The 69,133-nt window shown below is 41.4% G+C and overlaps 1 long non-coding RNA gene, 1 other non-coding gene and 3 pseudogenes across 2 annotated transcripts; 4 read left to right on the top strand and 1 right to left on the bottom strand.

The window, feature by feature from the left end:
- Positions 1-9,684: 9,684 nt before the first annotated feature.
- On the bottom strand, positions 9,685-27,625 carry LOC124980276 (uncharacterized). Its single transcript, XR_007107773.1, has 4 exons — positions 27,573-27,625; positions 26,000-26,040; positions 21,346-21,412; positions 9,685-9,721 (listed from the first exon to the last, which is right to left on the bottom strand). It is a non-coding gene; the product is annotated as an uncharacterized LOC124980276 (long non-coding RNA).
- Positions 27,626-29,652: 2,027 nt separating this feature from the next.
- Positions 29,653-29,725, top strand: Trnag-ccc (transfer RNA glycine (anticodon CCC)). Its single transcript has one exon. It is a non-coding gene; the product is annotated as a tRNA-Gly (tRNA).
- Positions 29,726-31,414: 1,689 nt separating this feature from the next.
- Positions 31,415-31,950, top strand: LOC124981416 (RING finger protein 11-like; annotated as a pseudogene).
- A 127-nt stretch (positions 31,951-32,077) lies between these two features.
- On the top strand, positions 32,078-34,740 carry LOC124979305 (myotubularin-related protein 9-like; annotated as a pseudogene).
- Positions 34,741-66,349: 31,609 nt separating this feature from the next.
- Positions 66,350-69,133, top strand: part of LOC124979304 (vacuolar protein sorting-associated protein 26A-like) — a 9,089-nt pseudogene continuing 6,305 nt past the window's right edge.

Genomic DNA, 69,133 nt, shown 5'->3' with positions numbered 1-69,133 from the left:
AGAGACTGGAGCTGAGACAGTGAGGTGACTGCAAGGGTGCAGTTCAGGTCACCACACAGCATCACCTCTACTTCTTGTATAGGAGAAAGGAAATCAATCAATCAATCAATCAATCAATCAATCTCTCTTGCCCCATTGTTGTTGTTCTGAGCAGTGTATGACCAAATCGGGAACACAAGGCCAGGCTGCACCAAGCAGGGTGCACCCACATCCATCCTAGGAAGACACTACACATGGGACCCTGAAGCACCACCCTGCCCAGCCCTAGCCACCCTGGGGAACTATGCAGCACCCACCTGAAGGGCCAATGTGTCACTACCACTCTAAACCTTCTTTGGACATATGGAAAACTGAGGCCCACTTGTCAGGCAGGGACTGGGCCAGGGAATAGGACAAGGACAGACTCCAGAGGAAAAGGCAGGCTCCTCACTTCCTAGGTCAGGACTCCGTCATCACCCATGGGGTTTCTGTGGGGAAAAGAACTCCCATGATCCTGGTCAACCCTACCTGCCTTTGCCATGTGACAACATTGTTTCTCTGCCTCCCAACAGGTACATACACACAGATGCATACAGACACTCACACCGCATGTGGGGAGCAGAGTGTAGGTCAGAGAAAATGGGGGCCCAAGGGGATAAAAGAAAAAAAGAAAAAGAGGCCAGGCGTGGTGGTGCACATCTGGAATTCCAGCAGCTCAGGAGGTTGAGGCAACAGGATCCCAAGTTCAAAGCCAACCTCACAATGTTGCGAGATCCTCTCTCAAAATAAAACACAGAAAAAGGGGTGGTGGCGAGACTTCGTGGTTGAGCCCACCCTCGGGTTCACTCCCTGAGGTAGGGGGCGGGGGAGGAAGAAAGAAAAGGAAAGAAGAAGAGGATGGAGATGGCGCTTCCATGGAACAGAAGCAGCCCATCTCCATGTACATGACTGGGACCCAGAGAATGGAAAAAGGGAAGAGGCCAGAATTTCAGTGATGGGGTGTCCCTGAGCTGCCCAGGGACCTGCTTACTCTCACTCATCCCTAACAGAACAAGGTGGGTGGCTCTGGGAGATGAGGCTGTCCCCACTAACTGCAATTCAATCCTCTCAGGGTGCAGACAGGGAAAGAAGGTGAGGAGGAAAATGGCAGTTTCAAAATCACCAGGCAAGAGGCAAGTCCTCTCTTTAGGTCTATTCTATGGGACATTCCTCCTGCTTCCACATCTTCTCTACTTTTGTGCATTACAGACATGTGACAACGTGGTTTCTTAGTGTTACCTCACCTATGCCTGGTGACACTGCTAGGAAGCAGATGCTAGGAAGACCCCACTGTGCAGGGGAGACTGGGCAAGCCTTAGACACACACTGACTTGTCCAATGCCACAGGAGAGGAAGGAGGAGGAGCTGAGTTTAAGCCTAGCTGGGTGTCCACAGAGCAGGGAGCCTGGCTGCACCCAGGGCTGTAACACGGATGTGGGCTCATTGCTGGGGATGCTGTGTACACATCTAGAAATGTCATGGAGCTGCAGGAGAGCAGACAGGAGCCCAGAGGGACCTAGGAAGGGTCAGGTCAGGGACCCCAAGACATGGCCTCCCTTCCTTTGTGACACATCCAAACAGAACTTGGAACCCAGTAACCAGGCACCCCCACTCTAGCAACGGCCTCCTCCCCAGCTCATTTCGTGAAATTCACTTGAACCAGAAACTATGCTTTCCTGTTTCCCATGTGGAAGGCGAGGTGGTAGGAGGCCTCGCAGCCAAGGTTCCACCTGTGGCTGCACGGCCCCTTCCCCAGGACCCAGCCTCACCACACCCCGGAAAAAAAAGTTTTGGAAATGCTTCCAATCCTGCTTTGGATCCCACAACCCTTCCCCTTCCCCTTCCCCTTCCCCTTCCCCTTCCCCTTCCCCTTCCCCTTCCCCTTCCCCTTCCCAGAGCCTCACTGGGGCATCTGCATCCACTGGGGGCAGCAGCATCTGGCCCACTCCTGAAAGCCCTGGCCAGGTCCGCCCAGAACACACTGTCACCGTGAGTACCCCTGCAGAGCCCCACCACGCCTTCCTCCTCACTACGGGAGAAAAGGCACCTAAGGCAGGAGCAGCTGGTGGGAGATTGGGAGCCTGGTGTCCTGTCATGGTCAGCCCCCCAGGACAGGACTGGAGGTGGGGAATGGGAGTATCCAGGGTACCTCCTGGGCCTCCAGTGTCATCTCCTGTCCTCTCAGGGTAGATGCCTGGGACACAGAGTCTGGGTGAGGTCTGGGGAGCACAAGGTCACAAGGGGCAGAAACACCCTGAACACAGGCCAGCAGGACCTGGGGCTCCCTGCCAGCTACCAGGCACTGTCTTCTCATGCCCTGCACAGGTTCTCATCCACCACCAGTGGAGTTGGAGTATGAACTCCATTGAAACTCAAGAAGAGCCAGGGCCAGGCACAGCTGGCAAGGAGTTGGGCCTCAGGGTAAGTGTGGGACAGGTGGGACTCCACTGGCAGGGCCTCAGAGAAGGACAGAAGTGACTCAGGGACCTCACACCACCAGGACCACCTTCCCTGTAGGCCTGGGAGGAAGAGGGGCATAGTCCCACACCAGAAGGAATCTCAGCACCAACTCCTCGCCCATCCCCACCCTCTCTGCCAGCCTGGGCCTTGTCCTCATGCAAGGTCACCGTTCCCACATTTGTGACAACCTCACAACACTGAAACTGACACTATCTCACCTCTATTCTTCTGATGATTTTGCATTCTGCCATCCAACTGATTACAACTCCTGCACCCACATGTCCAGCTGGCAGTGGCCTGACTGTCCCTCCACACACTCTCCAAGTCTAACACATTGTCAGGATTAGGAGGGCTGCACTGAGCCAAATTATCAGGGGACTCTTGCCAATCAGTCCATTGCTCTGTCACTTGCTGTCTCAAGGAACACACCCCAGACTCTGAGGGCAGGAGCTGGGCCCCTGGGCGTCACCACCTTTCACTTGGCCCACTTCCCACAGCCATTCAGCCTTTCAGGGCTGTGACACCTGGACCACATTCCCTCCTGGACCCATGTCAACTGCGCCACAGAGAACCATGTCTTGGGTGTCCCCACACACAGAGCCTCCTGTCTGGGATCAGCCTGCTTTCTCCTCTCCAGAGGCCATGTTCTGCTGGGACTCGAGGGATAATGCTCCCAATGCAGGGAGCTGCCACCTCTTGCCAGCTAACACACCAGCCTGAAGCTGCTCAGGCTTCTAACTATTCCCTGGGCAATTCCTCCTTCAACTCTCCCAGCCATTGTACTGCTGGGACTCTCCTGGCCCCTCTGGGACAAGCCCATAACGGCTTTGGATACTGCACTCAACTCCATCCCCAGACACTTCTGGTGGGTCACACTTTGGCACTGACTCTGTGTCTCCTCCATGCCCCAACCCAGAAGGCACAGGGGGCTACACAGGTGGATGACACCAGCACTGCATGTGTCTTGCAGGAAAACTCTATGAACAACCTGCTGCAGACCGCTGAATCAGAATTCCTCCATGACTCAGCGTCCTCCATGTCTACCATGTTGTGTTCCACCATCGAACACAAGTTCGACATGATGTTGCAAAGGTAAGCACTGCCCAGGGTCACATAGAGCTCCAACACCTGGAACTGGCCCTGCACCTCTCTGAGCCTCAGCCTGCTCCTCTGAGCAATGTGGTGCCACCAAGACTGACCTCATGGGAGGAAAGGCCAAGCCTCTCCTGCTGCCACCCCCCATCCCTCCTGGGTGGTCTCCTCACTCCTGGGCTTGCACTTGCTTCACTATCCACTTGGTAATATCCACAGCCAGGTCAGCCAGACTGGCCCCAACATGGAGGACCAAGGCCCCAGGGTCCCAGCCCTGAGAAACAACCTGGAGCCCATGGAGGAAGAGGCTGAGGGTGAGCAGAAGTGAGGTGGGGGGTGTGAGCATGTCGGAAAGGGACGGGGCTGGACATGCAGAGCAGATCTTCCAGAAACTGGGGTAGGGCAGGAACAATGACAAGCAGAGTTGTCACTGTCTGCAGGCCCAGGGCTGGGTCTCTGTGTGGAACTGTGTGCAAGGCAGTGGGAAATACTTTGTTCCTGCAAGGAATAGGGAGACTTTGTTGACCTTTGCTCCTCTTGCAGCTGCAGGCGCCCCTCCCATACTCGTGGAAACTCTCCCTCAACTCCCACCACCTCCACCACCTCAGGGAAACCTGGGGCTGGAAACACCCATGATGGCCGATGCAGTCCAAAACCTCCTGCTGGCCCTTCAGGAGTTACTGCTTACTGAGAACGACCCAGATCCTCCATTCCTCCCCCCTGTCCTTTCTTTATTCCTTCTTATTATTTTCTGTGTTTATTTCTTTGTGTATTATTAGGTTCTTAGAAAATTAAAATATTTTCTTCTTTTTAAAAGACTCCCCTTATTGGCATTAAGTACAGTCTCTAAAATGTGCACCAATCGCCACTATGTAATTCCAGAACGCTTTCTGGAATTAGGTATCGATGACCACTCACTCTCCTCCCCTCCCCTCCAGCCACTCCCCAGCAACCCCTTAGCTTTCTAGTCCTCTCATGGCCTAGTCTGCAATTTTCAAACCAGTGCAGTCTCATTTCTTCTTGGCCACATCATCGTGGAAGGGACTAATTAAGTTTCCTTACAAGGGGAAATGCCATAAGGGTCTAATTTATTTAGTTATTCTGATTGAACCCCCCATGGTATTTTTCCTTTTTCATTTTGAGACAGGCTGTTGCTCAGTTGCTGAGCCTACCTCAAACTTAAACCCTTTTGCCAAAGAAGTTAAACTTTCATAACATTGAAGTTGAAAGTCATGAAGGAAATGCCTGAGTCCTTTTGGAAAATCAAAAAGAACACAGATAGTTAGACAAATCACAACTAGCAACGTTTTCCTTAAGAACCGTGACTGATATGTTCCAGGAACACCCAGAATCTCATGAGTCAATCATTTTTTATTGGTAATAAGGACAAATTTCTGCAATGCAAATGGGAATCACTGCACATAGTAGCTGTCAAAGATGGTCAGACTCTGAATGGCGATACACAATCCACTGAGATATCATTTGTCCCCATTGAGTGGGCAAGTTTAAAGGATGCTGTTGAACAGCCCTGGTAAGACTACAAGAGGCAGAGGCCTGGACAGATCCCCTGGGTGATCCGGCCATGGATACTACACTCAGAATTCTTTGGCCACACCCTTGTAAGTCTTAGCATATTTTTATAGATAAAGCTATTGTTAGTATGAAGGAAGATAGATAGTTTATAGTGTTTGAGATAGACCATTGTCCGGTATAGTAAAAATTGAGAATGGCTGCTATTATGAGAATTATAGTGTCTCTTTTTCATGTAGCATGTCTAGGTACATATCCTACCAGCACTGGTTTATATGCAAAAACTCGGGCCCTCAGTAACTTCCATGTAGAAAGGATGGACAATCAAATCTGCTCCCTATGCATCAGGGAACACGGTGGCTGCTGAGGTGGGTCTGTCTGTGCCAGAAGGGAGAGAAGTCAGAAAGCTGTTACATGAAGAAATACGTTGTTTAGGATTATCACAAATTCTTGAATAACTGAGCCCCTTCTCATTATGAAAAGAACTTCTTTGTCCCCACAATATTCTTTGCTCTAGTTGGTTTGTTATCAATGTAGATAACTCTAGCTCTCCTTTAAAGAATTAGTCTTATAGTGGCATATCATTTATTACCTATTTCTTTTTCACCTACACCCTCCTCCTCACTGCCTTGTGCCTTGCTTCATTAGGTCCCTGGCCACAGAATGTCCACCTCGCTCACTACCAGATTCCTCAGCAGAACACTGGGTTTCACTCTGCATAACACCCAGTGCAAAGCAAATGTTCAAATCTTAAGAACACAACAAGTTCTCCCACTTCTGGTTTTCCAACACCAAAATTAAAATACCCTCTTGTCTAACAGCTCACAAGAATGGCTAAAAACAAGGAAGAAAAAAATGGGGATTATACTGAATGTCATCAGTACTATCTACGCTAGACACATCCAAGGCATTTAAATGACATGAAGAGCAAAGCCCTTCAAAACACAAAATCCTGTTCCCTAGAGAGAGAGAAATCTCACCTCTGTCAGGTTTCCTATGTGCACTGTACAACTAAGGAAATCTTGGTTATAGCATTATTAATTACTTAAAGGAATTTAACTTCAGGCTTAAATCATTCTACTTCAAGATAAACTTTTAAAAAGTTAAATTTTGCCTCTTTCTGCAGAAAGCATAGAGTTCAATTCTTCTGTGGTATTAAAAAATCCCAAAAGTATGTAAGTAAATATCTTTTGGGCTGGTCCTATTATCAGGAATCTGATTTATATTTCTAAAGGAAAGATGATAAAGTCTTTATGGAAGCAGGTCTGTACCACATAATCAACATAAAAGTGCATGTATGTATATGTGAGTGTGTGTGCATGTGTGTGTGGAGAAAACTGTATTTAGGACAAGTTAGAGAGTCAAATGAAGAACAGTTTACTAAAATTTGTAAATATTCCAACATTTAAGATTTGGTATTCAGGGACTGAGGATGTGGCTAACTGGTAGAGCACCTGCTTAGTATATGCAAGGCTCTGGGCTAAATCCCCAGCATTGTTTAAAAAAAGAGAGAGAGAGAGGAAATAAATTTAGTACTCATATAACTTTAAATCCTTTCCTACCAAAAAAAAAAAAAAAGATTTTTAAAATAAATTCTTAGAGGAAAAAAAAGTTCATCTAAATACAATGGCAACCTCCACAGGAGAGTTTGGCACCACACACATTAGCTCCTCCTTCACTTTTAAGACTGGTTCTGCAAACAAAAGACCACTCTCCAAACCCCAACCACAGTCCACTCTCCAGCCAGAGGACTAGGAAAAACGCAGTCTGGTGAGTCAGACCTCCTGTGGAGAAGAAGGGCCTCATTGTAGCCAAGCACCACAGAATAACCTGCAGCCTGTGGCTCAGTGGTCTGGTTTAGGAGAAGGTCAAGGAGAGAACCACATCCCCCTCAGGGTAATGAGGGCCCAGCCTGCCAGTGTCTTTGGAGAGCAAAATATGAACTTCCACCCCAGTTCAGAAGCAGAGAGGTGGCTCTGCTCCTGTCACAAGCAGTAACCAGCAGCACCTCCCAACCTGGCTGGTTAATACAGGTCAGCTGGGAAACCTCAACTTCTATCCGCAACCCAGTAACAAGCCCCATACCCTCCCCCACCATTTTCTCTGCCAGAGCATAAGAAATCAGCAAAACCAGGTTTTACAAAAGATCCAGAATCAAAGACAGATACCGAAATATCCAGGTTCTAATTGAAAATCACTCACACCAGGAGCCAGGGAAATCTCAATGTGAATGAAAACAGCCAATTAACACATGTTAACACCAAGAGTACAGACATGTTAGAATTACATGACCTTTTAGAGTCTCCATCAAAAGAATATGACAAAGAAGAATTATAACATGCTTGAAAGCAATGGAAATACCAGAAAGCCTATGCAAAGTAATAGGTCTCGGCAAAGAATTACAGGGGAAAATAGCAATAATTTAAGGAGTTAAAAAAATACAATATCCAGGGGTTGGGTGGGCACCTCAGTGATAACAGGTGTGCTTAGCATGCTGGAGGACCTGGACTCTATCCTCAGAAACAACCAAACAACCAACAAACAAAAAACAACTATTAAATTTAAAAGTTGTTTTAACCTCAACTAAACTATTAGCTGCTGTCCCCATCAGCCACCGCAGGCCTAGGCAGAAGAGCATAATCAGGAACTCTCCAGGACTCCTGAATATCATGACAAAAATCAGGCCTGTAACACTGACACAGGCCATGTGGACAAGCCTTGAGGACAGGATGCTGAGTGAAACAAGTCAGTCATAGAGGGCCACACAGAGATTCCATTTTTATGAAATATTCAGAACAGGAAATCCACACAGGCAGACAGCAGTGGAGTGGTCACCACAGGATGGGGGAAGTACAGGAAGGGAACAATTGTGTAATGGGCACAAGGTGTTTTCTGGGATGATGAGAACATTTTGAAACTGGAGACATGTAGTGGTTGCACAACACTCTAAATGCACCAAATGCCAGCGAATCGGAACCTTCAGAATGATAACTGTCAGCCCTCTGTACCCACAGTTTCCACATCCAAAGACTCAACCAAGGACTGAAAATATTTGGGGGAAAAAAACTGCATCTGTACTGAACACGTAGACTTTTTTCTTATCATCGATCAGTATACCAACAATTTACATATCATTTACATTGTATTAAGTCTTACACATATGTAACTTTGACATAACTTAAAGAATACAGGAGGATGTAAAGGTCATATGCAAACGCTATGCCATTTTATATAAGGGACTTGAGCATCTGTGGATTTTGGTATCTGAGGGGCATCCTGGTACTAATCCCCTGCAGATGCCAAGGGACAGTAATATATTTTGTGTTTCATCTTAATTTTTAAAAAGCATGAAAATCAGAGAAAAATAAATAAAAATTAAATCAGCCTTTGAACAAATGTTTAGAAAAGCTGTTTGAAATTTTTATATTCTGAAATGCACTAAGGTTTCCTAGAACTTAAGCAAATGGACAAGAAGAGACTCAATGATAAAACTTACAGAAGGTAAGGGGACTGGGGAGATAGCTCAGCTGGTAGAGTGCTTGCCTCCCAAGCACAAGGTCCTGAGTTCAATCCCCAGTACCGCAAATAAAAAAAAAAAACAACAACAAACTTACAGAAGGCACGTGGGGTAGGGACACAGATCTGGTTGCAGTTGGTAGGCCATAAGAATGGGGTCACATAATGGTTCTGTCCCAAGACCAACTTATTTTACTTAATAGACTAAGCATACACACTGTCATGCTTAACTGATAATGTCAAACAACTTATTGTAAGGTTTATAAAATCATGGCTTACTAATGGACCACTCTCCTCATTCTTCAATATTAACAGCATCTAGACGCAGTGTGGAGGTACTTTATGATGTTTTCTTTCATGCCATAGGACTCAACAATGATCCACAGAGATAAGATTTCAATAGGAAAATCATTTTAGAAGAACTTTTTAAGGAAAAAAGTCTTTATTCCTACCTGTGCTTTTGTTCTTTCCTTCTCCAATGGACTGGCTTCTCTAGAAAATGCCATGTGAAATTCCGTCATCCAAAATTCAATTTTAGGTACTGTATCCCTGACTCAGCAGTTACTTCAGGCTAAACATAACTCACTGTACAGACTCAGGGCTGCCCACTCTGCATAGTTCAGGGTACTTCCATTTCTTACAATGTTACCTTTTATCATGTACAAATAGGTAGCCTCTCAAATGGATACATTTCCTTTAATAGATTACTTAGTTCTTTGAGTAAGAGGCAGTAAACAACCACAAGGTATATTCACATGTATTTTAAGTGGCAGATTTAAAGATCCACAAGTGCTTGCCCATCTGGAAGGAAGGAGGTGCTAATTAGTATTCCCCAGATCTGGATGGCTTCGGTCAAGAAATATGACAGGCTGGGATCGGGGCAGTGAGGGAGAAAGCAAAAATTAGTAGAATTGGCAGGACAATTTTAAAATCAGTCCATGGAAGAGAAAGAAGGGATTCTAGGGGTACTACTGACATCTAGTTGGAAATGCCTGGGACTTGACTATCCTCTGAAGCAGAACCAAAGACAGGTATAAGATCCCACCTACCTCTTAGTTGAGGCTGGAGAATTGGCCATGATGACTGCATTCCTGTAATCTGGGATCTGTGACAGACAAGAGGCTGGGATTACCATCATGTCTCTAAGAGGTTATGCTGACAGTCAATGAAAAGGAATGATCCAAAAGACTCAAAACTGTCCTCTGATTCCTTGGAAGTTTTGCAAAAAGAGAAGTTCAAAACAAAAGTCTCCTTTGGAGATTGAAGGAATGCCTACCTAGGAAGGAAGTACTACTAAGGTGTGAGACACACAAATTCCTTTTAAGAAAAAAAATAGGATAATCAGTGATTAGCTCACATCTCTATGCCAATAAATAACTGTTATAAAGATGCTTCTATAAAGTCAACAGAAAATCCTCTCACGATTCCCAATTACATGCAGTTTCACAGTACACAGTACAAGGAGGATAGTCACCCAATTCAAATCCAGGTTAACTGGCAAATGCCAAATTCATGTGGTCCAGAGATGACTGTTCAACATATTACTGCATGCCAAAGAAACCAATTTCTGAAAGAACAATCAGCCCTGTACTATTTTAAAAAGAACCCTTAAAAAAAGCAAACAAACAAAACCATCTGAAGTATCAGCTGCTGCTTTGGAATCTTTTATTTGGGGTGGGGAAGGGGTTACTGAGTGCTTTACCACTGAGCTATGTCCCCAGCCCTTTTCTCTATTTTGTATTTTGAAACAGGTCTCACTAAGTTGCTGCAGTTGACCTAGAACTTGCAATCCTCCTGTCTCAGTCTCCCAAATTGCTGGGTTTATAGGCATGTGTCATGGTACCCGACCTGGAATCTTTTTAATGTTGAAAATTGAAGTAATAAGCACTAGTGATGATAGTGATGATCAGAGTCAAAGATGTACCCATTTTCAAGTTCTGAGTGCATGGACAATAAACTGTTTTGAAGCCGAGTTGCAGTTTGTTTCTGAATTCAACTTGGCAGAATTTTCAAATTACATTCTTAAAATTCACCATTTCATTAAATTATGTTATTTCATTGAAGTACACTCCCATTCTTTTCCTTTTTTTAATTAATTAATTAATTTTATTATTTGTGTGTGTGTGTGTGTGTGGTGCTAGGGATTGAACCCAGGGCCTTGTGCATGTGAGGAAAGCACTCTACCAACTGAGCTATCTCCCCAGCCCTTGATTGTGTACTGACTTAAAATGTGTCTGAGATGGGACTGTGTCTGATGTGGTTTTGTATTTAAATGGTACTGGAGACTGAACCCAGAGAAGCTTTACCATTGAGTTACTCCCGGCCCTTTTCATTTTTAATTTTGAGACAGAGTCTCACTAAATTGCCCAAGCTGGTCATGAATTTTGATTCTCCTATTTTTTGTAATCCCAAGTTGCTAGTATTACAGTATGTACCACACTGTGCCTGGTTTCCATTGTTGTTTTTCTCACAATTACCCTGGTCAATTTTAATATCAGTAGTACTAATACCTAGCACCTTGTATGATGCCTACCATATAAGAAACTTTGTAAATGAAAAAAAAAATGAATTCACAGAAGGATACATAGGTGCACCGTGATCACATGGATCAGTGCATCTGCAGGAAAGCCTAACTCATCCCATGCTCTCAGGGAGGAAGGCAGCAAAACATATTTTCACTTAGGCACTTCTTTATTGTTCTGGAATTCTTTTGAAATGACGAGGTATTTCCTTGTCTCATCAAACATCATCAAATAGCAAAAACCTACCCTAGAGAAGATATGACAACCAAAGAGACCATTAGTAAAACAAATAAAAGGACTCTAATCAAAATAGGTCTATTGCTCTTCAGAGGTTATGACAGGAAATTATACAGATGAAGCAAGAAGAGTTATAATAAAAAAGAACAAGAAATCCAGGAAGAAGAAGTCATTGCAGTCTAAATGAGAAACTCAGTAGCTGGTTAAATGGTAAAAATAAACCAACTTAAGAAAAAAAACTGAGATAACTGAGCTAGAATTTTCTGAGTATGTTATTTATAAGGGTGTGAAAAACAAAGAAAAAATTCCAAAGACCTTGTTTGCATAAACAGAAAAGCTAATTCTCAAATTTATATGGAGTTGCAAGCTTCAAAGAGCCAAAACAATCTTGAAAAAGAACAATATTGGAGAACTCAAATTCCCAATTTGAATTAAAACAGCGTGGAATTGGTAAAAGATAAGCATACAGACCAACACAAGAGTCCAGAGCAAACCAAACATCTACATAGTCAATTTATTTTTGACTAAAGCAATTCAGTGGGGGGGAAATAATTTTTAACAAATGGTGTTAGACAATTAGATATCCATATACAAGAGAATGAGGATGGACCCCTATCTCGCAACACATACAAATAATAACTCAAAATTAATTAGACCTACACAGAAGAGCTAGAACTATGAGATATTTAGAAAAAAGGGATGAATATTCATGACCTTGGATTCAACAGTATATTTTGGTTTTTGTTATGACAACAAAAACATGAGTAACAGTAGAATCTGGACATATAACTGGAGGACAAGGCAGGAAGAGTGATTGCTTGAGTTTAGCAGGTCAATATAGTGAGGCTTCCTCTCAAAAAACAAAAAAGACCCTGGGTTTGATCCTAGTATTGGGGGTGAGGGGAGAAGGAAATAAAAGAACAATAGCTACACCAACTTTATCAAAATTATAACTTTTTGTGCATCAAGGGGCACTATCAAGAAAGCGAGACAATCTGCAAAATGGGGCAAATAAATATTTGAAAATCTCCTACCCAACAGAGTCTGGAATTCAGTATCAATCTATCCATCTATCTACCTACCTATTTGTGTGTGTGTGTGTGTGTGTGTGTGTGTATGCACGTGCATGAACCTGTGTGTGTTCCTAGACAATAAGGCAACTGAATTAAGAAATGGGCAAAGGATTTGAACAGATATTTATCCAAAGAAGACATGCAAATGGTCAGTTCAATGTCATTAATTGTTAGGGAATGCAAATCAAAATCACAATGAGATAACACTTCACACCCACCAGGATTGCTATAACCAAAAATTACCAGAAAATAAGTGTTAGTAAGAATGTGGAGAAAGTAGAACTATCACACACTTCTTGCTAAGTGAAAGAAGCCAGAAAAAAGGATAAATTTTATAATTCCACTCATATGAAATCTCTAGAACAGGCAAATCCCTGGAGACAGGAAAAAGATCAGTGGTTGCCAGGCAATGGGGGCAGAGAGGTGGGTAGAAAGAATGGGGACTCATTACTTAATGGGTTCAGGGTGTTTCGGAGTGATGAAGTTCTGAAACTAGACAGAGATAGCGGGTGCTCAACATGTGAATAAATAAAATACTAATGAATTTTTATGTTTAAATGGTTAGTTTTATGTTGTGTGAATTTCACTTTTGAGAAAAATAATAAGTTTGTTTACCAACACTGTCCAAAGACAACTAAAAAATGGATAAGTTACAAGCTGAGGAATCTAAGTAAAACAAATACCAACAAATCAAGAATGAAAAAAAGAATGCCTACAGCTCAGAAAGAACCACACAAATGAAACCACTATAGAATATACAGAAGGGATGTAATACCTTTTCAATGAGGAGGTAGACTATCTGAAGATATGTTCAACCCCATTAGTCATCAGATCCATCCATCAAAGTGACAAGATACCACATCACAGGCATTCAACTGATGAGAATTTTAAAATTTGGTAGTGTAAGTATTGAAGCAAAGATTGATCCACAGGATATCAATCTCATTGCTAGTGGGAATATAAATTGGCATAACTGCTCTGGAAAAATTAAATATTCAAACACCATGCGATTTTGCAATTTCACTAAGACACACACTGACTTGTGTACCACTGCAGATATACTGAATGTGTTCACAGGAGAGCTATTATAATAGTGAAAGTCTACAAACAATTCATATGAACAAAGGATAACTAGACTCAAATACAGCTGCACAAAGAGCACATCTCAGTAGTCAAAGTTGATAACTGCACTTACAACAAAAGGGATGGGTTTCAGTTATGCACGTAATTCTTATTAACATAACACCAAGTGAAACACTCAAAAGATTAGTTTTTTTCTTGTCAAGTTAAAAATGCAAATATACATATATAATTTAGCATTAAATATATGAACTGAAACTATGTAAAAAGGAAATTAAAGGAAAAATGACAGGAGATCCAGGACAGTGGTTTCCTGGGTGGGAGGAGGGAATGGGACGGGACAGAGAAGGATCATGTGAGCAGATGTGAAGTACTGAAATAGTTCTCTTTCTTTCTCTCTCTCTCTCTGTACTGAGGATTTAACCCAGAGGTGCTTTACCACAAAGTCACATCTCCAGTCCTTTTTTAAAATTTTGAGAGAGGGTCTAGATGAGTTGCTGAGATCTCAAACTCACAACCCTCCTGCCTCAGACTCCCGAGTTGCTGAAATTACAGGTGTGTGCCACTGCACTTAGATGATTCTTGTTTTCTTGTTCGGTGACAGGATGAGGATCATGGGTGTCAACTACCATAGAGGGATGAACAAAGACACAGTAGAGAGATGAAGATATTCAAAAGGGCCAAGACCACACATGGACCAGTGATAAGACTGACTTATTATGATCAATGACTAGTTCAATTCTGGGTACTTGAGGTACAAAAGAAAAGGTAATTTTAAGAGATGAGTAAAAAAAGATGAATTACTGATTAAGACATTTAAAATATACAGAATTGCATTTATAAACCACAACAAATCACTAAGCAGGATACCTCAAATTTGAATTCTTTAGGGACAGCTCAGATAAATGGAACTATACCTTCACCAGAATATTAAAATTTTAAAAAGTTCAAGCTGGATCACCTCTTCTTGAATATACTGTAATAGGAACAGAGATGCTCTTAAATTATTCATGGGAATTTTGAAGAAACCCTAAATTTCCTTTTGGTGTGAATCCATAGTAATGAGGTGGGTTAGACCTTCAAAAATAAAGCACATAAATAGCTGTAAAACAAGCTACATTATAGGAAATTAGTGCTACGTAAACAAAAATACTATATATAATAAGTTACTATAAAAAAATTACTCTCCTATCAAAAAATCCTAGCACCTTTATGGTTCAGATTCTTTGGCACTATGAGATGCATGATTTTTAAATAAAGTATAAAGTAGCAAAGATGATAGTAACACAAATGTCTCTAAAAAGTCTATTAGAGTGGATTCTATTTCCTTGAATATTTCCTTAATAAGCCTAACAAAGCCTACAAAGAAACTACCAAGCTGGGAATGGAGCAAATTAAAATCCTTCACTACATCCTTAGAGAATATCTGAAATGACCATTAGCAAGTGTAGGGAAAATTCAATATAAAAACACTTAAAAAGAAATACTTACCCAAAAGAGCAGAAAAGTGAGTCTGTGGAAGGTTGGAAGAGAAGGGTGGAACATATCCAAAAGACTCAGTGAGGAGCCTCTGCCCCACTTTCCAGAGCCTGTTACAGTGTTTTCAAGGAGAGATACTGCTGAGGTCCTTGGGGTTTGGTTTATTTTTGCCTTCTTTGGTATGGCACACAGGAAAATATACTCTATGGCAAGTGTCTGTTTTAAAAGGCAGTGATATGGGGATTTTTAAACTCCTTCCCCTGCACAGGTGCAAATTGCTTTGTGGTATATACCTTATAATCACATATCCACGAGCGCACACAGAGACATACACAAGAGTGTTTGCACATGTACAAACACATACACAATGGAAACTATGTAGGATATTCAGAAACAAGGGGATATACCTAGGATGCTACCTGAGAAAGCATAACACACAACAATACATATGGTTTACAAAATATGCCTCTCAGTCCTGGAAAGGGAAAAGGTTAAAATAAAATACAAATAGTTGCTGTGTTAGAGAAACAGCAGGGTTCAGAATGACTGCTGTGCTTCAAAACAACTTTAAAGTGATTGCAGATTTTCATTTCAATATGAATTTGAACAAAGTGTTTAGGAAAAAATTCAAACAAATGTTGTTCTCATTACTTCCATGTTTAGGGAGTTGGAAACAGAATTCTCTGCAGATTTCTCCCCCAAACCCACCCCTTACCTGTGACATTGCTTTCTTGTAATTTTACTTATCAATTATCTAAAAAGATTATATGGAAAATTTCAGAAATAAACAATTCATAAATTTTAAATTGCACATCATTCTGAGTAGCACTATGAATCTTACGATATCCTGTTTTGTCCTTCTAAGGAGGTAAATAATCCCATTACCCAGTGTGTCTATGCTGTATGCTATCCACCTATTAGTCACTTAGTAGCAATCTCAGTTATGAGATCTACTGCCCCAGTAGTGTAGTGCTCCTACAGAGTTTAGTACTACTCACTGTTCCAGGTATCACTAGAGGTCTTGGCATTTATCTCTTGTGGGTAAGGATGGACTGCATAAACTAGTTGTTTTAAAAACAACTAGTTGGCATTCTCATTTGGTTAAGAGAATGCTTTGAATTTTTTTCTGTAAAAGTAAAAATCCCAGGCTCCAATTAGTTGTCAAGGATCTGCCTAGAGTTCTTACCAGCTTTGCACATCATGGAGGCCAATAATTTAGAGACAATGGAGCTTCTTTTCCTTATCTTGCACTGTTTGCTGTAAGGAAAGTAGGGGATCACGCCAATGATGCTCTTGGCACAAGAGGTCTTACATGCATACACCATAATCAGGAGCTCCATGATGGTGGTGTTCACATCCCTGCAACCCAGGCACAGAAAATCCCATCGAGGGGTGTGAGATAAGATTTCCCTCTTGACCTAGGGGTGTAGCTCAGTAGTAGAGCACATGCTTAACATGCTTGAGGCCCTGGGTTCCCTCCCCAATCCCAAAATAATAACGATAACATTATTATTTTCCTATTCTAAGACTAAAGGTGCAAGATGCAGAAACCAGTGATGTCTTCTCTTCTCATTTCTCCATGAGATCTCCCCACATTTCCTCTCAACTGATGACTCTAGTCTCTTTCTCACTGAGACCAGCATCATTCAGCAGGCAAGAGGCAATGGGGATTAGTGTCAATAGTGGAGTATTTGTGGTGTGCAAAGTTCCTCTCTGACTAATGGCTGAGCACAGGCTGACTTGCAAGGTGCAGATGCAACTGATTGTAAGGATCCCATGGAAGTTATCTTCTGATAGAGTACTGGTCTCAGAGATTACTCCAAAATGTCACACTAACCCCCACCCACTCCTGCCTACTGGAAGACCTTGCTCCAACACTCCTCCCTCCCTGCTTGCACCATCAGTTGTCACACTCCCCTGGCTCATATTCATCAGATTGTAAATATTCAGGTCCTTCTTTCATTAAAAGTGACAACTCATAATCACCTTCTCTGAAGCCCCATCTCTTTGCTCCCCTTCGTAGTACATCTCAAGAAAGTTGTCTATGCTCATTATCTCAGACATTCTCATTCTCTCCCATACATATTCCAAAGAAGCTTTGGTCATCCAAATAACCCCAATACTTTTCTCATTGTTGTTGATGGCCTTTAAGTAGTTAAATCCACCAGTCAACACTCAGTCTTACTTCTTGGTCCCTCAGCAGCATCTGCTGCAGCTGCTCACCCCTGTTCCTGCATATGGTTAATGCACACCACTTCCAGGACACCCCTCTCTGATCACCCCCTGCCTTCCTTGGATTCTTCTGCTGGTTTCACTTTGCCTGACATCCACCTAAGACTTTCATTTGTCTTTTCCTGCCTTCCCTCACCCTTTGAGTTTCTCATCCAATGAGTGACTTTGTAAATGTTGGTTACTCACATTCCTACCTTCAGTCCATGTACCTCTGAACTTGGATCTAAAAGAGTTAGATGCTTGATGGCTCCACTGGACTGTATACCAAGGCATCTCAGAATGTAACCTACCCTAAATGGAACTACTCTTTTTCCCAAGAAAACCTGCTTCACCAGAAAACCCACACCAGCTCAATTACTGGCAAACTGTTCCTCTGGGTAACTCAGGACAGAAACCTTAGAGCCACTTCTCAGAGCTCTTCTCATTTCCAGATGGTTTTTGCATCTTACCACTGCATCTGGGTCATGCCACCCATTTGGTGACCATGACCTGTCCCTCCTGGAATATCCCTGAAGAGCATGCTCCTTGCACAGAAACTTGCCCTTAAACTGAAGTTACACTGCACAGGCCTCTTCTCAAGACCATGAGATGGTCTCTCTTCTGCCCATGGCCAAAGCCCAAGGTCTCACAGTGGCTCCCACACTCCTTTCTTATGATCAGCCCCTTCCTTCCACTGGCCCCATGCCCCATTCTCAGTGTAGTCACACTCTGTCCTGGTCACTCCTCCTAGTGCTGCTCTTTGCCACAGAAGGCTTGGTTCTAGGTGGTTCTATCAGGCTCACTCCCACACCTCCTGCAGTTTTTTGTTCCAACATTGCTTTTGGGACAAGGCTTACTCTGTCTGCCCTTCAACCCTCTCACTAACATCTTTCTGATTCCTTGCCATACCTGCTTATTTTTTTCCATAGTGCTTATCATTTCCAATACCCTGGATAACTTATTTATCACGTTCTCTGTATGTCTTCCTCCACTACAATATTAACTACACAAGGACAAAGATCTTTACTTGTATCAACCATTAAGGCACCTCCCACACCAGTAATGGAAACTCACACATCACAGACATTCAGCAGATGTTTGTAAATGAGTGAACAGAAACACAGAACATTTGGATGAGTAGGTTTCTGTTATCATCAAATAACGAGTCTGACATCTGGTGAATTAAAACATACTTTCACAAAAGTATACCATGTGGAAGGATGAGTAGAGGAACTCACAGTGAGTATAAAGTCACTCTAGGATCCAAAACAGGAGCAAAAAGGAACAGGGCTTCTACCACTCAACTCAAATGATAAAACTTGCTTGAATAACAAAAAAACTTCAGTTAATTGGACTTTTTTTCACTTAAAATCTGCCTAATACTTCAAGTAACTGCCACTGGAGTCTGTACTAAAATGAAGTAAGGGAATGGGCTGTACCTAAGGGGTAGAGTGCTCTCCTAGAATGCATGAGGCTCTGGCCTTGTCCTGAGGATTATAAATTATCAATCAATAAATAAAATGAAGTGGAGGCTATGTATGATACCAGCAAATATCCAGGTGATTTCAGAAAGAAGACTATGATATCCAGGCTTATCATAACCTGGATATACTGAGGACCTGACTAAACACAAATTGTGGCATTCATGGGACAATGGAAAGCAGAGGTAGGAATAATATTTTGGGCATACTTACTGGTCTTGACTAGGGGGAAAAGAAACTAACAAAAGGCAGGGACAGATGACAACAGTGTTCAAATAAACAAAAATGTGCAAAGGAAGAGAAATGGAAGTACTTGAAAATGGCAAGGATTAACAGAGTCACCCTTCCTGAGTCCTGAATTCTAATTCAACTGGAACTTCAGCTCCACTTTTCTCTTGGACAAGCCACACAGCCTCCAGGATTTATCCAACACACCCAAACTATATCTGAGGAGACAGCAGGCTGCAGACGCTCAGGGGCCAGAGCACCTTGGGCCATCTATGCCTGACCTTCCCTCCCTGATGCTGCCAACAGGGTATAGGAAAGGCCTGGGCACAGGATAGGCCTGGGGAAGGGGAGAGTGGCACAAGATACTGAGACTTGGCCCTTATGCCCAGTTCTGCTGAGGACTCTGAAGTTCTCAGCAGAAGAGGAAACAAGGGCAGCTGATAATGGCCAACAATGCCCTCACTCTCACAACACATACCTTCTCCATGGGTTGGGATGCAATAACATTTCCTTGCCACTACTCTTTCTGGGACAGATAGGGTTTTGTGACACCACCCTGAGGAATCAAAGATCAGGACACAGATATTAAAACTTCAGGTGAAAGTACGTGTGTTCCAAGACTACATTTCTGGGAAATTTGGCTTTTTGTCCCTTTCTTTGCTATTTATTATATTTATTGTATATTTATCTTATATATTTGTATATTTACTATATACATATATCCATATCTGTTACTAAATTTGGTAAGCAGCAATTTTAAGACCCTGAGCTAAAAAAACGATGCACTATCCAAACTGATGTCCAGACATTAAAAAAATGTACTGAGGCCTCACTCAGTTCCTGCATGAAAAAACTAGGAACTCAGAAAATGTGCCAAGAAGAATTGGTTAGAATTTAGGGCTTATATACCATCTTAGCATGGGAAGGGGAAGACAACTAAAGGCTCTTAAAGGAAATGACTTTTAGGAAAGATAAAACAGGCCCTCTAGAAAACAGATGGGAGATAGGGGTACAGTTTTGTGACAATCAGGCAACTTCTTATCTTGGTGAGATTTCTTTTCTAGCTTCAGGACAGAAGTCAGTCTCCCCTCCTTGGAAAACTCCCAAAGTCTAGGGAGGAGATTTATGACATCTGAATTCTTTTGTGAGGTTTTGCTTTTATGCAGATAAGGAGATTTGAGAAAAAGGCCTAGTCCTTTATTTACTGTTTATCAAATGTCCTCAGATCAAAATAATACTTATGCCATTGTGGAATATTTTGTATCCCTTACAGGGAGAGGAAAGGATAGTACTGAAGATGGCATCATCAAGCTAGAGGGACCTGACACTTTCAGGCCACCTGTAGCCTGCTCTGCCTGGGCAAAGCTGGGACACTTGGAGTCCCAACCCTTATCAGAACTTGGAAAGAATAACCTGGAACAGCACACATCTCCCCTCACATCCAGGGCAATGTGGTTGCTACAGATTACCCCAGGGGGACCTTATTCTAGGGGAATAAGAATGGGGGACTACTGTTGAGCTGGGAAGCCTGGAATTGGAGGACTAGCCAGCCCATTAAAAGAAAAAGGAAAAAAACAATCATTCTGAGTGAAAAATTTCCATTTACAGAGGTGTCTGGGGACACCTGAGGACAAATACACAGTAGAAAGCAGGACTCCGTGTGACCACATTCTCTTCCACAGTGGCTCTTCATTCAAAGTGGCACAGAAAGCCCTGCCACTAAATTCTCTACACCCAGCTTACACATCTGTGACCTTCACAATTTCTAGAACACATGTATGGCAAATGTCCCACTGGATTGGGACATATGTTCTTTCAGCAAAGTCTTCTTATCTTCTCAGCTCGTTTACCACATTTAAATTATCTACAATAAAAGTTTTAAGAACCCCACATAATACAATTACCCACCCCACCCTGTTTGTTTGTTTGTTTGTTTTTTCTGTTGTGTTGTTTTGTTTGTTTATTGAGAAGCAGGAATAGAAATGCTTCCCTACAAGTCTTACACAATCCTGACTATCGACTCTTAGGAACTTCAGGGATTCTGTTATCATTAAGAGCCCCTACTCTAATACTTGCTCATTTTCTCCTAGGAGGAAAGCTGCATGCAGCAATATACATCTGTGGACTCAGATACTCAGGAGGCTACGGCAGAAGGATCACTTGAGCCCAGGAGTTTGAGACCAGCTTGGTCCACAGGGCCAGGCCCTGTCTCTTAAAAAGTATGCATGCATATGTACACACACACACACACAGAGCACACAAAAATCAGCAGTTACGCTGCAAAAATTAGCAAAGCAAGATATACCAATTTTAAGACTATATGAACTCATCCTGTTCTGTCAACTCTCTCTGTTCTAAACACTCATGCCCAAACAGAAACCCAGAAGGCAATAGCACCACTGCTGGAGAACTACTCACTTTGAGACAGTCTGGATGATGAAAACATCTTTACCCCTCACAGACTCTTGAACATGTTCTCTTGTTTCTGGCAGGAAAAGGAAAGGGAGGAGGAAAAGGCACAGAGTTCAGATTTTTAAAAATACACAAGAAATACAACATAGGGGTATGAAGTAGGTATAATCTATGGAAACTGGAACTATTACAAAACTCACTAGGCTTTAGATGCTGCCACAGATAATAAACAAAATGCTATTAATTATTTATTTATTTATTTTTATACCTTTGTTTATTTGTATTTACGTGGTATTGAGAATTGAACCAAGTGCCTCACATGTGCCAGGCAAGTGCTCTATAAAGTCACAACCCCAGCCCCTAAATATACTTTTTTTAAACAGGCTTGGTTACATGAGCACATTAACTGGTAATTACCTTTCTAACTTGAAATAAGTAAATCTAGGTATCTCAGCCCTTACATGTGAGCAGTTGAGTGCTGTGCTCACTGAGCATAGGACCTGTACAGAAAGGATACGTTCATTCATTTGACCAGGATCAACTGAGAACTCAGGCACAAGATGTTGTATGCTATGACAGCAAAGGGAAATGAAACCTAATATCAAAACATTTGTGATCAACTGCAAGGGAACAATGGGATAAATCTGGAACGGAGCACTCCATAAGACAACTTCATCAGTCACTGTCAGAGGAATAAAAAAGAAAACATGAGGGAACTATTTTAGATTAGAAGAGACTAAAGATATGTAAAACACATCACTTGAGCTAAGAGTCCTGGTTTTTGGTGGGGGGGGGGGTATGACAGTTGTTGGTGGTATAGCTCACTGGTAGAGCACATGCTAACAGATATGAGGCCCTGAGCTCCATTCCCAGCACTGGGTTTTTAGGAAAACTGTGGAAATCTGAATATAGAATGATATCACATGATTTAAGAAGTATTAATTTCTTAAATGTGACAACGGCATTGTATTTATACAGGAGAAAGAATTTATCCTCAGGAGTTGTGTGGTCAGGTATCTGCAACTTACTTTCAAATGATTACACACATACATATTCAGATGGCAAAACATTCAATGTTGACCCTATGTGGTAGATATACATGTGGATGGGTGCTTAGGGTATCATTCTTTTAACTGTCACATATGTTTGAAAATTTTTATTAAGAATGCTAGAAAGTGCCGGGGTATAGCTCAGTGATAGAGTACTTGTCTAGCATGTGTGAGGTCCTGGGGTTGATCCCCAGCACTGCATCAAATAAACAGAAGAATAAAAAAGTTGGAAAACACAGAATGCAGATTTACAAAAGAATGTGGTGGGATGGTGAGAAAATGAGCTTTAGAGTCAGGGATATCTGAATCTGAATCCTGACTCTGCTACTTCTGGGACCTCATACATAACATCACACCTAAACTGTTTTTCAAGATCTGGTGACAATACAAAATACACACATGTTAGTTCCCTCCTTCCTTCCCAACACATACTTCCCTCCCTTCACTCATAAGCCTGAATAGTGAACCAACCTCCCTGAGTCTTCACTGCCAGGCTTCCCAGTAGCCCTCCCTCATCCAGTCCCCATTAGAGGAGAATCTCCTCCATAATATCCCTTCAGACTGTTTCTTCAAATGCACTTTTCTCTACTGAAGCCATCTAGGGTATCTTAGGAGACAGGAAAAAGGAGGCAGTACTGGAGAGATCAATAAGGGAGCAGCAGAGGGCACCTTTGTATCACCTTTCTATCAAAGCCTCCTAAAAACTGTGACACTTAAATATTTGACAAAATCCTGCAGTAGAAAAGGAAATGATTTAAAGAGTACCTACTATGTGCCAATATCTGTGTTAAACACATAGATATCCCATTTAATCCTAGAAATAGCCCTAATTGTTTACAATTTAGAAAGGTTAAATAACTTGCCAAGAATAAGGCATATGACTCTCAAGCCCATGCAAGCTGTACATCACTCTTGCTACAATAATTTTAAATATCAACATTTTAAAAGATATTACTAAGATTTAATAACACATTCTTTGTAACTTGGGATGGTTATTGGTGGTAGAAATCAATTGACAAAAGTATTTCCTAAAAAGATTTCATGATGTCTAATCTATGGCAGCTTAGGTGGAAATAAAGAATAACCAACTAGGAACTGTAGTGGTGAGAAGCATGTTTAACATGCAGGAAGGCCTGGGTTAAATCCCCAGCACCAGGGAAAAAGAGTGGTGTAGTGGGGTGTGTGTCTAGTCCCTGCTTCAGGAGGATGAAGCAGGAGGATTGCTTAAGGAGTTTGAGGCCAGCAAGAACTCCCACCACCACCCTTTCTGTTTGTTTGTTTGTTTTACTTGCAGTACTGGGCACCTACCACTGAGCTATGTCCCAAGCCCTTTTACTTTATTTTCTATTTTGAAATAGTGTCTCACTAAGTTGTCCAGGCTGCCCTCAAACTTATGATCCTCCTACTCAGACTCCCAAGCAGCTGGGATTACAAGGCATGTGCCATTGTGCCCCATAAGACGCTGTCTTTGAGGGAAGAAACAACAACAATAACAAAAAAACCTGAAAGTGCAGTCACAGGATTTGCTTAACCTGCCTAAGGTGATAACAATTCAATCAACAGCTGAGCCAATGTTTTCATTCAATTGACTAGGTGGTTGATATATTTATGCAATTATTATTAAATGAACTCTAAAACTGCCAGGTGAGACCCCACATGTGACTCTAGCTGGTATTAGTGAAAGCTAAAACATCACTCTCTTCCACCTTGCCTGACTTCTTAATTAATTGGACAACTGAATCAAAATGTCTCAATAGTAAAGGATGAAGGACTGAGACAATATGCCATATTCCACAAAAGATCAATGGTACACATGTCCAAGACAGTTCATCTCAGGTTTCTGTAAACCTGCCCTTTGCCCATCTCCACCCTCAGCCACATAGAGGAGGTGGGGAAAAGCTGAACAGAACCAACATCTCTATTATTTAAGGATGATCATAAATTGATAAAAAGTAATATAAAATAGTTATTACAAAATTTGAAATCAAAGTTAAATTATTCTGTGAGTTCACTTCCTGCCCTCTTACCCATCCCATGTCTACCTGAAGCCTATATATCCATCTCTGCCCTGTACTCCTGCTGCCCTTTGACCTCTAGCCCAGGTTCCTGACATACCAATTCCTCCTCCTGTGCACCAAAGGGCCTCGGAACACCTGCTGTTCCCTCTGCCTAGAGGGTTCTAATCTTAGGTCTCCATGTGTTGGTTCCTTCACATTTCTCAACTTACTTATCATACCCTTGGTTTAAGACACTTGTGCACCTAAGCTAAAGTCTAACTACCCACCCCATTGTGACTCTGCCATCTTCAGGGTATTTATCACCATCTGAACTTGTTTGGTTTATTGATTTGTTTCTTGTCTGGTTCTCATACTAAAATGTAAACTTTGTAAAAAAGAAGAAAGTTGACTGGCCTGCTTCCTGATAACCCCCAATGTTTAATATTCATTTAACGAATATGTAAAATTACACTAAAGTGTAGGCTTCTTCAGGGTATTTCCTGAAGCCTTTCCTTATCTCACGTGGCTCAAATGCCCTTTATCACCCTGACTATGGTCTCTGAAGTTCATCTTCAAATACAGACTATAATTAAAGTCTAATATAAGGGCTGAGGATATTGCTTACTGGTAGAGTGTGTGCCACTCTGCGTTGGGACAGCACTTAAAAAAAATCCTAAAGTGAGATCATCCTTAAAATGACACCATGGGGATGGGGCATCCATTTGAAAATGCCCTGTGACTACTCGTTGCGCAAATTATTCAGGTGGAAGCACTATCTCTAGTTTTAATTCTCCTTTCTCCTGTTGAAATTCAGGTTGTGCTCTTTATCACCCCTCAAGAAAAGTGACTTTTAAAGGCTATCCTCCAAAGCATGACAGGAGGCTGGTAGGAGGCTCATTCACACAAGGTTTTAGTGTGAAATGGAGAAGAAAAATAACATGCCAGCTTTTCCTCCATAAGCTACAGTTGCTTTTATGTTTATCCTAAATCTACTCTAGAATGTGTAAAAATTATTTATAGCATATGTGAAAACGCATCCTTTCCAGTGAATCTCTGCATCTTTTAAAGTGCAAATCACACCTCTCTCTGAATGAGCTTTGAGAGTCTAAGCTTCATGAATTAAACCACAACACAAGAGACAGACTAGTGGTCATTTCAACACCAACTATCCTGAGGTAACTCAGTGGTAGAATGCTTGCCTAGCATGTGTGAGGCTCTGGGTTAGATCCCCAGCAACACAGGGAAAAAAAGTTTTAAAGTTCTTTTTTTTTTTTAATGTAAATTGGTGACCCTGTGTGGTGATTCATATTAGGAGATGAGCAAGGCTGGCATAGAAGTATATCATTTTCCCACTGTGTAAGTCTTCTATCTACTGATGGTTAGTGGAGGTGGATGAAGGCCTGGGCTTGCCTTCCAGTTACTAGCTGCCAGGCCTGGGGTACATCACTAGGCCTTAGTCTTTACCTTCCAGAAAAGAGAGAGAGAAACCAAATATTAAGCTTTCTCCACCGGAATTTAAAGTCCAGGCAGCAGAGTTTTTACTATTCCCAGTGCCTAGAAGAGCACCTAGCATATCATAGAGGCTCAACAAAAGTGTGTTGAATAAACACTCACCGTGCTGAGTTGCAATGATTAACAAATGGAACTGAAGTAGTCTGTTAAAAAAAAGACATCAAAAAACAAAGGATTATTACTTTTATTAGTGATAAATCTCATTCCAAGAAAATATACTTTTTAAAAAATCAAGGACTAGGGGTGCAGCTCAGTGGGAGAGTGGGAGCTTCATGCAGAGGCCTGGGGTCCAGTCCCCAGAAACAAAAATTTAAAAATCGAGAATTTACTGGCAAAATTTAAATCTAATTACTCTTCCATTCTTCTGTGACCCTGGGCACTTTGCTCATCTGTCATCAGAATGTTTTCTTATGCCTAATGCTTAACACTTTCTGAGTGATCTGAACTTTTATGATAGCCCAATGAAGCAGATATAAGAATTAAACCATTTTTACAAATGGGGAAGTTTAGAGATGAAAAACCTTACTCAAGGCTGCATGGTCTCTCAGCAGCAGACAGAACCTGGTCTTCGCCTGATTTGTAGGGGTTAGTAGTATACAACACTAAGGGCACATCCTGTCTCCACCCACACAGAAAATGACTTACCACCTTACAGAATTCCACATAGATGAGCAGAACCAAATACCCAGATTTTGAAAACTATGCAAACAGGACTTATTTAGAAAACAATTCATAGTGAACGTTAAAGAAAATACAAAACTTTGATTATTTCCAACTCTTCGAATTTGCCCCAAGGAAACAAGGACAAAACTCTATTCTTAATAATGGTAACTGCAAAATTTCTTAAAAGAGCAGAAATTCTGGACATATGCAAAGGTTCCACAGTAGGGTAATCAAGTACAACTGAGACTGTATGTACATTCAAATACTAAATATTCCATACTATATAAGCAAAACTGCTTAGGAATGAGGCAGAACTGGGTAGTAAAGGTACACACTAAGGCAAGGAAAGAATACGGACAAGAAACATATTCTTTGGGGGAGAGGTTCAATAACATGGGTAAATTATTTTTATTTGTGTATTTAAATTCTTCAAAAAATTAGAGATCATACTTCCTATTGCCCCAAAGCCCCGTTCCACATTTTCATATTCCCTACACAACCTAATCACCCAAATTGAGCCAACATTAAAATAATAAAAATAGATCCTTATCATCAATATACTATATATTGGGAGAAAAATTTTAAAGTAGAACCATATCTTAAAAAGCACATCTCAGTGCCTCTCAACCTCTGAAGGTTTGAGTTCTGAGGGGAATAAAATCACTTTTTTCTGGGTAAATGTTCACGACTTGCAAGGCCAACCAAATTAAAACTAAGGGCTGGGAGGTTAGATCCGATGTCGGCTTGGGACTTGCTTCCTGAGCGGCAGCCTCCGGTCCCATAATTAGGAATTTGCTCCCCAGAGGCGCCTAGAGGCCCATAATTAGGAATTTGCTCCCCAGAGGCGCCTAGAGGGGGCGGGGGAAGCCCGAGGCCCGCCAACCCAGCCAGGAGAGAGCGAGAGAGCAAGGGGTGGACCGGCAGCGAAAGGCCGGAGTCTCCCTCGGTACCGCAGCCTCGGCCTCCAAGGCACCCGGGCCCATCGAGTCAAGGAGCTCCCCGCCCAGTGCACCTGCGCTCGGTACTGCCAGGGACCGCCAGTCCGCACCGCTACTCGCCGCTGGCTCCCGCCCGCCTGCCTGCCCCGACCCCAGCCCCGCCCCGCCTCGCCCTCCGAGGTGGAAGAAAGAAATCTCCGGCTCCCCAGGCGGCGTCTTTAGGAGCAAAACGGTGACTGCACGCGCAAAAACCGCGTTAGGAGCTGCTGAGAGGCCGCGGACGGCGCGGGGCGGGGCCAGAGGAGGCAGGATGCTGGGACTTGGGGCGTGGCCTACTCGACAGGGAGGAGCGGGATCTTCCAGTCCCAGTCAGAGTGATGGGGCCAGATGGCGCGACTGCGGAGGAAGAAGGTGCGGCCAGGAGCTGCGACCCGAGGCTGCGACCCGAGGCTGCGACCCGGAGCTGCGACCAAGGAGATACCTGAGTTGAGTTTGTGGAGTGGCCCTCTCAAGGGAGAAGAAGGAAACAGTGGGCGTGGTAGATTCCTGATGAAACCAGAGGCTTGGCAGAATACTGGGCTACACCTGGAAGAGTACTGGTCGCAAGGATTAGGTGTGGAGAGAGAATGGGACTTGGAATTATAGGTGTCTGGGTTCAAGGTTTTATTGGCCTACAACCTTGAGCAAGCATCTTTATCTCTCTGACCCTCAGTTTCCTTGTGTGAAAAACAGATGATCAAAGTACTCATTTCATGGGATTTCTGAGAGGAAAAAATGAGATACTTGCAGAGCTCTCAACAAGGCATATCGTCAGTGCTCAGTTATTATCGGTTTTTGTTTGTTTCGTTGCCATTTTTTTATTATTAAGAATTGGTGTTTGGGGTATCCATTGCTTGAGTTCTAACTTAAGTATGTCTACTCTTTATCATAATAAATCATAATAAACACATACATAGCACTTACCAAGTGTCAGACCAGGTCCTCTTTTAAGTGTTTTGCATATATTTGCAGCAAGTTATTTAATACTAAGTAGGTATTATTTTGTGCATTTTAATAGTTATAATTTTAATAGTAACTGAGACACCAACATTATTTACTTTTGCAATGACAAAGTGATGGACAAAATTCAACTCAGAAGGCCCTGTAGAACTTCTGCTGGTAGCTAACCCCCATATCACTCTACCTCTCCAATTCTACTTTGAATTTTTCATAACAGTGTGGCATGATATCATTCTTTGGAGGTTGCACTGGGAACTACAGGTAACTGGTCTTTGTAATTCAACATCTTATTTTACAGACAAAAGACACAAGCATCTTGAATTATGGATTATAAATTACATGATAGTTCCTGGAATGTAAATTTGAGATATTTCCTTTGAATTTACTGAGACATGCCTCCTTTCCATTCTTGTTAGCCCACTGATATATCTTCATGACAAAGCTGATTCTTTTTCAGAGGACCTGTGCAGGGCTTCCTTCTTTTCTGTGCTGTGACAGAATTCTCTACACAGCCCTACCATCTGCAACAGATGGTGTTGACTCTACCCTTCACATGTTGACCTGTGGTCAGAAATGGCCAATCAGAGCAGGTCATCGTTCTGCACTCACTGAAGTTTTCTCTCTCTCTGGCCTGTTGGTTCTGCTGCTGTGGCCGCCACTGTTGCTGCTCTGCCAGGAGGAAAACTACCCAAAGAAGATGCTGAAGAAAAAGGGAGGCATATAGACCAAGGCCAACTGAGTTTTAGCTGAATCCTGGGCTACTCAGTTATGGAAGCCACCAAGTTCCTCCCTTGCCTCCTCTGAAGCCATTATAGATTGGGTTTCTGTCATTTACAGAGTCTCTTTGATGTTCTCTCTTTGCTTACTCCATCCTTGTCTTGCATCTTCCATTAACTCTGACTTAAACTTCATATGTAAGCCAACTATCACTTTGAAGTCTTCTTTAAACCCACCCTTCACCAAATAAAACTATTTCTTCCTTGGGCTTACCACAATTGTTAATTAAGCATTTACATGTTGAGTATCCCTTATCAGAAATGATTAGGACCAATGTGTTTTGAATTTCTGATTTTTTTCCTGGGTTTTGGAATATTTGCATATACATAATGTGTATCTTGGGGATGGGACCAACTATAAATATGAAATTTGGGGACTGGGGATGTAGCTCAGTTGGTAGCGTGCTTGCCTCCCAAGCACAAAGCCCTGGGTTCAATCCCCAGTACCCCCAAAAAAATATGAAATTTGTTTCATATACACCTTATACACATAGCTTGAAGATAATTTTACACAACATTTTAAATATCATTTTTGTACCAGAAAGTGAACCCACAGGTGCTTAACCATTGAACCACATTCCCCGTCCTTTTTATGTTTTATTTTGAGACAGGGTCCCCCTATGTTGTTTAGGGCCTCATTAACATTTTAAATGATTTTGTGCATAAAACAAAGTTTCGTTTTGTATCATCCCTAAAGAAAAGGGGGACAGTAAAACACCACGTTACTGAACATCTTCTCTCTGCTCCCCAAACCCTAGCCAAGTTAAGGGAACAATGAGAGCAAGCCTGGGCAGTATACAGATTATTTTGAAGAAAATTGGCTTTCTCTTGTGAACCCCAGGAACCTGGGCACCTTATGTTATCTGTCAAAAGCTATTTCTGCATACTTGTCAGGACAATTGCTCCTCGGACTGCTGGTCACTCTCCAGCCAGTTTCCACTAGACAAAACCCTCTGAGGGAGAGGAAGAGCTATTTGGTGAAGCACCTGGAGGGATGGAGTGCCGTTGGTCTGTCACCCCTGAACTCTTCTTGGAGCAGGTACTGATCTCTTGCAAGCTTTCCCCAATAAACCAAGCCATATGTCTTCCATGCCAATTCTGGGCACTTTGTCTTTCCTACAACCTATTCCACTGCCCTTGCACAACTGGGCTGTGGATGAGATACATGTTGTGGAATATTCCACTCATGGCAATATGTCAGTGGTCAAAACAGTTCAGATTTTGGAGTACTTTTGGTTTCAGATTTTTGAATTAGGAATGTTCAAACTATATTTGGGTGATGATTTGGTAAATATCCCTACCCCAAACCTTAAAGACTGTAAGCACCACAATGGCAAGCTTTTTGTCTCTCTTGCTGTTTCATGGTATTCAGCAATGTGCCTGGCACAAGTATGGTACGCAAGAAATGCTTTAAGTGACTGCTCTTTGCTTGGTGGAAAGGAGAGGAACAGCAACAAAGAATGATGTAGCTGAACTGGCTGCAGTGTATCACTGCTTGCAGGGGTCCACAGTGACATGACTTGTTTCTCATAAGTTCCCCTCCCTGCAGGCACTGAGCTTGGGTTTGCTTTGTTTGCTTATAGCAGATACCACTTTCTCTATTTCCAGAGTTTTCTTCACAAACTCTAGAAATCGTTTGCAGGCTGATGTGAAATCTCCCCATCTCTTTATTCTTGGGATATAAACCATAGGAGTAAGCCATGATGGATGTCTGGCCCAGATGACCCACAGGATAATTGCAACAGTGTGGGCCCTAAGCAAGAACCACCCAGCTATGTGCAGTCAACCAGAGAAAACTGAGAGATAATTATAAAATTTTGTAATAAGGCACTGAGTTTGAAGTTTGTTTGTTACACAAAAGGTAATAAGCAAGAAAGGAACAAGAACCCATTTTAAAGCCTGTGGGCAGTTGTATTCTAAAGCTATCTTTGGTTACTCCATTGTTAAATTTGTTAATCCCTTGCCCATTTGGGGGTTTGCAATGGACTTTTGCATATAATTGAAATGCCCAGCTTGCCAAGTGCACATTATTGTCCATATTCAAGGGCCAACCTGCAGCCTATAGAATAAGAACAAGATGCCCATGTCAAAGATATTTCCCAAGAAGACTGTCAGAACAGTGCAAAGATCACATGCCCCAGTCCCAGAAGATGGGGAACTACCTCAAATCCCCCACCTCGGATGACATCTCCCTGATTCATGAGTCTCAGTCTGACCAGGCTAGCTTTGGCGAGGGGACAGAGCCCGATCAGGAGCTGCCACCATATCAGGAACAAGTTCCAGTTCCAGTTTATCATCCAACACCTAACCACACTCAGCTAGCAACTCAGCTGACTGAAGAGGAACAAATTAGGATAGCTCAAAGAATAGACCTTGGACTGGGGAGATAGCTCAGTTGATTCCCAGCACCACGAAAAAAAAAAAAAAAAGAATAGACTTTATACAGCATCTGCCTAAAGGAGTTTATGAGCCTGAAGGAGATAGCTCAGAAAAGAAGATCCGGGAATGTGTGATCTGTATGATGGACTTTGTTTATGGGGACCCAATTTGATTTCTGTCGTACATGCACATCTATCACCTAGATTGTATAGATGACTGGTCGATGAGATCCTTCACGTGCCCCTCCTGCATGGAGCCAGTTGATGTAGCACTGCTTGCATCCTATGAGACTAATTGAGCCAGGGTATCTCATCTGACTTCAAGTGAACCATCGTTTTTTGTGGTTTTGATCTTTTGTCACTGAGCCCAAAGAACCAGGGATTAGGAATTAAGATCATGCACAAAAATTTCCTAAAAATTCCTGGATGGCTGCAGATGTTGAGGAAAGCATGTGACATTTTAGAAACTTAGGTGGGGAGAAGTAGGATGGTATTTTTATGTAAAACCTTGACTCAGTGTTTACAAATATAATTGTATTTAGATCTTGTTATTGCTCCAATACATAGGAATTGTGTAAAGTGTTAAAGCAGCTGTATATGTTTAAATTGTGTGTGTCGAAGGTTAGGAAAAAGATAGTGGTTATTTTTCCTAAATGAAATAACTTTCTTCTCTCCACTAAATTCTTTTCTGAAGTTACCGGTCTTTGAGTCAAGGTTTTATTAAAAGCTACATTTTATAGCACTGGCACCAAAAAAAGTAGTTTTAAGCTTGTTTGCACAGTTCTTTTTTTCAACTGGAAATGAAATTCATTGCCTTAGGTCTTTTTAAATGGTTTATTATTGTTGGGGCTGGCTGTATGCTTGAAAGCCAGTTTATAACCTGTTGTAAGTGCTATATTCTATTTGCAGTTAGGAAATGCAGAATTTAAGTGATCTCCTAGCTATCCTTTCTCTATCCTTTTTCTATAAAAAATGAGTTAATGTGTCAATAAATCAACTCAACAAAGTGGGTTTAATATTACCCTTTCCTATGGGTTTCATCTAATTCTTTGGGTTGTTAATATGATAAATGAAAATCTTTTTTTAAAAAAGATGTTTCCCTTCAACTTTTTTTTTTCATTTTTGAAGAAGAAGAAGAAAGCAGGGCATGTTGTGCATGCCTATAATCCCACCTACTCAGGAAGCTGAGGCAGTATGGTAAGTTTGAGCACAGCCTGGACAACATAATCAGAACCTGTCTCAAAAATTAAAAATAGGTCCCTAGCGGCTCCCACTAGGAACCTGGTCCTAAAGTTGTCTCTTCTTTGTGTCCTCTGTCCAGGCGGCGGCAAGGCTGGGTAGCTGGGTGGCAGAGGCGTTCCCTGTGGCCTGGGTGATGGGGAGGTGCAGGAGGGCCTAGCTAGTGCGCAGCCTGCAGGCCTCGCCACGCTCACCGGCCTGGGGCGGGGCGCTGCCTCCCTCAACCCCTGCCGGCCCACCCAGCGCTGGTCATCCTCTCCAGGTCATTCCCTGCGGTGGGGTAACCACCTCGTGGCCAAGGGCTGGGCCGGCGTCCAGTATTAGCCGCTGGGGGAACACAGAGTTTGCCGAGCTGATAAAGACCACGCGGGTGGACAAACTGGCACTAATGTTCGACGTTAGAGGGGACCCTGTGTCTGACCAGCCATCACCTCATCAGGAAAACTCGGAGGACCTGTGGCTCCTCCATTCAAACATCAAGGCCATCAACAAGTGACAAGCGATTTGTGAGCTCCCTGGATACCATCATCATACAATGTAAAGATCTTCGAATTATTCCGTTGGATAGTCCTGGAAGGAGGTATGTTTAAATATAGCCAGTTCCCTGTACTCTGTCACTTTCATGTACCCTTTCTTCTACCGGCCCCTATTTGAGGTGATAGAAGACAGCTGGCATTCCTTCCTTTCTGAGCAGAGTTTAGACTCTACTCTTCAGCTACCAGCGAATGGAGGCTAAGCTATGTCAATAAGGAATTTGCTGTCTGTCCATCTTATCCACCAATTGTCATTGTGCCCAAAGCCATTGATGATGCAGCTATTCTGAAGATAGCTACCTTTTGACATGCAAGGTGCTTTCTAGTACTCAGCTATTATCATTTTTTAAAAAATGGAATGGTAATTATGCAAAGTGGTCAGCCACTCACTGGCACAAATGGGAGAGGTGCAAGGAAGATAAGAAACTGATAAATGCTATCCCCTCAGCGCAGGAAAGTGTGGCTACATCATTGACACTCAAAGTCTGAATGCGAATCAGCAAACTAGAGTCAAAGGTGACCTTGAACAAGAAGCCCATTATCCCCAGTGGAGGCAAATTCTTAAGCCCATTGAGAGGTATCACATTCTTCAGGACAGCTAATCAAACTGTGGAAGCTTATAATGATCAAATGCTTAACATGGACAGATGGCTTATTAAGTTGGAGGCCTCCAACTGGCTGACTCATGTCAAAGAGATTCTGACCACTGCCTGACTAGCCGCTCAGTGTATCAACAGGGAAGGAGCATTGGTTGTGATTCATGGAGCAGAAGTAACTGACTCCATTCTGCAGGAGGCCTCCCTGGCTCAGATCATTTTGGAACCATGGAGCCAGACTGCCCAAGGTTTCAAGGCCTGGTTAGAAAGAAAGGGGCTTCAGGCTGGTCACCCCTTCCAACAATGCTGTGCACAGTCAGCCTATTGCAATAGCAAGCAGAAGTAAAAGGCACCTGTGTATCTTCTCTTCTTGATACTCTGTCAGTTCCCTTGCTCTTTTGAGTTTAACCAGAATTTCCTCATCATGCTCTTTGAGCATGCCTATGCCTCACAGTCTGGAACATTTCTGGGCAACAATGAAAGTGAAAGATGTAAATTTAAACTCCAGCAGAAAATTATGTCTCTGTGGTCTTGGGTTCATTGGCCCAGGGAGCTGAGAATTTTCCTATGTTGGAACCAATCCTGTAAGTACATAGATGAAGCATATGAGGAAATGGTGAACATCATTGAGTACAACAGGGAATTATAAGCAAAGGTCAACATCCTGAGGAGGCAGTTGGAGAAACTGGAAACAGAGGATGAACTATGGGAGAGTCCCTGAAAGATACCCAGCATCCTAAGGACCTTCAGGGCTGAGTCCTCCTCTTTCCATCTCTTCCTGCAGTTCACTTGTACTCTGTAGCTTTGAACTTAAGGGTTTGGACATGGGACCCCTCTGATGTCATGCTCTCTTAGCACTATAGAAATGACACCCAGTGTGATCACAATTTTATGTGGCCTACTAGCCCCCTTTGTTTTGGAAGCAGGAAGGAGGTCCCAGTCATTTTTACTTTACATGGAATTAGTGACCTATTTAATGGCATTTGTGTCACACATCTTTTCACCAAAACTCTCCTCCTTGTCCAGTTTCCAAACAGTACTCCAGACCAGGTTGAGGATATGATTAAATCTCTCTAGGAAATATTTGGTGGATTAACAAAAGGGTCAGGCTTTTAAGCACTCAGTATAGAAATGTTTTTTAAAACTGAAGTGGTTACTAAGCCAAATATTTTGTTTGATATACTATTTACACTATCTTTGCAACATAAAACAACCATTCTCTTTAAAACAGTTTTGGACTAACAAAGTTGATTTCATTCTCATTCTGGATTGTCAAGAAAGGAAAATTGGAATACTTGTTCAAGGTACCTTCTTTCAGTAAGCGCAATAGGTATGGTCCTCTGATATTTACATTAAGAAGAGTTCAGTTTATTTGAAGAGTAGACACTAAATGTATGTGCAAAATAGAATTCAAGTAGGAATTTGTTATTAAAAGAAAACTGTTACTATTGAATTTGTTTTTTCAGGTTTCTGTCCATGCATATAAAATGTGTATCAAATGCTGGATATAAAATTAAATCATCACTTAGAAAAGATTAATTTGTTAAAATTAAGACCAAATATGGTTTCCTTAAACCGGAGATGCACTGCCCTTGTCAGAAGTTCTGATTATATTTGTCTATATTTGTATGTGTGTGTTTTATTTTATTTTTAAGTATTAGTCTAAGCACTTACTAAGACTATGGTCATTAAAACTTTCACATTGGCTATAGCCATTTACAAGTTTTATTTTGACTCCACTGATTTGCCCACTATGTGTTAGGCAAATATAATTTAACTGGGGAGATTTTTAAATATGATGCAGCTCTGTTTAAATTTCAGAAGCAGTTCTGAAATGTCTCAGAATTACAGAATAGCAATGACTGTGCTCGTGATCTGCCATCTTGTTTATAACTGTAACTCTAAATATTTGGTGTTCAGTACTGTCCAGGTGTGTTTTTACCTTATAGCACTGCTCATTTTAACAGATTTCATCCATTCTAGTTTTCCTTTAAATGGATAGTTGGAGAGTAATCTTTAAGACCATTTCTACACCATGTACAACACAGCTTTGGATACTGCTGCAGAGTTATGCATTGAGGTAAAAATATGACTTTCAAAAAATGTACTCTCACAAAATCTATGACCACATTCAGGAGCCTTAGAAAGTGGCAGATGCTTTCTGTCTCCAATGTCCCAAACTTCCTCCCTGTTTATTTTTTTTTTTTTTCCTTCCTCAGATTTGTGCAAAAGTCTAGGTAACAATCAATAGTCAAATTCTTTTGGTAAATTTGCCTGCCTGGGTTGGGGCTGGGGCTCAGTGGCAGAGTGCTTGCCTAGAACATGTGAGGCAATGAGTTTAATCCTTAGCACTGCATACAAAAATAAGCAAATAAAATAAAGGCATGCTGTCCATCTACAACTACAAAAAAATTTTAAGAAAAAAAAATTTGCCTTCTTCTCTAAGCTCAATTTTATTCTTGTCTTCTTTTCTTGACTGTAGTTATGAGTCTGTGACACTGACACCTTCACAAAAGACTAAGGGAAGGAGCTTTAAAAGGTGTTCTCCCTTGCTGTCCATATCTCCGTGTTCTATGAAATGTCTGAGTTTTGAACAAGAAAAACAGTCTTGCTTTTCATGGATCCTCAGGGAATTCTTTGAGTTGTTTTGTGCAATTGACCTTTTTATTTTCTCTTATTTTTGTCTCAAGGCTACATATGAAAAAAGAGCCCTTTTCTTCTCAACTAATGGACTGATAAGGAGAACCATCTGGAGATTTCCTTAGCAATTCTTTAGAAGTTACTTCTACTGCTTATGCTGATCGGCTGCAGGGCTTCCATGGGCAGAAGCCCGGAAGGGAGTTGTTGTTAGGCTTGGTCATGGGAAACTCATAAGCCATCAGTTTACACCTGTCTTCCTAATGAACACTTGATGTGTTCCAGCCTAGTATTCCATTTTCTTTTTCTTTCTCCTGTTGAGACTGCAGTTTTTACTGTTTTGACAAGTTTGTGTTTTAATGTTAACTTATAAATAGGAATTAACCAAATCTCAAATCTGTTTGTAAGTTGTAAAAACGAACTTTGGTATCAGTGCACTTTCAAAAGGGTCACTTAATAATGTAAATATTATAGTTTCCCCAAACTTGAGAACCCTGTCAAGAACAAGTGCATTGTCACTGTAATTTGAAGAGGGTTTCTAGCAATACTATTAAGTTATACCTCCCTTGGGTGAAGAGAATAAATAACGATGGATACACTCATGAAAAAATACTTGTTAAGCCTTAGGTCTGGAGAGTTGCCTTTGATGAACATGGCTTTTAAAACTTCAATGAAGAGTTTGGTGACAGAATTAGTAAGCAAGTAGATGCCTTATAATCAAGTAAGAGGTAGTCAGTTCATGTACATTAGTCATCTCTATTCATTTGTAGCAAAGGTTGGTTTACAGTTGGGGAATGTTTTATAAAGTAGGCCCCCAAAGGCCATTTTCAAAATTACAAAGGACCACAATCCTTTTTCAACAACAACAAGGATCCTGAGATTTAATTTTTTGAACATCAGAAGAATTATAGTTAGTTACTTGAATATATAAGAAACCTGAAACTTTTTTGGTGACAAGACTTTTTAATTATTTGCTTAAAAGTTTTGTCTTTAACATTAAATGGAAAGAAAAGCAGAAATAATAAAATCCATTAGCTTTTAAACAACTTATAAATATATTTTATTTCTTAAGAAAATCAGGCTGTCCAAGCAGAATTTTAAAGTGATTTGTTTGGCAAACATGCAAAAATAATGATAGATTTATTGAAAATCCCAATATAGAGGATTTTAAAACTTATTCAAAACTGTGAAAGCTGACTAGAGGTAGGGTCTCATTGCCGTTCATTTTAAAGATGAAGTTTAGTCAGTAATTGACTTATGTTAAATAAAAAGTCAATATCATGGAAAAGATTTAACAGTTTCTTTTTAAATATTTTTAAGTCGTATATGGACACAATATCTTTGTTTAGTTTTCTGTGGTGCTGAGAATCGAATCCAGTGCCTTGCATGTGGGGCAGCCCCAGCCCTTAACAATTTGTTGAAGTGAAAATATTTTTCCACATTTGAAAGATCTGATTAAAGACAGCACTGGTAGTTTTCTGGCTTCAGCTGTTGTAATTGTTGGTCTTCAGAAGGTCATAAGGCTCGGTTATTATCAGACTTAATCTGAGGTAAATGTTTTAACATTTGCCAGCTTCCAGATTTTAGTGAATGAAAACCACACAAGGATACTGCGCACATTCTTTGTTAGGAAAGTATTTCCTGGACAGGGAGTGGGTAATATTTAGAATAGTTGACCTCTTATTCTGGAAGCTTTGACCTTTACCAGGGAAGGAAGGCATTTGCTACATCTGGTACTGGTTTGTGCCACACCTCAAGATGTCAGTCAGTTACTTCTCATTCTTTAACAAGAAGAAAAAATGCCTCTCCAGAGCTGGCATTTTAAGTTATTACCAGGTAGTATTTTTATGTTTTTCACCATCTTAACAAAAAACATTGAAAGACTGATTTCTCCATTTGTATTTATTCTTAGATGATATAAAATGCTAAATTTATTTTATTGTATCCATTTTCTAATTTTTATTTTTTTGAATAAGACTACTTCCACCCTCATTCAGTCTTTATAATCCACTCTCCACAGCATCTTCTTCCATGATACTGATAGCCCCAGAAAAGACCCTCTGAAATTCTAGCACTAGGTTTTAAAATTTCTGAACCCATTACCTAAATTCTCTTTTAAGAAACCTAATGCCCTTTCTCTTGAACTACACTGAGAACAGTAGTTTGTGTTCAATTCAGTGAAAGAGAACAGAGCTCACTGTGGACACTACACTGTTATGATGAGAGTCTACTGACTTTTAGAACCATTCTGTTTAACCATCTGCAAGTCTAAGATAAACTGTGTTTGTGATTTGTAATAAGATTGAGTTGTACAACACTGCTTGTGTCTGCCAGGGCAAGACATTTGCTTCACTTTGAAAATGCACACCTCATCTATAGTCATACCATACTGAATGTGCCCGATCTCATCTAAAAATGCACATCTCTTTAGATAAATGAATTCTACACAGATACACCCTGATTCCCTCCAACCCTAAACAGCTGGTCACCTCCAACCCTAAACAGCTGCTGGTTTAGAACCTACATAGATCTATTACAACCTACATTAAAATCAATGTACTTGCACAACTTAATTTATTTTTTAAAAAGACTGTATGTCTTAAAATAGCTTGGTATTTGGATTGTACTCTTGATATATTTGAATGTGACTCTTGGATTTAAGTGCACTATTGTTCAGGTCTTAGAAAATAAAATTGCACTGTTTGGAAATTTTTCTTTGAAGTATGCTTTGCTAAAACCTCAGAGTGCTGTAAGGTACAGGTTTCCATACTGTGAACCTATCTCTATATGTAGTCTGAGGGTAAAATTCTGAACTTACATAAGTGTGTAACATTTTGATATTATTTATCATGTTCACTGAGTAGTAAGTTCATGTGTGTCCTTTAACTGGAATCAGTCACCTTGAGTTGGCTGGTTTGTCAAGCTTGGTTTACTGAATCAAGAAACAGTCTTGTCAATGTGGCACTGTTCTTAGTGTATAATATTTGTGTGTGGTGTTCTCCCTCTGCCCAGAGGAATGTTGCATAGATACTGGTGTTAAATTTCTATAGACAATGGTAATAAAATCTGAATATGTTCAAATGCTGAAAAAAATAATAAAAATAATAATGCGCTGAGTTATAGCTCAGTGGTACAGCACTTACCTCACAAGTATGGAGCCCTGGGTTCAATTCCAAGTTCTGGGAAGGGATGGGGGGAATGGAAGGGAAAGAATCTTTGCTATAGTTTAATAGAAGTTTTTCATGGTGTAGTAGGACAGAATGAGTCTCCTCTTTCAAATGATTGTTGAAATAAAGAAAACAGGGATGTGACTGTCAAACACTAGGACCTGGTTCCACATCCTCTCTCCTGTCCATTGCAGAAGGGATGTCCTAGAGATACCATTGCTTCGCTGAGCTTTCAGTTTCCTCACCTGAAAATGATCACTCATGTTGGTGATATTGTAAGTTTGGTCCCGGTGCTTGAAGTAAAGTCAATAATGAGGAGGTTTTGAGAAACTACAATGAGAACTACAGAACACTAAAGAAAGAAATTCAAGAAAACCTTAGAAGATGGAAAGATCTCCCATGTTCCTGGATAGGCAGAATTAATATCGTCAAAATGGCTATACTACCTAAAGTGCTATACAGATTCAATGCAATTCCAATTAAAATCCCAATGATGCACCTTGCAGAAATAGAGCAAGCAATTATGAAATTCATCTGGAAGAATAAAAAACCTAGAATAGCTAAAGCAATCCTCAGTAGCAAGAGCGAAGCAGGGGGTATTGCAATACCAGATCTTCAACTCTACTACAAAGCAATAGTAACAAAAACGGCATGGTATTGGTACCAAAATAGACAGGTAGATCAATGGTACAGAATAGAGGACATGGACACAAACCCAAATAAATACAATTTTCTCATACTAGAAAAGGAAAAAAATTCATTGCTTTGTTAGCAAAGGAGAATACAGTGGATTCCTGTTCTGAAGGCTGTGATTCTAACTGCCAGGGGGAAAAACTGGCTTTTAAAAAGGGGATACAAAGGTTAAACTTCAGCTGTGTCCTATCAGGATTCATAACTTATTTGTGTCCTCTACAGATAGCTGCTTCTTAGAACCACTGTACCAGCTCTGCAGTCTGGATTCCTTCATTCCTGTGGTCACTGAGCTGAAGAAAAAAATAACTCTGCCTAGGCCACAGGAAGAAGGTTAATCTTGCTCCCTTCCCTCATGATTAAGGAGGGTGAGAGGGAGAAAAAGAAGGAAAAAACATATTAATTTTAAAATAAGCTACCAGTGGCAAAGCAGCAAGGGTCATGTTCAAGGCATGGAGTGGACCCCATTATATCAGCAGCTGTTTAGGGTTGGAGGTGAGCAATGACATTTCCATGGAGTCCATGGAGTAAGAGGTCACCAGAGGAAGCTGTTTTGCAGCTGCCTTTTTGCCCTTGAGTCCCTGGCCATCCAGCCTCCAAGGTGGAGTGGGACTGCAGCTAGGCTTGCTGTGGGAGACAGCAGAGGCCAAGACCAGGGCCCCAGTCAAGGGATCCTTAGAAGTTTCTCTCATTGGATCCCTTCCTCTATTCTCTAACCTTTCTCCTTTTCCTGTTTGCCCCCAAATGAAAAGAACTTCATTTTCTTTTGTGATTAAAATAATATTTATATATCAGAGAAAATCAAATAAGCAAGGAGGAAAAAAAGTATACATCTATCTTTATCCAATGTAGGTAATCACCTCTGGTACTATTTTTATTTCATTTTTCATTTAATAATTTATCGCACACCTGGTTCCAGCTTGATGAATTTAGGCTGATGTCATCATTATGTGAATCATGGACAAAATAGCCCAGATTGGGAGCCAGCAGCCAGGGTCCAAATTCTTCCTACTGTCTCTACAGCTGTGTGATCTCAAGCAAGATCCTTTAGTTCTCTGCACCCATTTCCTCATCTATAAAATGGGAATGGTAGCAGCGTCTACTTCATGGGTGGTTGTGGTGACCAGGTGAGTTATGAACCAGCACACAATTGAGCTATTGTGGTATGAAAGGATCATGGTTTTGTTAAACCAACCCCTAATTCTGCTACTTTTTTCTTAAATATATTTTTATTGTAAACAAATGGGATACATATTGTTTCTGTTTGTACATGGAGTAACAGCATACCATTTGCGTAATCATACATTTACATAGGGTAATGATAGTTGATTCATTCAGTTACTTTTTCCTTCCCCCCACCCCTCCCACCCCTCCCACCCCTCTTTTCCCTCTATACAGTCCTTCCTTCCTCCATTCTTGCCCCCCGACCCTCCATTATGTGTCATCATCCGCTTATCAGCGAGATCATTCATCCTTTGGTTTTATGAGATTGGCTTATCTCACTTAGTATGATATTCTCCAATTTCATCCATTTGCCTGCAAATGCCATAATTTTATCATTCTTTATAGCTGAGTAATATCCCATTGTATATATATACCACAGTTTCTTTATCCATTCATCAATTGAAGGACATCTAGGTTGGTTCCACAGACTGGCTATAGTGAATTGAGCAGCTATGAACATTGATGTGGCTGTATCTCTGTAGTATGCTGATTTTAAGTCCTTTGGGTATAGACGGAGGAGTGAGATAGCTGGGTTAAATGGTGGGTTCATTCCAAGTTTTCTAAGGAATCTCCACACTGCTTTCCAGAGTGGCTGCACTAATTTGCAGCCCCACCAGCAATGTATGAGTATACCTTTTCCCCCACATCCTCTCCAACACCTATTGCTGCCTGTATTCTTGATAATTGCCATTCTAATTGGGGTGAGATGGAATCTTAGTGTAGTTTTGATTTGCATTTCTCTTATTACTAAAGATGGTGAACATTTTTTCATATGTTTGTTGATTGCTTGTAGATCTTCTTCTGTGAAGCATCTGTTCATAGCCTTAGCCCATTTGTTGATTGGGTTATTTGTATTCTTCATGTAGAGTTTTTTGAGTTCTTTATATATTCTGGAAATTAATGCTCTATCTGAAGTATGAGTGGCAAAGATATTCTCCCACTCTGTAGGCTCTCTCTTTGCATTGCTGATAGTTTCCTTTGCTGAGAGAAAGCTATTTAGTTTGAATCTATCCCAGTTATTGATTCTTGCTTTTATTTCTTGTGCTATGAGAGTCCTGCTAAGGAAGTCTGATCCTAAGCCAACAAGTTGAAGATCTGGACCTACTTTTTCTTCTAGAAGATGCAGGGTCTCTGGTCTGATTCCAAGGTCCTTCATCAATTGTGAGTTGATTTTTGTGCAGGGTGAGAGATAGGGGTTTAGTTTCATTCTGTTGCATATGGATTTCCAGTTTTCCCAGCACCATTTGTTGAAGAGGCTATCTTTCCTCCATTGCATAATTTTGGCCCCTTTGTCTAGTATGAGAAAATTGTATTTATTTGGGTTTGTGTCCGTGTCTTCTATTCTGTACCATTGATCTACCTGTCTATTTTGGTGCCAATACCATGCCATTTTTGTTACTATTGCTTTGTAGTAGGGTTGAAGTTCTGGTATTGCAATACCCACTGTTTCATTCTTCCTGCTAAGGATTGCTTTAGCTATTCTGGGTTTCTTATTCTTCCACATGAATTTCATGATTGCTTGCTCTATTTCTGTAAGGTACATCATTGGGATTTTAATTGGAATTAAATTAATTGAATCTGTATAGCACTTTTGGTAGTATGGCCATTTTGACTATATTAATTCTGCCTATCCAAGAACAATTGCAGATCAATTGGATCAGATGGAGATCTTTCCATCTTCTAAGGTCTTCCTCAATTTCTTTCTTCAATGTTTTGTAGTTAGATTGATTCCCAAGTATTTTTTTTTTGAGGCTATTGCAAATGGAGTTGTTTTCCTCATTTCCCTTTCATCTGTTTTGTCGCTTGCATATAAAAATGCTTTAGATTTATATGTGTTGATTTTATAGCCTGCTATTTTGCTGAATTCATTGATGAGGTCAAGAAGGTTTCTGGAGGAGTTTTTTTGATCCTCTCAATATAGAATCATGTCATCAGCAAATAGTGACAGCTTAAGTTCCTCTTTTCCTATTCATATCCCTTTAATTTCTTTAGTCTGTCTAATTGCTCTGGCTAGAGTATCAGGGACAATGTTAAATAGAAGTGGTGAAAGAGGTCATCCCTGCCTTGTTCCTGTTTTTAAAGGGAATGGTTTCAGTTTTTCTCCATTAAGAATGATGTTGGCCATGGGCTTAGCATAAATAGCCTTTACAATGTTCAGGTATGTTCCTACTATCCCTATTTTTCCTAGTGTTTTGAGCATGAAGGGGTGTTGTATTTTATCAAATGCTTTTTATGCATCAATGGAAATAACCATATGTTTTTTATCCTTAAGTCTATTGACATGATGGATTACGTTTATTGATTTATGGATGTTAAACCATCCTTGCATTCCAGGAATGAACCCCACTTGATTGTGGTGCACGATTTTCTTAATATGTTTTTGGATATGGTTTGCCAATATTTGTTAAGGATCTTTGCATCTATATTCATCAAGGATATTGGTCTAAAATTTTCTTTCCTTGATGTGTCTTTGCCTGGTTTGGGTATGAGGGTGATATCAGCTTCATAGAATGAGTTTGGTAGGGTACCCTCCTTTTCTATTTCCTGGAATACTTTGAGAGGTATTGGAATGAGTTCTTCTTTGAAGATCTTGTAGAACTTGGCTGAGAATCTGTCTGGTCCTGGGCTTTTCTTGGATGGTAGGTTTTTAATGGCTTCTTCTATTTAATTGCTTGATATTGATCTGTTTAAATTGTGTATGTCCTCCTGGTTCAGTTTGGGAGGAGCATATGTCTCTAGAAATTTGTCAATGTCTTCGGTAGTTTCTATTTTGTCGGAATACAGATTTTCAAAGTAGTTTCTCATTAGGTTATCTATCTCAGTGGTGTGTGTTGTGATATTTCCTTTTTCATCACAAATTTTAGTAATTTGAGTTTTCTCTCTCCTTCCCTTTGTTAGTGTGGCTAAGGATTTGTCTATTTTGTTTACTTTTTCAGAGAACCAACTTTTTGTTTTGTCACTTTTTTTAATTGTTTCTTTTGTTTCAATTTCATTGATTTCAGCTCTGATTTTAATTATTTCCTGTCTTCTACTACTTTTGCTGTTATTCTGTTCTTCTTTTTCTAGGGCTTTGAGCTGTAATGTTAGGTCTTGTTGTTGACTTTTCATTCTTTTCTGGAATGTGCTCCATGCAATGAATTTTCCTCTTAGTGTACCGCTTTCATAGTGTCCCAGAGATTTTGATATGTTGTATCGTCATTCTCATTGACCTCTAAGAATTTTTTTATCTCCTCCCTGATGTTTTATGTTATCCATGTTTCATTCAATAGCATATTATTTAGTCTCCAGGTGTTAGAGTAATTTCTCTTTTTTATTTTGTCATTGATTTCTACTCTCACTTCATTATGATCTGATAGAACACAAGGTAGTATCTCTATTTTTTTGCATTTCCTAAGTGCTGCTTTGTGGCATAACATATGGTCTATTTTCAAGAAGGTTCCATGTGCTGCTGAGAAGAAAGTGAATCCACTCATTGATGGATGGAATATTCTATATATGTCTATTAAGTCTAGGTTATTGATTGTGTTATTGAGTTCTATGGTTTCTTTGGTTGGTTTTTGTTTGGAAGATCTATCTAGTGGTGACGGTGGTGCATTAAAGTCACCCAGAATTATTATGTTGTGGTCTATGTGATTCCTGAAATTGAGAAGGATTTGTTTGATGTACAGGGATGCACCATTGTTTGGGGCATAAATATTTACTATCGTTATGTCTTCTGATTTATGGTTCCCTTAAGCAGTATGAAATGTCCTTCTGTATTCCTTCTGACTAACTTTGGCTTGTAGCCCACTTTATCTGATATAAGGATGGAAACCCCCGCCTTTTTACTGAGTCCATGTGTGTGGTAGGTTTTTTCCCATCCTTTCACTTTTAGTCTGTGGATGTCTTTTTCTATGAGCTAAGTCTCTTGAAGGCAGCATATTGTTGAGTCTTTCTTTTTAATCCATTCTGCCAGTCTTTGTCTTTTGATTGAGAAGTTTAGGCCATTAACGTTCACGGTTATTATTGAGATATGATTTGTATTCCCAGTCGGTACTTTTTACTATTATATACAATCTGTTTCTGTACCATTGTCCAATTATTGCATCATGTCAAATTGTTAGAAGGTTGTTTACTTGAAAGGGCATGCCCTTTTCACATTTTGTTTCCCAGAAAGTGTATACTGATTTACATTCTCACCAGGAATTAGAAAAGCATGTGTGTCCCTTACCCTCACCAGTGCCAGGCATTATTCATGTTTTAACTTGGCAGAGTGAATGGTGTTTCCTGGACTCTAAAAATTACTTGTCCAAATCATGCTACTTGAACTTCATCTTTATTCATTCACTCAGTACATGTTAATTGAGTACTTTCCACATGCCAGGTCCAATGCCAAGATCTGGGGCTATAGTAAGAAACAAACAAAACACCTACTTCATAAGGTGACCATGGTAGATGGGCCATTTCATGTAAAGTGCTTAGCAAAGTCCTGCCTTAATACCCAGTAACCTCTGACTAAAGTATTTTCAATTAACTTTGTAGTTATTCTCTAAATATATATTTTCAATTTACTTTGTAATTATTATCATCACATATGGCATTCATTATTATTACACAAATAATTATATATATTACATATTATCATTACCATTTTTAAGCTATACATCTTAGAAGTCCCTCTCTGACCCTCAGTTTCCTCATCTATGAATAGGCTAATGGCTAATGCCCTTAACTCCAGACACTATTGAGAGGATGGAGTGGAATCATGTACTCATGTTACCTGGCAACAAACCAAATCACAGTGAAGTTGAGATAGGCCACCTACAGGTCCTGTGGCAGCCTTCTGAGAGCACCCAGTGAAGATCTGGGGTTTTGAGTTTTTTGCGGGCATTGTTCTCACTGCAGCTGTTCTCCTTGGCACTATTGGCCCATACTGTGCAGAATACTGCAGCACTCCACTGAAACCAAAATTGAGGACAGGCAGTTAGTATAGAATAGGGAATTGGGTTGGAATAGAGAAAATGGAGGCCATCTGAGTCTGGGAAGTTGGAGACCACCCCTGGGAGACTGAAATGTCAGTGTCTCCAGAACCTTTTGATTACCAAATTTACCTGCCTATACTACCCTTCCCAAAAGGCTGCAGGCAGGGATTTGCTAATTAATGGCCCCTGGGCTGTTACTTGCCTGAATCACTCCATTTGGCCCTTCCCCCTGACCATCTGCTTCTTTTGCCATCTCACCAGCATCTCCTGGGCCTGGTCACCTAGGCAGGAAAGAAAGAGATAAGTGGGGAGAGAGCAGGAGAACAAAGGAAACTTCAATCTTTAAAAAGGGTAGGGCACTCTCACTTCTTGGGATACCAGAAGAACAGCCATGGTCCCTTTCTCCCTCCTGGGAGAAGTCTGTGTTACTACTTTTTTTTTTTTTTTTTTTTTTTTTAATTTTTTTTTTTTGGTGGTACTGGGGATTGAACCTATGGCCTTGTGCTTGCAAGGCAAACAACTCTACCAACTGAGCTATATCCCCAGCCCTAGTGTTACTACTTTTAAATAAAACCTGCTTCATATGCTTGACTCAGCATGCTTCTCGGGTGTTATACCTCAACATTTAAGGAAGCAGAACTCATCACTAATAACCAGCAGTATCAGCACCTGCTATGGCTTATTGCTGTTTCCACAATTGGAAAGTGACCAAATGTTGATGATTTCCCCATGCAGCATTCCCAATTCAACTCTACCAGTCCCTTCCTCCCAGAGTCCAGCATCACAGCAAATGCTCTCCTCTCCCAAACCATGTTTCTCTGGCTTGGTTGCTCTAAATCAGTCATCCTGAGCTGGAGTCTTTTGGACCTACTGATCCTCTCCTTCACCTGCTCTGCCACGGTCCTAGTTGGAGAGCCCCTTTATTACTACCCTTCAGGCATTTCTCCTTCCTCCTTCATTGGAAATTACTCCCAAAGAAGCCTAAGGATGGGGCCCTTGATTTTTCTCCCTATGGCCTCCAGGGAGTAAGGTTGGTGTGCCTCCTTTAGGGACTTTCACCACTCACTCATATTTTATATTTGCTTGAGATAATAGCAAAGAGAAAGATTTCCCCTGTTCACATTCTATCATAAGTGTTTGTATTAATCAGAAATTTTACAATGAAACAAATTTGCACTAGCTAAAAATGCAGAGTTGGCAGAGGGAGGTTGCTTCATTTTCATAATAAAGAAGGTCAGGGGACAGTTTTAGGTATGGTTAGATCCAGTGTTCAACTATCCCTAGGGTGTTGTATTTCTCTTCAAGTTCTCCTTGCTTTTCTCTTCTGTGGTTCTATTCTCAACTAAGCTCTACAGAGAATATATGAAAGACTTTAAGAATCAACAGTAAGGTTTACTATATGTATCCACCAGAAGACATGCACACTAAGTTGTACATAATAATAAAAATAAAACAGAAAATAACAAGTGTTTTTAGGATATGAAGAAACTGGAACACTTAACACTGGTGGTGGGAATGTAAAAATGACGCATTCACTGTGGAAGACTGTTTTAGTCATCTTTTTCATTGCTGCAACCCAAAGACCTGACAAGAACAATTTCAGAGAAGGAAAAGCTTTTTGGAGGGCTCATGGTTTTAGAGGTCTCAGTCCATAGACAGCCAGCTACATTCCTTGGGGCTTAAGGTGAGGCAGAATATCTTGTCAGAAGATTATGGTGGAGGAAAGCAGCTCAGGACATGATAATCAGGAAGCAGAGAAAGAGTTATGCTCAACTAGGACAAAATATATACCCCAAAGGCATGCCCCCAGGGAACAACCCCTTACAACCACACCCTACCTGTCTACAGTTACCACCCAGTTAATCCCTGTTAGAGAATTAATGTACTGATTAGGTTAATGTTCTTAATAACCCAGTTGTTTCACTGCTAAACTTTTTTGCATTGTCTCATATATGAGCTTTCAGGTGACACCTAATATTGAAACCATAAAAGGTGGGCAGTTCCTTAAAAAATTAGGCATAGAGTTAACACATAACTCATCAATTCTAAACCAAATTACATGTCTCAAGGCAGTGAAAACATAAACAAATACATATAGATGAATGTTGAAAGCAGAATTATTCACTAATGGCCCAAAGGTGGAAATGATGCAAATGTTCATTAACAAATGAATGAATACACAAAATATGGTCTGTCCATACAATGGAACATTATTCATCCATGAAAAGGAATAAAACACTGATTTATTCTACAACATAAAAGAAACTCAGAAACATGATGCTAAATGAAAGACATCATTCATGACAGGTCACATATGAAAGGTCCAGAATAGGAAAATACATTTAGACAGAGAACAGATCGGTGGTTGCCAGGACTGATGGAGGAAAGAAGAGGTAGTAAATGCTAATGAGTATCAGATTTTCTTTTGGGATAATAAAAATATGTTAAAGCTGAAGAAAGTACATATAGTAGTTGTACTAAATGTCACTGTATCATATGCTTTAAAGTGGTAATGACCCAGCAATTTGGAGGCTGAGATACAAGTTCAAGGTCAACCTAGGCAATTCAACAAGACCCTGTCTCAAAAAAAAAAAAAAAGAGTTGATACAGTTCAGTGGCAGATGGCCCCTGGATTCAATCCTGAGTACTACTGAATAAATAAATAAGTATAATAAAATGGGTAATGACTAAAGACAAGTTATTTCCTCCTAAAAATCCAAACTAAGAAAGCAAAGAGTTTAATTTTCAAACAAGGCAAAAGGTTTAAACAGAGATTTAACAGTAGAAGATATATGAGTGGCAATTGTAAAAAAGGACATGAAAAACAGTCAGTGTCAGTAGCCTTCAGAAAAATGTAAATTTAAAGCAAATGGACACACCATTAAGCAACAGAATGGCTAAAAATAAGACTGCTATTGTTTGGCTCTGAAATGTTCTCCAAAGACCCATGCGTCAAAGCCTTGGTGCCCAATCTGTGGTGCCATTAGGAAGTAGCGTAAGAACCCAGAAACCAACAAACATATGGAAAAATGTTCAACATCTCTAGTAATAAGAGAAATGCAAATCAAAACTACCCTAAGATTCCATCTCACCCCAATTAGAATGGCGATTATCAAGAATACAAGCATCAACAGGTGTTGGCGAGGATGTGGGGAGAAAGGTACACTCATACATTGCTGGTGGGGCTGCAAATTAGTGCAGCTACTTTGGAAAGCAGTGTGGAGACTCCTTAGAAAACTTGGAATGGAACCACCATTTGACCCAGCTATCCCACTCCTTGGCCTATACCCAAAGGACTTAAAATCAGCATATTACAGAGATACAGCCACATCAATGTTCATAGCTGCTCAGTTCACAATAGCCAGATTGTGGAACCAACCTAGATGTCCTTCAATTGATGAATGGATAAAGAAACTGTGGTATATATATACAATGGAATATTACTCAGCCATAAAGAATGATAAAATTATGGCATTTGCAGGCAAATGAATGAAATTGGAGAATATCATGCTAAGTGAGATAAGCCAATCTCAAAAAACCAAAGAACGAATGATATCGCTAATAAGTGGATGATGACACATAATGGGGGGGTGGGAGGGGTTAGTGTTAGGGTTAGAGTTAGGGTTAGGGAGGGGGGCAAGAATGGAGGAAGGTAGGACTGTACAAAGGGAAAAGAGGGGTGGGAGGGGTGGGGGGGAAGGGAAAAAATAACAGAATGAATCAAACAACATTACCCTATGTAAATTTATGATTACACAAATGGTATGCCTTTACGCCACGTACAAACAGAGAAACAACATGTATCCCATTTGTTTACAATAAAAAAAAACATAAAAAAATACATAGTTGTGAAAGAAAAAAAAAAAAAAAAAAGAACCCAGAAACCACTTCAGACACGGGAATTCACATAAGGGAGTTTATTAAGCACACAGACAGAGTGTCTCCCTGAAGGGTAAGAGAGAAAATGAGAGGAAAAGAGAAAGGCACATATGCAGGAGAGTGAAATGGAGGAGACAGCATGAAAGCAAGGAGAAGAGAGAGAGAGAGAAAGTGAGGAGAGGAGAGAGAAAGCATGAATGTGTGGAGAAGAAGAGAGAAAATGGCAGCGAGCTATCCTTAAGCAGTCAAATTCCACGGGTTAATGGGACCAATAACGGAGAAGGATACTTGCAAGCTGACTGATGAACCAGTAGCTATCTAGGATGTTCACAGACTGACAAGAAGTTGGGAGGTGGGGAAATGACTGCAGGGTAAAGGACAGAGGAGTAGTTTTCTATTATATTACAGGTAGCAGAACCTTTAGGGTATTAGGCCTCATGGGAAGAAGTTAAGTTATCAGGAGTGAGCCCTAAAAACCAATATTGGGAAAACAGCCCCTTCCTGTCTCTCACTTTGGTTCCTGGCTGCCATGAGGTGAACAGCTTCCTGACCATGGGCTCCCACTCTGCTGTGCTGTGCTGCCACAGGCCAAAGCAACCATGCACTGAAACCTCTGAAACCATGAACCACAATAGACCTTTCCTACTTTAAAGTTAGAGCTCAGTTATCTTTTTGTCTCAGGTGTTTTATGACAGTGACAGAAAGTTGACTGACACAAGGTGAGGATGTGGAGGGAATCCTCATACACTGCCAGTGGGGACCTACAATGGCTCAGTACTTTGGAAAACAGTGTCTTGCTTTCCTACAAAACATAATGCACTTTCTTTAAGACCCAGCACTCCCTCTTTTAAGTACTTATCCAAGAGAAATGAAAACAAATGTTCAGCATGAAGCTTGTGAATATTTACAGCAGCATTAAACATAGTCTTCAATATTGGAAACAGCCCAAATGTCCCTTGGGCTGTTTTTAACATTAAAATGTCCCTTGGTCCAGAAATGAATAAACAAATCGTGATATATTCATAAAATGGGATTCTACTTCTGAAAAACATTGTATGAGGTCTGGGTTGGGGTATAGTTCAGTGGTAGGGTGTTTGTCTAGCAAGCTTGAGACCCTGGGCTTGATCCCCAGCATTGAAAGAAAAGTGGAAAGACCAAAACACTGCATGAGACCCTTTCTATGACATTCTAGAAAAGGTAAAATGAAAATCAATCTATAGTGACAGAAAGCAGATCGGTGTGAAAATGTCTCATAATGCATGGCGGCAGTTTTCCATGTAAAATTATTAGATTTTATGATGTACAAATTATAACTCTACGACATGGTTTTGTGCATGTGTGTGTTGTTGGGGATTGAATCCAGGGGTGCTCTACCACTGAGCTACATCCCCAGTCCTTTTTTTCTCTTTTTGAGACAGGATCTTGCTAAGTTGCCCAGGCTGTTCTGGAAATTGTGATTCTACTGCCTCAACCTCTCAAGTTGCTAGAATTATGAGTGTGTGCCACCATGTCTGGCCTATGTGAGAGGTTTTTGTTATGTCATGTCACAACAAAAGGGCAAAGAAAGGGCAAAAGAAAGCAAGAGGGGGGAAATTCATCCCCTTATATGAAAGTTGACCTGAGATAATGAAACTTCTCCCACAATAACTGCAGTAATTCACCCATGAGTCAGCATGGGCAGAGACTCTGGGTAAAGGAGAGGGATCTGACTGTGGTTGGACTCTGGAGGGTGGGATTTGGGGCAGCTGAAACAGAGGACAACCAAAGGCAAGTGACTGGGTTGATAGCTTGGTCCTAATGTATTCAGGGGGACACTTGAGTCTTGAATAACTGTATATGTTTTTTTCCCTTTGTCTCTGGTTCCCTCATTCATTTGCCCCATCTACTGTTGATGGAACTTTGGGTAAATGGCAACTTGGGAAAATTATGAATTGTGCTGCTATGAAACCTTTATATGTCTTTTGGTGGATACATATATTAATTTGGGGGTGCTAAAGCTTAGATATGAGGTATCCCCCAAAGTTCCTGTGTTAAGACAAGAATGTTCACAGGTTAAATGATTGGATTATGAAAGCTGTAACCTAATTGAATAATTAACTGGGTTGTAGCTATAGGCAGGTGGGGAGTGACTAGAGGAAGCAAGTCACTGGAGGCACACCCTGGAGATGTTTCCCTTCTCCCCTCTCTGTTTCCACGCATCACGAGCTGAACAGCTTTCCTCTGCCATTCCCTTCCACCATGATGCTCTGCTTCATCTTGGGCCCATAGCAAGGGAGTCAACTGACATTGGATTGAACCTTTGACTCCATGAACCAAAATAAACTATTCCTTCTCTAATTTGTTCTTCTCAGATATTTTGGTCACAGTGACAAAGACCTAATTAACACATGAGGTACATAACTATGAGTGGAATTAAGGCTATATATATTTCTTTCCCATTAGCAGATATTGCAACTGAGTCCATTAACACTCCAATGGTGGTGCACCTGCATTCTGGCTGCTCTTTGCATTTTTCACCTTTTAGCTATTCAAGCAGGTTTGAATATTTCAGAAAACAATTTTTCATTTTTTTAAATATCACAAAATCCACTTGTTTTCGTGTATAGAATTCAGTGATTTTTAGTTAGTTTGCAGAATTGTGTACCACCACTATCCAATTTAAGAACATTCTGATAACCTCAAAAAGGTCTCTTGTACACATTTTAGATTTTGTTTTGTTGTGTTTGAGTCTCACTATGTTGCCCAGACTGACCTTGAACTTTAGATTCTCCTACTTCAGGTTCCTGAGAAGCTTGGATTACAAGTGCACACAACCATACCTGGCTCAGATTTGTTTTTGTTTTGTTTTTGTTTTGATCCAGTGTGTCACTGTGTTTCCCAGGCTAGCCTCCAATTCATGAACTCAAGGAATCCTCTTACCTCAGCCTACCAAGTAGCTGGCACTATAGTTGTGGGTCACCATGCACAGTTTAGATTTGTTTTTAACCTCATTTTCTTCAGTAGTCTTTAGGCACTTCTGCCAGGCACTTGGCTGAGCAATAGAGTGATTTTAAAAATCTATAGTGGTGAGGGGTTGGGAATATGACTTAGTGGTAGAGTACTTGCCTAGCATGTGTAAGGCCCTAGGTTTGATCACTAGCACTGAAAAAAAAATATTTTTTAAAACCCATAATATCTAGTTCTTGCAGCCTCGAAGGGAGATGGATGAGGAACTTTGCCAATGCTATGCAGGGAAGGCACTGAGCAGTGTGGCCTGTGCAGTGACCCAGAAATAGTTCGGTGTTTCTGAAACTGTACCTGCAAATGGGGAGAAGGGATATGAAAGCAGAGAGGCTGGCAGGGTGGTCAGTAGGGGCCTTCAATGCCAAGATAAGTGAAGCCTCAGCAGTCAGTGTCTGGGAAAAGGATTCTCTTCAGAGCAAGGAGAGGGAAGGGCAAGTCTCTCTCCCCCTCTAGACCAAGCTCTTAAGGACAAGGGTCTTAGACTTTCTCCACTGTTGTCACCAGGACCTAAGATATCGTGGGTACTTGTATGATTTTTTTAGGGCTGCCTAAATGAAGGGCCACATACTGGACAGCTTAAAACAAACAAGTTTATTCCCTTGAAGTTCTGGAAGCTCTAAGTCAGAAATCAAAGTTTCAGCAAGTTTTCTCCCTGGAGAGTCTCTAAGGGAAGCCTTCCTTACTTCTTCCAGCTTCCTGTGGTTGCGGCCATGCTTGGTGCCTCCTGCCTTGTAGCTGCTTCACTTCCTTCTCTGCCTCAGTTGCCACAGGGCATTTTACTCACAGGAACTTGGGTCTGTGCATTCCATCTACTCTTATAAGGACATGACTCATACTGGATTTAGACCCCAAGCTGGCACTCACAGAGATAGGCCATGCTGTCTCTGTGGAACATAACCAGTTTCACAGAGCAGCAATAGCCAATGAGATCAGTGTGAAAGCACAAGTGACCAGGAAAAAAATTAAAAACAAAACAAATATATATATTAAAAAAACCTATTCTGTAATAAGGTTTGACACAGCTAAAACCTGGACTTTTTTTTTTTTTAATCAAAGAAGTCACCAACATCCTCTAACCTGGCTAACTGTAAGTGACTGCTGTTTGTCTCCCAACCCACATTCACCTCATTCCATTCCCGCCTCTTCTACACAAGATGTAAGAAGGTCACCCTAAGAATTCTCTGCTTCCTGACAGCATGCACTCTAGAAGAAAACTCCTCTTCCTTGAACTCTTCCCAAAACTTGTTAACACAATCCCAAATCCTGTTAGAGAAATCTTTCCAAATCTCCTGCTGAGATGACCCCACTGTTGTCCATGTTGTTTTTCCTGACTGGACTGAGTAATAGGCCCAAGTTTTTCAAGATAAGCTGGAATCTTGCATTTTGAACAGTGAAGGGGATTATTAATTTGGCCTGGGAAATTCAAAAATGGCATTATTAATTTTGAAATGATTGAGCTGGATCCAAAAATGAGAAGCAAACCGAGCCAGGTTAAAAATAGGCTCATTCCTGGCAGAGGTAAAGGTCTAAGCCAGGAAGAAACATGAAAGAGCAGAAGCAGAGTGGCAGAGGGAGGAAGTTGAGGAAGAGTCCCCAGTCAGTGCACCAGGCCTCTCAGGTCCAGGGAACAAGAAAAAGGCACCAGAACCAGGAACTGCTCTCACAGGTGTTCTCTGTCTCCTCCAGGCCAGTGTCTCCAAAGGTGCAGTGGCTATTGCAGCTGGAATCATCTTTATTTGTATGAATTGACCCAGAGCTACCAGTAGCACATCCAGTCCACCACAACCAATGTGACCAGAAAACCCCTTTGACATGATTAACATTGGTTAGGAAACTGCACAGGTCATAAGGAGGATTAATTTAAGCAGAAGTGTGGCCTGTAACTCCTGGAAGATAAATTGGAAGCAGCAGGGCCCCAGAGTGCTGGGCTTCTCCTTGCCCTAAGGTTCCCTGGAGGGGTTTCTCCAGGATGATGGGAAAGGCGTAGGAATGAGGGGAGATGCTTGAGACTAGATCCCAAATCCTGCTTTCAACGGATCAGCTCCACTTAGAAACTTTTTTTTAATGCTCAAGGGATATCTATACAAATTGAAGATTAAAAACAAAAGATTGCTTCAAAATAGAGCCTGGAGGGCTGAAGGCAGAGGGAAATAGATCAATGAGGGTATTTCAGGAGAATCTACTAGACTCTGAGGACAGAGGAGAGGAGCCATATTTGAGGAGGGACATCAAGGCATACTTGACAAGTTGGAGTGACTGGAAGGTCTCAGGGCCCAGGATTCCTTCCCAGTCCCACTACCCCCACCTCTAGTGCTCACTGAGGCTCCAGGGCTAGACAACAGCATCTGAGCTGGGGAGAGCTCATCTTGCATACACCAGGCAGGCACCAACTCACTGAGTCCCTGCCTCTGGCTCTCTGTGCATGAGCAGGTCAGTGATCAGCCTCAGCCAATCAGTGTTCACTTTTTCACTTGCTAGAGTAATTTTTCTAAATTCAGTGCAAGGAAAAGCTTTCCCTTTGTCATAACAAAGGTTATATAACTCATCTATAGGTGATTTTTTTTTCAGTTGTTTTAAGGCAGAAGACATCTCCCAAATGAATGTAAAGTGTGTGGCTGAACTTGTATTATATTTTGATTACTAGGTCAACAACTGATATAACACTTCACTGCCTAGAAGTGATTTTTTTAAATTGAAAACTAACAGTGATGCAAGAATAATGAATGGTCAGATAAACTGTGGTACATCTATATCATGGAATACCACACAGCAATGAAAAGGAACTATAGGCATGTGCATCTACTTGGATGGCACAAGGGCATTATGTGGAGTGAAAAAACTCAATCTCTATAATAAACTTGTAAAATTCTTGGACTTTCCATATAATACATATGTCTTCATTTTTCATGATCCCCTTGGTGCACTGAGACTTGGGGTAGGATGCAAGAGAGCAGAGCATTGAACTACACTTATTCTTGTACTGGGACAAAGACCACCTTGGTGGAGCCTCAGGGTCTCTTGTGTATATAGGGCCAGAGACCTGGCCCTGGATGTGGTGAAGAAACCTTTTGATTGAAATGAATTCCACAGGCACTGTGGATACAAGAAGAAAAGGAAATTTCTGAAGTTCCTCTAATGCCCCTGAGTCTCTCAGGTCCTGCTCCTTTATCCCCTAGCACATTTCAAGCTGAGGCCTTTGAAGTCACTCAAGCAAAATCCTGTTTTCTGTGAAGTTTTTCCTCCATGGGTGCAGTGTGAGTACTGGCCACCAGGGGGAGCCTGAATCCACTCTGCTCTGCTGGAGCACCTGCAGCCAGGAAGAGCCACCAGAGGGCATAATGACCATTGTCCTGCTACCACACAGAACTGTACCACCTATTAGAAGCATCCATCTCCAGAGCTGATCAGTGACAGGGACCTGGTTCAAGTAATTTCCAGATTCTCTCATCTCTTGAACCACTATGTCTCAAATTCTTACCTTGGTCCATGTTCTGAGTCAGACCTGGGAGCTGCAATGAAAAGGACTGATATGACCTCCAGAAGCTCAAATCTGGGGGAGGATAAGAATAAACCACTAGAGAAATAATTGGAAGAAAAGATCCAGTGTTACATGCAAAGAGAGCATGGGGCCCCAAGGGAGTGCTGCAGTCATTACACGGGGGCATATGAAAAGGCCTCACTCAGGTGATGTTGATCCATGTTCTGCTGGGACTCGAGGAATAATGCTCCCAATGCAGGGAGCTTCCACCTCTTGCCAGCTAACACACCAGCCTGAAGCTGCTCAGGCTTCTAACTATTCCCTGGGCAATTCCTCCTTCAACTCTCCCAGCCATTGTTCTGCGGGGACCCTCCTGTCCCCTCTGGGACAAGCCCCTAACGGCTTTGGATACTTCCCTCAACTCCATCCCCAGACACTTCTGGTGGGTCACACTTTGGCACTGACTCTGTGTGTCCTCCATGTCCCAACCCAGAAGGCACAGGGGGCTACACACGTGGATGACATCAGCACTGCATGTGTCTTGCAGGAAAACTCTATGGACAGCTGCAGACCCCTGAGTCAGACTTCCTCCATGACTCAGCGTCCCCCATGTCAACCATGTCGAGTTCCACCACCGAACAGAAGCTTGAACTAGTGTTGAAAAGGTAAGCACTGCCCAGGGGGACAGGGTCACATACAGCTGTGATGCCTGGAACTGGCCCTGCACTTCTTTGAACCTCAGCCTGCTCCTCTGAAGAGTGGAGTGCCAAAAAAAACAAAAAACAAAAACAAAACCCTGATTTCATGGTAGAAAATGCCAGGCTTCTCATGCTGCCACCCCCGCTTCTCACCTGGGTGATCTCCTCACTCCTTGTTTATGTGTGTATGTGGTGCTGCTAGTGGAACCCAGGGCCTCCTGCATGCTAAACATACGCTCTGTCCCTGGGCTACATCCTAGGTCTCTGATGTGCGTTTTGAAATATTTATCAACTTTGCACCCTACTTTACTTATAAAACAGTTTCCTATATTATCGCCAACAAATAGCTACACAGTGTTTAAGAACTTACCAATCTTTTAATAAATGAACAATAACATTTTTTCAGTTTGTGGGCCAAAGTAAACGTTTAACAGAAGGCACTAACTCATGCGAGACTTACATGGACACACCATCATCCCCAGGCCTTTTATATTTCCATAGTTAATAAATACATCAAGAGAATTACAATGGTACATACCACAATTAATAATAATAGATGCCTCCACACCACAACAATCCAGTCCTTCCTCCAGTATCACCAATGACTGTGATTGGGGACTTTGCTTTAATCAGCACCAGTCACAATAAACCACACACCAAAGTTTTCTATATTACAAAGGAAAGCAAAGCCTTTAAGAAACTTATGTCTCATGATTAAGAACTCCCAACACACTAGGAAGAGAAGGGAATTTCCTCAATCTCATAAAGGGTGACTCTAGGAAAACCCATAGTTGAGCTAACAGGACCCTCAAAGATGGAAGACTGAAAACTGTCCCTCAAGGGTAAGAACAACAAAAAGACACCCCCTATGAACCACTGCCCCTCAGCACTGGACTGTCTGCTGGCCGGAGCAACTAGGCAAGGAGGAGAATGATAGGAGGAATCCAAATCAGAAAGGAGGAAGTAGGCCCTATTAGCAGATGATATGATTCTACATACAGATAATTCCAAGGAATCCACTGAAACACTACCAAAGCCAACACAGGAAGTCAGCAAAGTTACAGAGGACCTGATAAACACACAAAAATCAATTCTTCTATATACCAGCAATAAACAATCTGAATGGAAATTAAGAAAGGAATCCCATTTGCACCAGACTTAAAAGGAATAAAAACATCTAGGAATAAATCTAACCAAGCACATGAAAAACTTCTCAAAACTACAAAACATGGCTGAAATAAAGGATACTTTTTTCTAATACAAGTGTTGAGTCCCACAGATTCTCCCTAGATAGACTTTAATGGTTTATCAAAATTTATGATGTGTTTTCATTTTGATTCAGTTCTAAATATTCTGATTTCATTTTTTATTTCTCCTTTGATGCATGGGTTATCTAGAAGTGTGTGGTTTAGTTACCACAGACTTCAGACTTCCATTATTGGAATTATTCTTAATTCCTGTGTGGCCACAGAATTTATTTTGTATGGCTTGAATCATTATTAGTGTGAGCCTTATTTTATGCCCCAGAATATGGTCTTAGTAATGAGTGTGTACTCAAAAAGAGTAAATGGAGTGTTCTAAACTATGAAGTAGAGTCCCCTGGTTGACAGGGTCATTCACATCCTCTGCAGGCTCATAGATTTTCTACTTGTTCTATCCATTACTGACAGGTAACAATGAAATGAAACCAATGAAATCGCTGACTATCTTGGACTTATCGATTTCTCCTTGCAGTGATCAGGATATGCTTCACACATTCTGAAACTATGTTCCCAGTTCATAATGTTTAGGATTATCACAAATTCTTAAATAACTGAGCCCCTTACCATTATGAAAAGAACTTGTTTGTCCCCGCAATATTATTTGTTCTAGTTGGTTTGTTATCAATGTAGCTAACTCCAACTCTCCTTTAAAGAATTAGTCTTGGGTGTTTCAAGATGGTGGACTAGAGGGCGGCTGCATTTCATGTTGCTCCAGGACTCAGGATTCAAAAGAGGAGATAGTGAGAGACTTGGGACCAACTCAAAGCCGCCGGGTGAGTCTCTCCTGTTGGGGAGGTTTCCCGGATGGGGCGGTAGTCCCAGAACGCAGGGAACTTTGTGAAGTAGAGTTGCCCGGCGAGACACCCCTCCCCCCGCTGGAGCAGTGAACTCAGACAACTGGGATCATCGTAGAGGAGGTCGCTCAGCACAGTGCTTGGACTTGGAGCAACCACTGGGGCTCCGGGCGGCTGCCTAGAGGAGGAGCTGCGTGGCAAGCAGTTTGGACTAGAGAAACCACTCCTGAACACTGGAGCTTGCCAGGAGGAGGAGGAGGAGGAGTGCAACAGGTCGCTTGGTCTCGGAGTGACTGCACCAGAGCTACAGGCGGTTGCCAGAGGAGAAGCTGCGCAGTGAGCTGTTTGGACTCAGAGGGACCACTCCTGAACACTGGGGGCCTGCCCAGAGGAGGAGCACAGTGGGTCGCTCAGAGCAACCACTCCTGAACACCCGGGGGACTACCCGGAGGAGAAGGAAGAATAGGGCGGGTCACTTGGACTCGGAGTGACTGTCTAGGGCTACGGGCGGTTAGCGGGACAAGGAGATGTGAAGTGAGTTGCTTGGATTCCTAGTGACTGCGTCAGAACACCGGGCAGCTGTCCGGAGGAAGAGGCGTGTGGCAGGTCGCTGGGACTCGGAGCGACTATACAGGACTCCAGGTGGCTGCTCAGAGGAGGGGCCGCATAGCCAGGTGATTAGGTGCAGGGCAGGGTCCCAGGACCTAGGCGGCTTCTTGGTGGAAGAGCCCCACAGAGATACGCTTAGGGTGGAGCGAAGTTTCCAGGACTGCGGGCAGATTCTCTGAGAAGAGGCAGCCTAAGGAGACTCGTCTGCAAAGGGTGAGGCTCCCAGGCCCAGGAGGTAGGCCCGGGCCCCTGGGAAACATTGCAGAGGAAGGCAGCCCAGCCCAGGTGGTAGTTGTGGATTGAGGGGAACCGCCAGGAGGGGAACTGACCAGCGAGACCTCCCCACCAGGTGAGTCTTCCCTGCCGGGTGAGGTTTTCCCACAAGTACGGTAAAACCAGAGACACAGGCACAAACAGGCCTTGCCTCAGCCCGCAGCCTAGTTCCCCTGTCGTTGACCATTGGTCAACAAGTGGAGGCACCTCTGCCCACTATCAGGGAATATACCCCACCTGAAGGTCACCACCCCTAGAGAGGCAGCTTCCTTGTGGAGCACCGCATTATCAACTTCCTCCAAGACTTCAGGCTACTGAAGGATAAGAGGGGATATACTAGAAAACTTCAGGGACATTATAAGTCAATAGAGGAAATCTGCAATATCTTAGCAGTCCACTGATACCTGAACAATATGAGAAAACAAGGGAAGAAAATGCCCCAAACAAATCTAGATGTTACATCAATAAAATCCAATGACAGCATGGCAGAAGAAATGACAGAAAGGGAGTTCAGAATGTACATAATTAAAATGATCAGGGAAGCAAACGATGAGATGAAAGAGCAAATGCAGGCATTGAATGATCACACGAACCGACAGTTAAAAGAGCAAATACAGGAAGTAAAAGACCATTTCAATAAAGAGAGATATTGAAAAAAAAACAAACAGAAATCCTTGAAATGAAGGAAACAATAAACCAAATTAAGAACTCCATAGAAAGCATAACCAATAGGATAGAACACCTGGAAGACAGAACCTCAGATATTGAAGACAAAATATTTAACCTCGAAAACAAAGTTGAACAAACAGAGAAGATGGTAAGAAATCATGAACAGAATCTCCAAGAACTATGGGATATCATGAAAAGGCCAAATTTAAGAATTATTGGGATTGAGGAAGGCTTAGAGAAACAAACCAAAGGAATGAACAATCTATTCAATGAAATAATATCAGAAAATTTCCCAAATCTGTAGAATGAAATGGAAAATCAAGTTCAAGAGGCTTATAGGACTCCAAATACACAAAATTACAACAGACCCACAACAAGGCACATTATTATGAAAATACCTAACATACAAAATAAAGACAGAATTTTAAAGGCCGCAAGAGAAAAGAATCAAATTACATTCAGGGGGAAATCAATACGGATATTAGCAGATTTTTCAATCCAGACCCTAAAAGCTAAAAGGGCCTGGAACAACATTTTTCAAGCCCTGAAAGAAAATGGATGCCAGCCAAGAATCTTATACTCAGCAAAACTTACCTTCAGATTTGACGATGAAATAAAATCCTTCCATGATAAACAAAAGCTAAAAGAATTTACAAAAAGAAAGCCAGCATTACAGAACATTCTCAGCAAAATATTCCATGAGGAAGAGATGAAAAACAAAAGAAGCAAATCAGCAAAGGGAGGAATTATCCTAAAGGAACTGTCAAATAAAGGAAGAACCAAGTCGTGTCAAAAATAAATAAATAAATAAAATGAGTCAAATGACCAGGAATACAAATCATAACTCAATAATAACCCTGAATATTAATGGCCTGAATTCATCAATCAAAAGACATAGACTGGCAGATTGGATAAAAAGAAAGATCCAACAATATGTTGCCTACAAGAGACTCACCTCACAGAAAGAGATATCCATTGACTAAAGGTGATAGGATGGGGAAAAACATACCATGAACATGGACTCAGCAAAAAAGCTGGGGTATCCATCCTCATTTCAGATAATATGGACCTCAAGCCAAAGTTAGTCAGAAGGGATAAAGAAGGACATTTCATAATGCTTAAGGGAAGCATAAATCAGCAAGACATAACAATCATAAATATCTATGCCCCAAAGAGTGGCGCATCCATGTATGTCAAGAAATCCTTCTCAATCTCAGAAACCAAATAGACCATACTACAATAATACTAGGTGATTTTAACACGACTCCCTCACCACTGGACAGATCTTCCAAACAAAAATTGAACAAAGAAACTATAGAACTCAATAACACAATCAATAATTTAGACTTAACAGACATTTATAGAATATACCATCCAACCGAGAGCGAATACACTTTCGTCTCAGCAGCACATGGATCCTTCTCTAAAATAGACCATATATTATGCCACAAAGCTAATGTTAGCAAATACAAGAAGATAGAGACACTACCTTGTATTCTATCAGATCATAATGGATTGAAATTAGAAATAAATGAAAGAGTAAAAAACAGAAATTACTCCAACACCTGGAGATTAAACAATATGCTATTATATGATGAATGGATAACCAAAGATATTAGGAAAGAAATTAGAAAATTCTTAGAGGTAAATGAGAACAAAGAAACATCATATCAAAATCCCTGGGACAATATGAAAGCAGTACTTAGAGGACATATGAATTGCCTAAACTGAACGAGGAGGACATACACGATTTAAATAGACCAATTTCAAGTAATGAAATAGAAGAAGTCATCAAATGCCTACCAACAAAGAAAAGTCTGGGACCAGATGGGTTCTCAGCCGAGTTCTACAAAACCTTTAAAGAAGAGCTCATTCCAATATTCCTCAAAGTATTCCATAAAATAGAAGAGGAGGGAACCCTCCCAAACTCATTCTATGAAGCCAATATCACCCTGATACCTAAACCAGACAGAGACACATCGAGGAAAGAAAATTTCAGACCAATATCCTTAAGGAACATAGATGCAAAAATTCTCAACAAAATTTTAGCAAATCGCATACAAAAACATATTAAAAAGATAGTGCACCATGATCAAGTGGGTTTCATCCCAGGGATGCAAGGTTGGTTCAACATCAGGAAATCAATAAATGTCATTCACCATATCAATAGACTTAAAGTCAAGAATCACATGATTATTTCAATAGATGCAGAAAAAGCATTTGATAAAATACAGCACCCATTCATGCTCAAAACACTAGAAAAAATAGGGATAATGGGAACATTCCTTAACATTGTAAAGGCCATCTACACTAAGTCCATGGCTAATATCATTCTAAATGGTGAAAAACTGAAAGCAATTCCCCTAAAAACTGGAACAAGGCAGGGATGCCCTCTTTCACCACTTCTATTCAACATCTTCCTTGAGACTCTAGCCAGAGCAATTAGACAGAACAAAGAAATTAAAGGGATACGAAATGGAAAAGAAGAACCCAAACTATCCCTGTTTGCTGATGACATGATTATATATTTAGAGGAACCTGGAAATTCCACAAGAAAACTTTTAGAACTCGTAAGTGAATTCAGTAAAGTAGCGGGATATAAGATCAATGCACATAAATCTAATGCATTTTTATACATAAGTGATGAATCTTCAGAAAGAGAAATTAGGAAAACTACCCCATTCACAATAGCTTCAAAAAAAATAAAATACTTGGGAATCAATCTCACAAAAGAGGTGAAAGACCTCTACAATGAGAACTACAGAACACTAAAGAAAGAAATTAAAGGAAACCTTAGAAGATGGAAAGATCTCCCATGTTCTTGGATAGGAAGAATTAATAGTGTCAAAATGGCCATACTACCTAAAGTGCTATACAGATTCAATGCAATTCCAATTAAAATCCCAATGATGTACCTTACAGAAATAGAGCAAGAAATTATGAAATTCATCTGGAAGAATAAAAAACCCAGAATAGCTAAAGCGATCCTTGGCAGAAAGAGTGAAGCAGGGCGTATTTCAATACCAGATCTTCAACTCTACTACAAAGCAATAGTAACAAAAACGGCATGGTATTGGCACCAAAATAGAAAGGTAGATCAGTGGTACAGAATAGAGGACACGGACACAAACCCAAAAAAATACAATTTTCTCATACTAGACAAAGGGGCCAAAAATATGCAATGGAGAAAAGATAGCCTCTTCAACAAATGGTGCTGGGAGAATTGGAAATCCATATGCAACAGAATGAAACTAAACCCATATCTCTCACCATGCATGAAACTAAACTCAAAATGGAATAAGGGCCTCGGTATCAGACCAGAGACCTTGCATCTTATAGAAGAAAAAGTAGGTCCAGAGCTTCAACATGTCATCTGAGGACCAGACTTCCTCAAGAGGACTCCCATAGCACAAGAAATAAAAGCAAGAATCAACAACTGGGATAGATTCAAACTAAAAAGCTTTCTCTCAGCAAAGGAAACTATCAGTAATGTGAAGAAAGAGCCTACAGAGTGGGAGAAAATCTTTGCCAATCATACTTCAGATAGAGCACTAATCTCCAGAATCTATAAAGAACTCAAAAAACTCTACACCAAGAATGCAAATAATCCAATCGACAAATGGGCTAAGGAAATGAATAGACACTTCACAGAAGAAGATCTATAAGCAATCAACAAACATATGGAAAAATATTCAACATCTCTAGTAATAAGAGAAATGCAAATCAAAACTACCCTATGATTCCATCTAACGCCAATTAGAATGGCAATTATCAAGAACACAAGCATCAACAGGTGTTGGCGAGGATGTGGGGAGAAAGGTACACTCATACATTGCTGGTGGGTTTGCAAATTAGTGCAGCCACTCTGGAAAGCAGTGTGAAGATTCCTTAGAAAACGTGGAATGGACCCACCATTTGACCCAGCTATCCCACTCCTCTGTCTATACCCAAAGGACTTAAAATCAGCATATTACAGAGATACAGCCAAATCAATGTTCATAGCTGATCAGTTCACAATAGCCAGATTGTGGAACCAACCTAGATGTCCTTCAATTGATGAATGGATAAAGAAACTGTGGTATATATATATATATATATATATATATATATATATATAATGGAATATTACTCAGCTATAAAGAATGATAAAATTATGGCATTTGCAGGCAAATGGATGAAATTGGAGAATATCATGCTAAGTGAGATAAGCAAGTCTCAAAATACCAAAGGACGAATGATATCGCTAATAAGTGGATGATGACACATAATGGGGGGGGGTGGGAGGGGTTAGTGTTAGGGTTAGAGTTAGGGTCAGGGAGGGGGGCAGGAATGGAGGAAGGAAGGACTGTATAGAGGGAAAAGAGGGGTGGGAGGGGTGGGGGAGCAGGGGAAAAATAACAGAATGAATCAAAAAAATTACCCTATGTAAATTTATGATTACACAAATGGTATGCCTTACGCCATGTACAAACAGAGAAACAACATGTATCCCATTTTTTTACAATAAAAAAAAAGAATGAAGGAGCAACATTAGATTCTAAGTCCTACTTTAAAATACAACCTTTAAAAAATCACAATAAAAAACGTAACATAAAAAAAAGAATTAGTCTTATAGAGCATATCATTTTCTACCTTTTTCTTCTTCACCTACGCCCTCCTCCTCACTGCCTTGTGCCTTGCTTCATGAGGTCCCTGGCCACAGCATGTCCACCTCCCTCACTAGCCAGATTCCTCAGCAAAATACTGGGTTTCACTCTGTCTTTCAATCCTAAACAAATGTTCAGATCTTAAGGACCAAACAAGTTCTCCCAGTCTTGTTTTCTCAACACCAAAAATCAAAACCCCCTCCTATCTTACAGCTTACAATAACAGCTAAAAACACACAAGAAACAATGGGGGTTATACTGAATCTCAGCAGCACTATCTACGCTAGATACATCCAAAGCCTTTAAATGACATATGAAAGAGGAGTGAAGTGGTGGGGACATGGCGGTGGCAGTGCTAACAGTGAGTTTCCTTGGAGGCTTTTTGGGTCCCATTTGTGAAATTGATGTTGTCCTTAATGATGGGAAAACCAGGAAAATGGCAGAAAAGAAACTGAAGATGGCGAAGTAGAAAGGCCCGTCTCTTCTATAATGGAGAATCTGTTTCAGGAAAGAACTCTTCAAGGACAAGAATGACATGAATTTGTAAACCTAGTGAAAGAACTAGTCTTACCTGGAAAACTGACTCAGAGCAGAAGTTATGATTTCGAATTTATGCAAGTTGAAAAGCCATGTGAATCTTACTTTGATGCCAATGTCCGCTTAAGGTATCTTCTTAAGGTGACAATAGTGAGCAGACTTGACAGACTTGGTGAAAGAGTATGATCTTATTTTTTACCAGCTTGCCACCTGTCCTGATGTTTCAATGCCCACTTCCATCTTAATAGGGTATCTGCATATAGAGTTTGAACACAATAAGTCAAAATATCATTTAAAGGATGTGACTGTTGGAAAAATTTACTTCTTATTGGTAAGAATAAAAAGACAACACATGAGGCTGGGGAGATAGCTCAGTTGGTAGAGTGCTTGCCTCACAAGCACAAGACCCTGGGTTCAATCCCCAGCACCACACACACACACACACACACACACACACACACACACGGAGTACAGCTGATTAAAAAAGAGATCACAGGAATTGGTGAATCCATTCTTATAAGACTGTTTTTAGCAGGCTATGATCCAACACCAACCATGAGAGATGTGAACAAAAAATTTTCAGTAGGGTACCTCTTTTTTGTTGTTGTTTTGTTTTGTTTCAGTATTTTTAACCTTTTTTATTTTATATTTTTCAAGATAAAACATTGAAAGGTTTAAGTGGATGACATATCATTCATAAAAAGACAGAATGTAAACTAACCTATATGGCATGACAGGGGCTGGGGAGATAGCTCAGTCGGTAGAGTGCTTGCCTTATAAGCACAAGGCCCTGGGTTCGATCCCCAGCACCCAAAAAAAAAAAAAGTGTGGCATGACAAAGACCTGTTAGGGATTTTTGAGTTCTTGCTCAGGCATTACTATAAAATAATTTTAGAAATGAAAAACAACTTATAAAGAACTACCACTGAGTTTCAAGATGGTGGCCTAGAGGGCGGCTGCATTTCATGTTGCTCCAGGACGCAGGATTCAAAAGAGGAGATAGTGAGAGACTTGGGACCAGCTCAAGGCCACCAGGTGAGACTCTCCCGTTGGGGAGGCGTCCCGGATGGGGCGGTAGCCCCGGAACGCAGGGAACTTTGTGAAGTAGAGTTGCTCGGCGAGACGCCCCTCCCCCCACTGGAGCGGTAAACATGGACAACTGGGATCATCGTAGAGGAGGCAGCTCAGCACAGCGCTTGGTCTCGGAGCAACCACTGGGGCTCCGGGCGGCTGCCTGAGGAGGAGCTGCGTGGCGAGCTGTTTGGACGCAGAACGACCGCTTCTGAACACCGGGGGGTTGCCCGGAGGAAGAGGAGGAGCGCGGCGGGTCACTTGGTCTAGGAGTGACTGCATCAGAGTCACAGGCGGTTGCCAGAGGAGGAGGCGAGTGGTGAGTTGATTGCACTCAAAGCGACCGCTCCTGAACACCGGTGGCCTGCCTGGAGGAGGAGCGCGGTGGGTCGCTTGGTCTCGGAGCCACCGCTCCTGAACACCCGGGGGGCTACCCCGAGGAGGAGGAGGAGGAACAGGGCGGGTCACTTGGGCTTGGAGTGACTGCCTAGGGCTACGGGCGGTTGGCGGGAGGAGGAGACGCGAAGTGAGTTGCTTGGACTCCTAGTGACTGCGTCAGAAACCGGGCCGCTGTCCGGAGGAGGAGGTGTGTGGCGGGTCTCTGGGAATCGGAGCTATTGTACAGGGCTCCAGGTGGCAGCTCAGAGGAGGGGCCGCATAGCCAGGCGATTAGGTGCAGAGCAGGGTCCCAGGAGCTAGGTGGCTTCTTGCTGGAAGAGCTGCACAGAGACACGCCTAGGGGCGGAACGAAGTTTCCAGGACTGTGGGCAGATTCTCTGGGAGAGGCAGCCTAAGGAGACTCGCCTGCAGAGGGTGAGGCTCCCAGGCCCAGGAGGTAGGTCTGGGCCCCTGGGAACGTTGCAGAGGAAGACAGCCCAGCCCCGGCGGTAGTTGTAGATTGAGGGGAACCTCTAGGAGGGGAACTGACCAGCGAGATGTCCCCACCGAGTGAGTCTTCCCTGCCGGGGGAGGTTTTCCCACAAGTATGGTAAAACCAGAGACACAGGCACAAACAGGCCTTGCCTCAGCCCACAACCTAGTTCCCCGTTGGATGACCATTGGTCAACAAGTGGAGGCACCTCTGCCCACTAGCAGGGAATATACGCCACCTGAGGGTCACCACCCCTAGAGGGGAGCTTCTTCGTGGAGCTCTGCATTATCAACTTTCTCCAAGACTTCAGGTACTGAAGGATAAGAGGGGATATACTAGAAATCTTCAGGGACATTATAAGTCGATAGAGGAATTCTGCAATATCTTAATGACCCACTGATTAATGAGCAATATGAGAAAACAAGGGAAGAAAATGCCCCAAACAAATCTAGAAGTTACATCAATAAAATCCAACGACAGCATGGCAGAAGAAATGACAGAAAGGGAGTTCAGAATGTACATAATTAAAATGATCAGGGAAGCAAACGATGAGATGAAAGAGCAAATGCAGGCATTGAATGAGGAGATGAAAGAGCAAATGCAGGCATTGAATGATTGCACCAATCGACAGTTAACAGAGCAAAT

The sequence above is a fragment of the Sciurus carolinensis genome, chromosome 3, assembly GCF_902686445.1.
Source record: "Sciurus carolinensis chromosome 3, mSciCar1.2, whole genome shotgun sequence".
In the NCBI taxonomy this organism is placed as follows: domain Eukaryota; kingdom Metazoa; phylum Chordata; class Mammalia; order Rodentia; family Sciuridae; genus Sciurus; species Sciurus carolinensis.
The sequence above is the reverse complement of the archived record's forward strand: the minus strand, read 5'-3'. Positions and strand labels throughout refer to the sequence as shown.